The sequence below is a fragment of the Ascaphus truei genome, chromosome 3 (genome assembly GCF_040206685.1).
Source record: "Ascaphus truei isolate aAscTru1 chromosome 3, aAscTru1.hap1, whole genome shotgun sequence".
Classification (NCBI taxonomy): domain Eukaryota; kingdom Metazoa; phylum Chordata; class Amphibia; order Anura; family Ascaphidae; genus Ascaphus; species Ascaphus truei.
In genome coordinates, this window is record NC_134485.1 from 84,817,813 (window position 1) to 84,887,812 (window position 70,000).

General features: G+C 47.1%; 3 long non-coding RNA genes across 3 annotated transcripts in view; all 3 read left to right on the forward strand.

The window, feature by feature from the left end:
* LOC142490941 (uncharacterized) overlaps nucleotides 1-757 on the forward strand; it is a 5,690-nt gene extending 4,933 nt beyond the window's left edge. Inside the window, exon 3 of the long non-coding RNA XR_012800169.1 lies at nucleotides 1-757. This exon is cut by the window's left edge and continues 100 nt beyond it. This is a non-coding gene — a long non-coding RNA (uncharacterized LOC142490941).
* Nucleotides 758-20,927: 20,170 nt separating this feature from the next.
* On the forward strand, nucleotides 20,928-27,328 carry LOC142490942 (uncharacterized). Its single transcript, XR_012800170.1, has 3 exons — nucleotides 20,928-21,097; nucleotides 25,534-25,624; nucleotides 27,192-27,328. It is a non-coding gene; the product is annotated as an uncharacterized LOC142490942 (long non-coding RNA).
* Nucleotides 27,329-27,398: 70 nt separating this feature from the next.
* LOC142490943 (uncharacterized) lies at nucleotides 27,399-32,650 on the forward strand. The gene is made up of 3 exons (XR_012800171.1): nucleotides 27,399-28,275; nucleotides 29,743-29,840; nucleotides 32,128-32,650. It is a non-coding gene; the product is annotated as an uncharacterized LOC142490943 (long non-coding RNA).
* The last annotated feature ends 37,350 nt before the right edge of the window (nucleotides 32,651-70,000 follow it).

Consider the following 70,000-nt stretch of genomic DNA (forward strand, 5'->3'; position numbering starts at 1 on the left):
AGAATTTATGCTAAAGAAAAAGGATCCTATGATAACTTTCTCATTGCCAGATGTGTTGTGGTGCTTATACTGACTCCGAGGAGACTGCACATGCGCATTGGGGAGCGCTATGAATTCTCTTGTCTTGCAGGGCGGCGTCGCGGCTACCAGGAACTAGTCACCATTGCTACCAGGGATGCAAATTCCCTACATGTGGACTGATATACAGTAGCGACATCCTTTATTCTTACAAATGCCGGCGGCATGCCGGGATCTACTCCGGCTGGCGCCAGTCTAGACCGCGCGCCGCCGCGTTTCCTCCACGCACCCCCCCTCCACTTCGGGCGCATTTTAGCCCCCCTTCCCGACCCCTGCTCCTGCTCTGCCCCTCTGCTTCCCCGCACCCCCGCTTACCTCACTTTAAACTCCAGGGGAAGCCGGGGAAGCCGGGCGCGCACGTGACTGTGACGTCACAGTGCGCCGCAACAAGCCGCGTCACCACGCTTCCCGCACGCATCCTGCCGTGCGGGAAATGTAAGAATAAAGGATGTCGCTACTGTAGCTCTGTTTACTTTTCCCGTTCTCGGCTGCTTTTCCTGCCAAGGCTATGACAGCTTTAGTGCGACGGCAGATCATGAGGGGTTGATCATGGGTCATTTTTGCATAACCAATCAGTGTAGCTGATGGTCACTTAGGTGTGGGTTTTAGAGGGTGTATAACGTTTCCAAGGCCAGTAGTCTACAGCACTGCCCTGAGGAAGGTCCCTGTGTGGACCGAAACGTTGGTCTTGTTTGTGCTGCTGTCTACTTTGAATACAGTTTTTTTCATCTACCACTGAGTGCTGTCCTTTGTTTACTCTTGTTGATTTGACTACCGTTTTCTATTTTATCCCTGTGGGACATGCACCACAACTATTGTTTTGTATTTGGAGTGCCAACTGTCTCTCTATATTTATATATATGTATATATATATTAATATATATATATGTATATATATATTAATATATATATATATATATATATCTATAGCTATATATATATATATATATATATATATATATATATATATATATATATATATATATATAGCTATAGATATATATATATATAGATATATATATATATATATACTAGCTGATATACCCGGCGTTGCCCGGGATGTAAATCCGTAATAGGTAGTATTTCTAAATAGGGTAAGAATAGGTTGAGTATTTGGTGGAAAGGTTGTATAATAATGTTGAAAAGAAACATGGAAGAAAATGTAATCCAATGTTGTTTAAAAATGTTTTATTGTAAAGTTATTGTGAGTCGGCGAGTGGCTGGTGAGTGCGGTGTGGCGGTCCCACTACGGTGGGAGGGGGTGTGAGGTGGTGGGTGAAAGGCAGGGGCGGGAGGGTGAAAGGCAGGGGCAGGAGGGGGGAGGAAGGCAGGGGCAAGGGGGGAGGAAGGCAGGGGCAAGGGGGGAGGAAGGCAGGGGCAAGGGGGTGGAGGCAGGGGCAAGGGGGGGAGGCAGGGGCAAGGGGGAGGAAGGCAAGGGAGGGGGGAGGCAGGGCAAGGGGGGGGGGTGAAAGGCAAGGGGTGGATGGGTGGGTTATTTAGTGACTGGGTGGGTTATTTAGTGACTGGGTGGGTTATTTAGTGACTGGGTTGGTGGGTGGGCTATTTAGTGACTTTATTGAGTGACTTTATTTAGTGACAGGGTGGGTGGGTGGTTTATTTAGTGACTGGGTATTATTTAGTGACTGGGTGGGTTATTTAGTGAGTGGGTGGGTGGGTTATTTAGTGACATTTATTTAGTGACTGGGTGGGTGGGTTATTTAGTGAGTGAGTGAGTGGGTGGGTTATTTAGTGACTTTGTTATTTAGTGACTGGGTGGGTGGGTTATTTAGTGACTGGGTGAGTGGGTTATTTAGTGACTGAGTGGGTGGGTTATTTAGTAACTGGGTGGGTGTGTGGGTTATTTAGTGACTTTTATTTAGTGACATTTATTTAATGACTGGGGTTTATTTAGTGACTTTTGGTTATTTAGTGACTGGGTGGGTGGGTGTGTTATTTAGTGACTGGGTGGGTGTGTGGGTTACTTAGTGACTGGGTGGGTGGGTTATTTAGTGACCTTTATTTAGTGACTGGGTGGGTGGGTGATTTAGTGACTTTATTTAGTGACTGGGTGGGTGGGTTATTTAGTGACTGGGTGGGTGTGTGGGTTATTTAGCGACTGTGTGGGTGTGTGGGTTTATTTAGTGAGAGGGTGGGTTGGTGGGTTATTTAGTGACTGGGTTTCTATTGTGACTGGGTGGGTGGGTGGGTGATTTATTTAGTGACTGGGTGGGTGGGTGTGTTATTTAGTGACTTGGGTTGTGTTATTTAGTGAGTGGGTGGGTGGGTGTGTTATTTATTGACTGGGTGGGTGGGTGTGTTATTTAGTGACTGGGTGTGTTATTTAGTGACTTATTTAGTGACTGGGTGGGTGGGTTATTTAGTGACTTTATTTAGTGACTGGGTGGGTTATTTAGTGACCTTTATTTAGTGACATTTATTTAGTGACTGGGTGGGTGGGTTATTTAGTGACTTTATTTAGTGACTGGGTGGGTGTGTGGGTTATTTAGTGACTGGGTGGCTTTAGTGACTGGGTGGGTGGGTGATTTATTTAGTGACTGGGTGGGTGGGTTGGTGTGTTATTTATTGACTGGGTGGGTGGGTGTGTTATTTAGTGACTGGGTGGGTTATTTAGTGACTTATTTAGTGACTGGGTGGGTGGATTATTTAGTGACTTTATTTAGTGACTGGGTGGGTTATTTAGTGACCTTTATTTAGTGACTTTATTTAGTGACTGGGTGGGTGGGTTATTTAGTGACTGGGTGGGTGGGTGGGTTATTTAGTGACTGGGTGGGTGGGTGGGTTTATTTAGTGAGTGGGTGGGTGGGTTATTTAGTGACTGGGTTTCTTTAGTGACTGGGTGGGTGATTTATTTAGTGACTGGGTGGGTGGGTTGGTGTGTTATTTATTGACTGGGTGGGTGGGTGTGTTATTTAGTGACTGGGTAGGTTATTTAGTGACTTTTATTTAGTGACTGGGTGGGTGGGTTATTTAGTGACTGGGTGGGTGGCTGGGTTATTTAGTGACTGGGTGGCTGGGTTATTTAGTGACTGGGTGGGTGGGTTATTTATTGACTGGGTGGGTTATTTATTGCCTGGGTAGGTAGCTGGGTTATTTAGTGACCATTATTTAGTGGGTGGGTGGGTTATTTAGTGTGAGTGGGTGGGTTTATTTAGTGACTGGGTGGGTGGGTTATTTAGTGACCGGGTTTATTTAGTGAGTGGGTGAGTGGGTTATTTAGTGAGTGGGTGGGTGGGTTATTTAGTGAGTGGGTGGGTGAGTGATTTATTTAGTGACTTATTTAGTGACACGTCATTTAGTGACTTTATTTAGTGACACGTCATTTAGTGACTTTATTTAGTGACTTTATTTAGTGACTGGGTGGGTGGGTGTGTTATTTAGTGACTTTTATTTAGTGACTGGGTGGGTGGGTTATTTAGTGACTGGGTGGGTGGGTTATTTAGTGACTGGGTGGGTTGGTTATTTAGTGACTGGGTGGGTGGGTTATTTAGTGACTGGGTGGGTGGGTTATTTAGTGACTGGGTGGGTGGGTTATTTAGTGACTGGGTGGGTGGGTTATTTAGTGACTGGGTGGGTTATTTAGTGACTGGGTGGGTTGGTTATTTATTGACTGGGTGGGTGGGTTATTTAGTGACTGGGTGGGTGGGTTATTTAGTGACTGGGTGGGTGGATTATTTAGTGACTGGGTGGATGGGTTATTTAGTGACTGGGTGGGTGGGTTATTTAGTGACTGGGTGGGTTATTTAGTGACTGGGTGGGTGGGTTATTTAGTGACTGGGTGGGTGGGTGGGTTATTTAGTGACTGGGTGGGTGGGTTATTTAGTGACTGGGTGGGTGGGTGGGTTATTTAGTGACTGGGTGGGTGGGTGGGTTATTTAGTGACATTTATTTAGTGACTTTTATTTAGTGACCTTTTATTTAGTGACTGGGTGGGTGGGTGGGTTATTTAGTGACTGGGTGGGTGGGTGGGTTATTTAGTGACTGGGTGGGTGGGTGGGTTATTTAGTGACTGGGTGGGTGTGTGGGTTATTTAGTGACTGGGTGGGTGGGTTATTTAGTGACTGGGTGGGTGGGTTATTTAGTGACATCTCCCACTATCCCCTGCCCCCCGCAGCCCCCATACCTCAGGCGGAGGCCTTAAGATAGAGGGCGGGCAGGCCTGCATTTCCCCCCTGCATCTTACCCCCCCGCGGCGGCATGAAGCTAGTTTCAGGCCGGCATCACATCCACACCCCCCCCACATGCGGCGGCTTTGGGGGCATGAAGATAGCGGGCGGCACGCCATTCCCTCCAACCCCCCCCCCCCATACCTCACGTGGCGGCTTGAAGATAGCAGGCGGCACGCCATTCCCTCCAACCCCCCTCCCCCATACCTCACGTGGCGGCTTGAAGATAGCGGGCGGCACGCCATTCCCTCCCCCCCCCATACCTCACGTGGCGGCTTGAAGATAGCGGGCGGCACGCCATTCCCTCCCCCCCCCATACCTCACGCGGCGGCCGTAGTGGAATATTTGGGGAGGTGGGTGGGAGTCACGTGGTGAGGTGTCCCCGCCGCCACTGCCCTGCTCCTCCCGCTGGCAGGTCCCGCAGTGCGTGGCCAAGCAGGTTTGCAGGCTGTGAGGAGGGTGGAAGAAGGCGGTAGGGCTGCTGCGTCGCCCCTGAGGGTTGTGAGGTGATGGGAGCGGCGGCGGTGCTAAACCCCCCACCCGCGCGGCCAAGCAGGGCGCCGCGAGGGGAGGTGAGTTGCGGGTGAGGGGGGGTGATGATGGAGGGGGGGGAGGTGAGGTTTGGGTGAGGGGGGGGCTGGCCTCGGGGGTGAGGAAGATGTGTGTGTGTGTGTGTGTGTGTCTCCGTCTCTCCTTTGGCCCGTCACTCAGCCTCAGGCCAATGAGAGGTGTGCGGGGGCGGGCGGGCCAAGGGAGCAATCTCATTGGCCTGGCCCAAGGTCCAATGGGATTGCCGCTAGGGACACAGGGAGGGACACAGGGAGACACATATAGACACGGACACATATGACGCTTTCAGAAATATATAGTAAGATATATATATATATATATATATATATATATATATATATATATATATATGTTAAACATGAAGAAGGGAAAAGAAGGGTCATAAAGGTGCACTGAAACAGTATATGATGGAAAAATGGAAAAAATGGACTTTATTGGCAATGAGTATTAAAAAAACACACAAGACAGACCCATACAAATCTCATAATAAATTGCTGTGTGATACAATGATGGAAAATTATACACCAAAAAGGTACATGAAATCTGGTAGGAACCAAAACAAAAAAGTACAGATATACCATAACAAAACCAGGGGAAAGAAAATTCCCCCAGTGTTGTAACTAAGATCGGCCGATCTATAGCAAAAAACTCAAATAATTAGAGAATTGGTAAACCAAACCAGAACACAGAAAAAAATATATATAAATAAATAAGGTGTAACACACAGCTAGAGGATAATAATGTTGTGACCCTATGATGTGCTGCAAACAGACTGTAAAAGCTGTTGCCAAAACTATGCTGCACACATGAAATAATCAGCAAGAGAATGGAGTCCAAATAGTGCACTGGTAGCACTCATCTTAAGTCCCCAGAGGTAAGAGCTCAATAATAATGAGCAAAGGTAATGCTGGAGCAGTCCAGGGACAGAGAGCGCTTGCAGATAGGTATTGAACAAGGCAGTGAGGAAGTCCCAACATGCAGACCAGCGTCCCACGCTCAGGCACCAGCGACGTCACAAACGAAAATCTTGGGCACTCAGATGCAGCACACGGGTCAGGAAGAGGTGGGGGTACTGTCACAGCTCTGCTCCATTTACGGCCGTTTCACCTAAAGGGCTTCTTCCGGGAGCGTACAATGTCAGGATTCAGACGCACTCTTTAAAGGGCTTCGTTTTCGCGCCAAAAGTTCACTCGCGGCAATCAGCCAATAGGAATTGCTGAAAAATGGAGCAGAGCTGTGACAGTACCCCCACCTCCTCCTGACCCATGTGCCGCATCTGATTGCCCAAGATTTTCGTTTGTGACGTCGCTGGTGCCTGAGCGTGGGACGCTGGTCTGTATGTTGGGACTTCCTCACTGCCTTGTTCAATACCTATCTGCAAGCGCTCTCTGTCCCTAGTCTGCTCCAGCATTACCTTTGCTCATTATTATTGAGCTCTTACCTCTGGGGACTTAAGATGAGTGCTACCAGTGCACTATTTGGACTCCATTCTCTTGCTGATTATTTCATGTGTGCAGCATAGTTTTGGCATCAGCTTTTACAGTCTGTTTGCAGCACATCATAGGGTCACAACATTATTATCCTCTAGCTGTGTGTTACACCTTATTTATTTATATATATATTTTTCTGTGTTCTGGTTTGGTTTACCAATTCTCTAATTATTTGAGTTTTTTGCTACAGATCGGCCGATCTTAGTTACAACACTGGGGGAATTTTCTTTCCCCTGGTTTTGTTATGGTATATCTGTACTTTTTTGTTTTGGTTCCTACCAGATTTCATGTGCCTTTTTGGTGTATAATTTTCCATCATTGTATCACACAGCAATTTATTATGAGATTTGTGTGGGTCTGTCTTGTGTGTTTTTTTTAATACTCATTGCCAATAAAGTCCATTTTTTCCATTTTTCCATCATATACTGTTTGAGTGCACCTCCCCCTGGAGCTCCATACAGCATCTGCCACACGTGGGGACGCCAGAGAGTGAGCTCCGGTCGCCATCTTGGATCCACAGAAAGTGCTTCAAGTCCTGCTGCTTTCAAACATCCTGCATCCTGTGAGTAGGGCAACGATTTTGCCCCCCCGGATTAGTGTGTGAAACTATCCAGAATCCTGCATTAGTTGTTAATAAATAGCTTTTTTATTAATTTCTGTCTGGCTAGTTGTTGTTGTGAGTCTGTCTTGTTTGTTTTATGTTGTCAGTGTTATATGTTTTTATGTCCTCATTCTGACATACTGCACTATAATTCTCTCTTTATTTTTTCACATATCACGTCACGTTTTGGAGGAAATCTGCACTTTGCTCATCACCATCACTAAAGGACTTGATTTGGACTTTACACGTCACGGTTTGAACTGGCGCCGGCTTATCCTTTTTCTTTGCTTAGTTACTGACTGTACAGTCAGTTTTTGTCTGGCTGCCATTATAATATTATTGTGTGTTTTAGCGCTGTTTTGCACCGTCTTTTCTGTTTTTGTATCATTTCTAACACGTAAAACATTTTTTTAAAGAGCAGATCCAGCTCGGGCAGCAAAATTCTAACATTTATCATATTTTGCCTGATCAGACCCTAGAAAACCCTCCCTGAGACCCTAGGGAACCACATTTGTATTCTATGGCAGGGTGCAAACTCCTGGGGGTGTGAGATTTATTTATGGGAGCGTGGCGGTTACAAATGCCCCGCGCTTTCCCCCAAAGTATTTAAAATGAATGCCGGGGAGCGCGCGAGGCCCCTGTAACTTACTTACCTTGACTTTGAGCGACACGTCGCCATGGCAACACAGCGTCCAATGACGCCGTGGGGTCATGTGACGCGACGATCCCAGCGGCAACATTTGACGCTACGTTGCCATGACAACACGCGTCCAATGCTTCTGCAGCGTTATTTGCCACCACTTCCTAGGTAAGGGGGGGGGGGTGTGAGCACTGGGGCTGAGTAGGTGGGGAGCGCAGCGCAGAAAGTTTGTGCACCCCTGCTCTATGGAATTGATTATACAGTCATTTAAGTTTATATTCATGTCTGTTATTTCAGCATTTAACGTATGTGATGCGTTTATATTGGCCAACAGCCAATATGTGGCTAATAGATCTATTGGCCATTACTATTGGGGGAGGGGGTCAGGCTTGGGGTGGCCCGTGTTGGGGGTAGAAGCCCCGGGAAGTGTCAATGACACACCCAATAAGACACTAGTTAATGGAAATAGATGGGAGTTCAAAGATTGATAAGCTTTAGAAATCTCATAAGTATCTGCAGAGATTTGTGAGGTTTTCTTAGGATCTTTAACTAATATAAAAGGGTGATGGAGACCCGGTACAATATCCCTCATTGTAGAGTCCCACCTATTCCCGAGCCACCTATTCCTGAGCCACAGAATGCAGTGACAGTCACCATGGTGTTGATCATGTTTACAAAAAATGCATCTTTAGAATGTTCCGTGGCTGGAACTTCACTGCATTTCAAACACTAACATTTCAGGGATGCAAACTTTGACGTCTCATAGCTGGTGCCTCCTTCTTCTGCGATAAGGAGCTGCCTCTGTTACAAAACTGCTTTAAGACCACTTTGGCACTGCGTGGGTTAGCGCGCACCAAGCCATCGCTCAGTGTCTGGAAATGGCGACGGGCTGTTTTGCCAGATTTAAGTGTCCGTCTCTGCAGGCATGCTGGAGGTCCATACGCGGAAGACGCCAGCAGGAGTGCAGGCCGAGTCCCATTGTGTTAATGTATGTATGTATGTATGTATGTTTGTATATATGTATGTATGTCTTTATTTATATAGCACCATTAATATACATAGCGCTTCAAAGTGGTAATACACGTGACAATCATATAAATAACAAATACCAATAACAGATCATGGGAATAAGTGCTTCAGACATAATAATTAACATTTAGGAAGAGGAATCCCTGCTCCCAAGAGCTTACAATCTAATTGGTAGGTAGGAAGAACGTACAGACAGTAGGAGGGTATTCTGGTAAGTGTGTCTGCAGGGGGCCAAGCTTTATGTATCAGGTGTATCGTATTAGCCATGGAGCTACTCATATGCTTCGTTAAGCAGGTGTGTTTTAAGGTGGGTCTTTGCTCTCTATGCTAACTTCAAGGTCAATAATACACAAGTTAAAAAGCAGGGGAACCAGCACCGATCACAGAGGTACAGTACTCCACTCACGACTTTACCCAACCTGAAAATGTTCCATTTATGACAACTCTCTGTTGTCTATCATTCCACCACTTTTCAATCCAGGTTCAAATATTTTTTACAGAATCCAATTTGCTTTATTTTGTACATTAATCTTGTGTGGAACCATATCAAAAGCCTTTGCAAAATCTAAGTAGACCACAACGATTTAGTATTTTCTATATATACTTTTTTGTGTCATTTTTAATCCCCAATATAATAATGGTTGGACGGTAATGTTAAAATAATATCTGCCTTACCAGGTACAGGGAGATGGGGGAGGAGAAAAGGGAGATAGAGAAGAGGAAGCAGGAAGCCCTGGAACAGGAGAACAGCGTGCAGGTGGCTACCCAGGTATACAACGCAGATGAGGAACGAAGTGCAGAAAGGAAGGAGGGAGAGAGAGCGGTAGTGCTGACAAGTGTTGGAAAGACGGTTGGCGATGAGGAAACCCCTGGGCAGGAAATACAGAGAGACGTTAACACATCTTTTAAGCACAGCATGGGAATCAGATGCAAAGCCAGAAAAAACCCTCATAGACTAGCTGTGTTAACAGCGAGCATTAGCTTATAAGGATTCCATTTACAAATGGACATCAGGCAAAAGGTGACACGGTATGCTCATTTGCATGTCATTCCCCAGAATCCTTTGCAGCAGTGGCATGCAAATGAGCACACACTGACACCTTTTGCTTCAAATCCATTTTGACGTGGACCCTAGAAGCTTATGCTGCATTGCACAGCTTTTCAGCACAGCCTGGGTTAAGATGCATAGCCAGTAAACCTACCTACAGACAGCTGTTTCGACCTTTTGGGTCTCAATGTGAGGCTGGTTATACTGGCTTTGCAATTTGAAGCTTGGATAGGTGTCCACCACATTTAGTTAAGTCATGGTGGGTAAAAAAAAGTGACAAAAAACCCTCCAAAGCAAAGCATATAGCAAATGGAAATATTACTGTATGCTCATTTGCATGTCTTAGACAGGTCTGCACCCTGCCTTTCACCATTATCACCCAGCACACAGTGCTTCCACTGCAGTAAGGGATTCTGGGAAATGACATGCAAATGAGCACACAGTATATACATATACAGACAGACGCTTACTTACTTTGGGCCTTCCACTCTGTGACGTCAGCGTGCCGGAAGTTGCAGCGCACACTTCCGGTGCACGCCGGCATCAGAGAGACCCAGCGTGGGACAGTGCAGGAGGCATGCCTGCAGCTGGGGAGATGCCCGGGGGCAACAAGAAGCCCGACTAGCGCCGACCGTGCTCTCCCGCAGTTACCGGCAACCCAGGACAGGAGGAGAGCCGCATGTAGGTGCTGAAAGAGCCGCAGGTTGCCGACCCCTGCCCTAAGCGGAGCTGCTCATGGCTGTTTTTGCACGAGCTGCAGGTTTGGTGCATTGTCCGTTATAATAGGAGCGTGCATGTCGCAGCATGATTCTGCAGGGATCGCTCGGCTCTGCATGCAGCAGGTATCGGCAGCTCTCACTTCTGCATGATTTGGCTCTCACCGCACCGATCAATTCCTGAAATCAGTTTTCAGCGTCATCTCCATCTTTCATTGTCACGCATTGCCCGAGGGAACGTTGTTCGGGGAGAATGTAGAACAATGGCGCAGGGATTGCAAGAGTTGCTTTTGTATGGGATTCATAGCGGAGAGAAGCATGATTTTAAACCCGCTGTTCATAGAGAGAGAGAGAGAGAGAGAGATGTACAGGGGGTCCTCTGTTATCCTTCGGAAACCGTTCCGCAAAACGTCTGCTTGCCAATCCAATGTTAATCCGCGGGGGTCGAATAATCCGTTCCGACATTGTATAATGCGTTCTGCGGAATGCATTATGACGCGACGGATAATGAAGCGACGGATAGCGAGCACCTGTATATCCTTTTAATGCCCTGCTTTGCCCCCCTTGCAGAGTAAAAGCCCTGACTGCATTGAGCTGAGAGCTGTGGAGGAGGAGAAGCAGCAGTCGGATCTGGAGGCCACCACTGAAGAGAGAGAGAGCGAGAGAGAGAGCGAGAGAGAGAGAGAGAGCGAAAGCGAGAGAGAGAGAGCAAGAGAGAGAGGGAGAGAGATGGCGAGGGAGATGGCGAGGGAGATGGCGAGGGAGATGGCGAAGAAGATGGCGAGGGAGATGGCGAGAGAGATAGAGAGAGAGAGAGCAAGAGAGATGGCGAGGGAGATGGCGAGGGAGATGGCGAGGGAGATGGCGAGAGAGATAGAGAGAGAGATAGAGAGAGAGATAGAGAGAGAGAGATAGCGAGAAATCGAGCGAGAGATAGAGCGAGAGATAGAACGAGAGATAGAGCGAGAGATAGAGAGAGAGATAGAGAGAGAGATCGAGAGATAGAACGAGAGATAGAGCGAGAGATAGAGAGAGAGAGAGAGATAGAACGAGAGATAGAGCGAGAGATAGAGCGAGAGATAGAGCGAGAGATAGAGAGAGAGATAGAGAGAGAGATAGAGAGAGAGATAGAGAGAGAGATTGAGCGAGAGATTGAGCGAGAGATTGAGCGAGAGATTGAGAGAGAGAGAGAGATAGAGAGAGAGATAGAGAGAGAGATAGAGAGAGAGAGAGAGATTGAGCGAGAGATAGAGCGAGAGAGAGAGAGAGATAGAGTGAGAGATGGAGTGAGAGATGGAGAGATAGAGCGAGAGATAGAGATAGTTATAGAGAGATACAGATAGAGATGCGGATAGATAGAGATACAGATAGATAGATAGATAGATAGATAGATTTAGATAGATAGATAGATTTAGATAGATAGATAGATTTAGATAGATAGATAGACACACACACGTATGTATACGATAAAGCAGGTTTTTATTATATCCAGGAACGCTCCTGCTCCGGTCACATGGTTTCCCGGCTCACACTGGTATCTGCTGTGCAATGGTTTCCTGCTGCTTCCACGCTGGCTGAATACAGACTTCTGATGCTGCCACCGCCAGAGGACCTCTGCTGCTGTTCCTAGATGTTGCTGCAGTCTTCCTCCACCCTGCAGGTAAGTGCCATCCAGGTAACCGGGTACCCGGCCGGGTAGAACAATTGATTTTGCCCGGGTACCCGTTACCCGCTTAAAAAAAAAAAGTATGACCCGGTACAACACTAGAATATACATATTTACACATTTTCGGAAGGATCATAAACTTGCGCGATTATAGTACCCCCGAGTCGCCTGTCGCCGCTATCGCCGCCTATCGCAGCCCTAAAAAGGCGATCTTCTCCCCAATCCAATACGCCTCAAAATTTTGGCTGATTGGTGGGGAGATGCGTCGATGAGCTGCGATAAGTGTGGACTTACAAAAAATCAGGCCCTTTTCTGCCTGGGATTGATGCCGGGGGTCTCCGGAGCTGATAGATATTAATACCAGCACCGGACCCCCCCGGCATGCATTCGATGCAGGAAAAATGCATTTACAGCAACTTCATTACCTTAGCGGCTAACCACTAAGGCAATGAATGGGTTAAACACCCGTGCCAGGCTTACTGTGGCTAGCGAGGGTGGGTGAAGGGAGAATTTGGCCCTTAGTGGCTGTTTAGGCCTTGCGGGGGGGGGGGGGTTCCGGGGGGACTTAACCCTTCATTACCTTAGCGGTTAATACTGCTAAGGTAATAAAGGGGTTAACCCAACCGCTACCCACCCGCAAGGTCTAGACACCCATCCTTAGGGCTTAAACCCCCTTCACCCACCCGGGAGGCCTAAGCAACCACCCCGGACTGACTATACCCACCCTGTACCCATTGAGAAGTATAGTGGTACATCATACCCATATAATAATAATATGGGCATGATAAGACTCTATAGCACTCAATGGGCACCCTAATTACAATACATTAATGCACCAGACACACAATAATAAAACATAACTCAAAAAAACATGCTTCACTAAATAAAAACAGTAGCCAGCTAATCCAATGAATACATGCAATAACAACATCAACAATGAATTAATTAAACCATTAACCAATCAAAACCATTCATTCCTAAAACAACTCGGAATTATTTTAAACAGGAACCAATCAAACCAATTAATTACTAAACCAACTCAAAATTAATAGTCACATTAACCAATCAAACCAATTAAATTCTACAACATTAATGAATTAATTGAAACATTAAACTGCAAAGAAATAAATTCAAACAATATCTGAAAAAAACATTAAACGCATTAGCTAACATAATACAACATTAAGTAAAAACGAACAACAATCGTAAACATTTGATTTCCATCAAGCAGGAAAAAAACAAACAATGACATCCACATAATAAACTGTAATTAAAAAAAACAACAGCAATACCAAGCCAGAAATGCCCCCCAAATATTGTCATAATAATGTATTAATCTGTACACTAAAGTGGTACAGATTAATATATTATCCGTCAATGTGCCTCCCCCAAAAAATCAAAAAACACATCCAATGAAAAAACCTGTTAAAAAAGACATTTACAAACATTCAATATATTACTTACCATTAGAAGCGGTGGCCCTCCGACTCCCGGGGAAACAGGAAGCTCACGTACCTTGAAGGCCTCCAACAGCATCCGATGCCATCCGCCATGAAGATCCGGATCAGGTACCCAAATCTTCTTTTTTCTTTCTTTAATCACCTTCTTCTATCTTCATCTGTCACCATTTCTTGATCTTTTTCATCTTCTATCTTCATCTGTCAATCCAAAAAGCCCCATGGTAGATCCCAACCGATGTTGTCTCGTCGTCTTCTGAGAGAGAGGGGGAGAGAGAGGGTGAGAGAGGGTGAGAGAGAGAGAGAGAGTGAGAGAGAGGGTGAGATAGACAGAGAGAGGGTGAGAGAGAGACAGAGGGAGACAGAGATAGACAGAGAAAGGGTGAGAGAGAGAGACAGAGAGAGGGTGAGAGAGAGAGAGACAGAGAGAGGGTGAGAGAGACAGAGAGAGAGAGTGGCAGAGAGTGACCGACCGAGAGTGAGAGGGTCAGGAAGTGGGTGACTGGGTAACGGTGACTGACTGTGAGCAGGTTACGGTTACGTGACTTTGGGTGGGCAGGTGACGATGGGTGTGGGTGGGTGTCTGTACACACACACACTGTTTCACACAGTCACACACAGTCACTTAGTGACACACACAGCCACTCAGTCACGCAGAGTCACTCAGTCACTCACACACATTCAGTCAAACAGGCACAGTCACTCAGTCACGCACACACAGTCACACACACACACACACACAGTCACTCAGTCACACACACACAGTCACACACACTCATTCACTCAGTCACACACACAGTCACACACACTCATACACACACACACACACACACACACACACACACACACACACACACACACACACACACACACACACACACACACACACACACACACACACACACACACACAGTCACACACAGTCACACACAGTCACACTCAGTCACACACACAGTCACACACATGCACACTCAGTCACACACTCAGACACACATGCACACACACTCAGACACACACACACACACACACACACACACACACACACACACACACACACACACACACACACACACACACACACACACACACACACAGTCACACACACTCAGTCACACACACACTCAGTCACACACTCAGTCACACACACACTCAGTCACGCACACACATACATACAGTCAAACACACACTCAGTCACATACACTCAGTCACACACACACACACACACACTCAGTCACACACACACACACACACACACACACACACACTCAGTCACACACACACACACACACACACACACACACACACACACACACACACACACACACACACACACACACACACACACACACACACACACACACACACACACACACACACACACACACAGTGTCACACACAAACACACATACACACAGTCAAACACACACACACACACACACTCAGTCAAACACACACACACAGTCACACACACTCAGTCACACACACACAGTCACACACACACACACAGTCACACACACACAGTCACACACACACACAGTCACACACACACAGTCACACACACTCAGTCACACTCAGTCACACACACACACACACACACACACACACACACACACACACACACACACACACACACACACACACACACACACACACACACACACACACACACACACACACACAGTCACACACAGTCACACACACACACACACACACACACACACACACACACACACACACACACACACACACACACACACACACACACACACACACACACACACAGTCACAGTCACACACACAGTCACACACACACACACACACACAACACACCACACACACACACACACACACACACACACACACACACACACACACACACACACACACACACACACACACGCACACACAGTACATACACACACAGTCACTCACACACACACTCACCCGCAAAGCAGGGGGCTCTCCGGACTGCAGGGGAGGGGGGGGGAGTCGCCCATGGCAGCGGGCCCTCCGCACGGTAGGGGGGGTAGGGGGGTCTCCGATGGTAGCGGGGGGTTGCCGCACGGCAGCGGACCCTCCGCACATAGAGCCTGGCTGCCTGCCAAAAAAATCCTGGCAGCAGGCCAGCAAGTGTCATCCAATCAGGAAGGGGGATTTTTTTTTTTTGGTTTGTTTTAGCGCGAGCAGGGGAATTAATTAAAAACAGCGTGGCTGCTTGGCATGTCGCCTGCCGACAATATCCTGTCGCTCCTGGCGACCGGATTTGTCGAGCACTGTATATATATATATATATATATTATGAGTATTTGACTATTATTGCCATACATTGTATATAAGCCTACTCCTTTACTAGTCAGTTTGCCTCAATTGCCCCAATGTATTCTGCTACACAGTGTAATTTTGTTTTTATTCCCGACACCCTTCATTCACGGTTGTTCCCCACTGTTTATTTTTATTTTTAGGATACCCTTGTAGATCTCCCCTGTGACTCCATACACAAGAGCATCAGCCTCGCCATTCTTGGACTGTTCCTGATATGCTGCGCCAATGACTGCTTGCTGCAGAATTTATGCTAAAGAAAAAGGATCCTATGATAACTTTCTCATTACCAGATGTGTTGTGGTGCTTATACTGACTCCGAGGAGACTGCACATGCGCATTGGGGAGCGCTATGAATTCCCCTGTCTTGCAGGACGGCGTCGCGGCTACCAGGAACTATTCACCATTGCTACCAGGGATGCAAATTCCCTACATGTGGACTGATATAGCTCTGTTTACTTTTTCCGTTCTCTGCTGCTTTTCCTGCCAAGGCTATGACAGCTTTAGTGCGACGGCAGATCATGAGGGGTTGATCATGGGTCATTTTTGCATAACCAATCAGAGTAGCTGATGGTCACTTAGGTGTGGGTTTTAGGGGGTGTATAACGTTTCCAAGGCCAGTAGTCTACAGCACTGCCCTGAGGAAGGTCCCTGTGTGGACCGAAACGTTGGTCTTGTTTGTGCTGCTGTCTACTTTGAATACAGTTTTTTTCATCTACCACTGAGTGCTGTCCTTTGTTTACTCTTGTTGATTTGACTACCGTTTTCTATTTTATCCCTATGGGACATGCACCACAACTATTGTTTTGTATTTGGAGTGCCAACTGTCTCTCTATATTTATATATATGTATATATATATTAATATATATATATGTATATATATATTAATATATATATATATATATATATATATATATCTATAGCTATATATATATATATATATATATATATATATATATATATAGCTATAGATATATATATATATATATATATATAGATATATATATATATATATACTAGCTGATATACCCGGCGTTGCCCGGGATGTAAATCCGTAATAGGTAGTATTTCTAAATAGGGTAAGAATAGGTTTAGTATTTGGTGGAAAGGTTGTATAATAATGTTGAAAAGAAACATGGAAGAAAATGTAATCCAATGTTGTTTAAAAATGTTTTATTGTAAAGTTATTGTGAGTCGGCGAGTGGCTGGTGAGTGCGGTGTGGCGGTCCCACTACGGTGGGAGGGGGTGTGAGGTGGTGGGTGAAAGGCAGGGGCGGGAGGGTGAAAGGCAGGGGCAGGAGGGGGGAGGAAGGCAGGGGCAAGGGGGGAGGAAGGCAGGGGCAAGGGGGGAGGAAGGCAGGGGCAAGGGGGGGAGGCAGGGGCAAGGGGGGAGGCAGGGGCAAGGGGGAGGAAGGCAAGGGAGGGGGGGAGGCAGGGCAAGGGGGGGGGGTGAAAGGCAAGGGGTGGATGGGTGGGTTATTTAGTGACTGGGTGGGTTATTTAGTGACTGGGTGGGTTATTTAGTGACTGGGTTGGTGGGTGGGCTATTTAGTGACTTTATTGAGTGACTTTATTTAGTGACAGGGTGGGTGGGTGGTTTATTTAGTGACTGGGTATTATTTAGTGACTGGGTGGGTTATTTAGTGAGTGGGTGGGTGGGTTATTTAGTGACTGGGTGGGTGGGTGGGTTATTTAGTGACTGGGTGGGTGGGTTATTTAGTGAGTGAGTGAGTGGGTGGGTTATTTAGTGACTTTGTTATTTAGTGACTGGGTTGGTGGGTTATTTAGTGACTGGGTGAGTGGGTTATTTAGTGACTGAGTGGGTGGGTTATTTAGTGACTGGGTGGGTGTGTGGGTTATTTAGTGACTTTTATTTAGTGACATTTATTTAATGACTGGGGTTTATTTAGTGACTTTTGGTTATTTAGTGACTGGGTGGGTGGGTGTGTTATTTAGTGACTGGGTGGGTGTGTGGGTTACTTAGTGACTGGGTGGGTGGGTTATTTAGTGACCTTTATTTAGTGACTGGGTGGGTGGGTGATTTAGTGACTTTATTTAGTGACTGGGTGGGTGGGTTATTTAGTGACTGGGTGGGTGTGTGGGTTATTTAGCGACTGTGTGGGTGTGTGGGTTTATTTAGTGAGAGGGTGGGTTGGTGGGTTATTTAGTGACTGGGTTTCTATTGTGACTGGGTGGGTGGGTGGGTGATTTATTTAGTGACTGGGTGGGTGGGTGTGTTATTTAGTGACTTGGGTTGTGTTATTTAGTGAGTGGGTGGGTGGGTGTGTTATTTATTGACTGGGTGGGTGGGTGTGTTATTTAGTGACTGGGTGTGTTATTTAGTGACTTATTTAGTGACTGGGTGGGTGGGTTATTTAGTGACTTTATTTAGTGACTGGGTGGGTTATTTAGTGACCTTTATTTAGTGACATTTATTTAGTGACTGGGTGGGTGGGTTATTTAGTGACTTTATTTAGTGACTGGGTGGGTGTGTGGGTTATTTAGTGACTGGGTGGCTTTAGTGACTGGGTGGGTGATTTATTTAGTGACTGGGTGGGTGGGTTGGTGTGTTATTTATTGACTGGGTGGGTGGGTGTTTTATTTAGTGACTGGGTGGGTTATTTAGTGACTTATTTAGTGACTGGGTGGGTGGATTATTTAGTGACTTTATTTAGTGACTGGGTGGGTTATTTAGTGACCTTTATTTAGTGACTGGGTGGGTGGGTGGGTTATTTAGTGACTGGGTGGGTGGGTGGGTTATTTAGTGACTGGGTGGGTGGGTGGGTTTATTTAGTGAGTGGGTGGGTGGGTTATTTAGTGACTGGGTTTCTTTAGTGACTGGGTGGGTGGGTGATTTATTTAGTGACTGGGTGGGTGGGTTGGTGTGTTATTTATTGACTGGGTGGGTGGGTGTGTTATTTAGTGACTGGGTAGGTTATTTAGTGACTTTTATTTAGTGACTGGGTGGGTGGGTTATTTAGTGACTGGGTGGGTGGCTGGGTTATTTAGTGACTGGGTGGGTGGGTTATTTATTGACTGGGTGGGTTATTTATTGCCTGGGTAGGTAGCTGGGTTATTTAGTGACCATTATTTAGTGGGTGGGTGGGTTATTTAGTGTGAGTGGGTGGGTTTATTTAGTGACTGGGTGGGTGGGTTATTTAGTGACCGGGTTTATTTAGTGAGTGGGTGAGTGGGTTATTTAGTGAGTGGGTGGGTGGGTTATTTAGTGAGTGGGTGGGTGAGTGATTTATTTAGTGACTTATTTAGTGACATGTCATTTAGTGACTTTATTTAGTGACTTTATTTAGTGACTGGGTGGGTGGGTGTGTTATTTAGTGACTTTTATTTAGTGACTGGGTGGGTGGGTTATTTAGTGACTGGGTGGGTGGGTTATTTAGTGACTGGGTGGGTTGGTTATTTAGTGACTGGGTGGGTGGGTTATTTAGTGACTGGGTGGGTGGGTTATTTAGTGACTGGGTGGGTGGGTTATTTAGTGACTGGGTGGGTGGGTTATTTAGTGACTGGGTGGGTTATTTAGTGACTGGGTGGGTTGGTTATTTATTGACTGGGTGGGTGGGTTATTTAGTGACTGGGTTGGTGGGTTATTTAGTGACTGGGTGGGTGGGTTATTTAGTGACTGGGTGGGTTATTTAGTGACTGGGTGGATGGGTTATTTAGTGACTGGGTGGGTGGGTTATTTAGTGACTGGGTGGGTTATTTAGTGACTGGGTGGGTGGGTTATTTAGTGACCATTATTTAGTGGGTGGGTGGGTTATTTAGTGTGAGTGGGTGGGTTTATTTAGTGACTGGGTGGGTGGGTTATTTAGTGACCGGGTTTATTTAGTGAGTGGGTGAGTGGGTTATTTAGTGAGAGGGGGGGTGGGTTATTTAGTGAGTGGGTGGGTGAGTGATTTATTTAGTGACTTATTTAGTGACATGTCATTTAGTGACTTTATTTAGTGACTTTATTTAGTGACTGGGTGGATGGGTGTGTTATTTAGTGACTTTTATTTAGTGACTGGGTGGGTGGGTTATTTAGTGACTGGGTGGGTGGGTTATTTAGTGACTGGGTGGGTTGGTTATTTAGTGACTGGGTGGGTGGGTTATTTAGTGACTGGGTGGGTGGGTTATTTAGTGACTGGGTGGGTGGGTTATTTAGTGACTGGGTGGGTGGGTTATTTAGTGACTGGGTGGGTGGGTTATTTAGTGACTGGGTGGGTTATTTAGTGACTGGGTGGGTTGGTTATTTATTGACTGGGTGGGTGGGTTATTTAGTGACTGGGTTGGTGGGTTATTTAGTGACTGGGTGGGTGGGTTATTTAGTGACTGGGTGGGTTATTTAGTGACTGGGTGGGTGGGTTATTTAGTGACTGGGTGGGTTATTTAGTGACTGGGTGGGTGGGTTATTTAGTGACCATTATTTAGTGGGTGGGTGGGTTATTTAGTGTGAGTGGGTGGGTTTATTTAGTGACTGGGTGGGTGGGTTATTTAGTGACCGGGTTTATTTAGTGAGTGGGTGAGTGGGTTATTTAGTGAGTGGGTGGGTGGGTTATTTAGTGAGTGGGTGGGTGGGTGGGTGGGTTATTTAGTGACTGGGTGGGTGTGTGTGTTATTTAGTGACTGGGTGGGTGGGTTATTTAGTGACATCTCCCACTATCCCCTGCCCCCCGCAGCCCCCATACCTCAGGCGGAGGCCTTAAGATAGAGGGCGGGCAGGCCTGCTTTTCCCCCCTGCATCTTACCCCCCCGCGGCGGCATGAAGCTAGTTTCAGGCCGGCATCACATCCACACCCCCCCCACATGCGGCGGCTTTGGGGGCATGAAGATAGCGGGCGGCACGCCATTCCCTCCAACCCCCCCCCCCCCCATACCTCACGTGGCGGCTTGAAGATAGCAGGCGGCACGCCATTCCCTCCAACCCCCCTCCCCCATACCTCACGTGGCGGCTTGAAGATAGCGGGCGGCACGCCATTCCCTCCCCCCCCCATACCTCACGTGGCGGCTTGAAGATAGCGGGCGGCACGCCATTCCCTCCCCCCCCATACCTCACGCGGCGGCCGTAGTGGAATATTTGGGGAGGTGGGTGGGAGTCACGTGGTGAGGTGTCCCCGCCGCCACTGCCCTGCTCCTCCCGCTGGCAGGTCCCGCAGTGCGTGGCCAAGCAGGTTTGCAGGCTGTGAGGAGGGTGGAAGAAGGCGGTAGGGCTGCTGCGTCGCCCCTGAGGGTTGTGAGGTGATGGGAGCGGCGGCGGCGCTAAACCCCCCACCCGCGCGGCCAAGCAGGGCGCCGCGAGGGGAGGTGAGTTGCGGGTGAGGGGGGGTGATGATGGAGGGGGGGGAGGTGAGGTTTGGGTGAGGGGGGGGCTGGCCTCGGGGGTGAGGAAGATGTGTGTGTGTGTGTGTGTGTGTCTCCGTCTCTCCTTTGGCCCGTCACTCAGCCTCAGGCCAATGAGAGGTGTGCGGGGGCGGGCGGGCCAAGGGAGCAATCTCATTGGCCTGGCCCAAGGTCCAATGGGATTGCCGCTAGGGACACAGGGAGGGACACAGGGAGACACATATAGACACGGACACATATGACGCTTTCAGAAATATATAGTAAGATATATATATATATATATATATATATATATATATATATATATATGTTAAACATGAAGAAGGGAAAAGAAGGGTCATAAAGGTGCACTGAAACAGTATATGATGGAAAAATGGAAAAAATGGACTTTATTGGCAATGAGTATTAAAAAAAAACACAAGACAGACCCATACAAATCTCATAATAAATTGCTGTGTGATACAATGATGGAAAATTATACACCAAAAAGGTACATGAAATCTGGTAGGAACCAAAACAAAAAAGTACAGATATACCATAACAAAACCAGGGGAAAGAAAATTCCCCCAGTGTTGTAACTAAGATCGGCCGATCTATATCAAAAAACTCAAATAATTAGAGAATTGGTAAACCAAACCAGAACACAGAAAAAAATATATATAAATAAATAAGGTGTAACACACAGCTAGAGGATAATAATGTTGTGACCCTATGATGTGCTGCAAACAGACTGTAAAAGCTGTTGCCAAAACTATGCTGCACACATGAAATAATCAGCAAGAGAATGGAGTCCAAATAGTGCACTGGTAGCACTCATCTTAAGTCCCCAGAGGTAAGAGCTCAATAATAATGAGCAAAGGTAATGCTGGAGCAGTCCAGGGACAGAGAGCGCTTGCAGATAGGTATTGAACAAGGCAGTGAGGAAGTCCCAACATACAGACCAGCGTCCCACGCTCAGGCACCAGCGACGTCACAAACGAAAATCTTGGGCAATCAGATGCAGCACACGGGTCAGGAAGAGGTGGGGGTACTGTCACAGCTCTGCTCCATTTACCGCCGTTTCACCTAAAGGGCTTCTTCCGGGAGCGTACAATGTCAGGATTCAGACGCACTCTTTAAAGGGCTTCGTTTTCGCGCCAAAAGTTCACTCGCGGCAATCAGCCAATAGGAATTGCTGAAAAATGGAGCAGAGCTGTGACAGTACCCCCACCTCCTCCTGACCCGTGTGCCGCATCTGATTGCCCAAGATTTTTGTTTGTGACGTCGCTGGTGCCTGAGCGTGGGACGCTGGTCTGTATGTTGGGACTTCCTCACTGCCTTGTTCAATACCTATCTGCAAGCGCTCTCTGTCCCTAGTCTGCTCCAGCATTACCTTTGCTCATTATTATTGAGCTCTTACCTCTGGGGACTTAAGATGAGTGCTACCAGTGCACTATTTGGACTCCATTCTCTTGCTGATTATTTCATGTGTGCAGCATAGTTTTGGCATCAGCTTTTACAGTCTGTTTGCAGCACATCATAGGGTCACAACATTATTATCCTCTAGCTGTGTGTTACACCTTATTTATTTATATATATATATTTCTGTGTTCTGGTTTGGTTTACCAATTCTCTAATTATTTGAGTTTTTTGCTACAGATCGGCCGATCTTAGTTACAACACTGGGGGAATTTTCTTTCCCCTGGTTTTGTTATGGTATATCTGTACTTTTTTGTTTTGGTTCCTACCAGATTTCATGTGCCTTTTTGGTGTATAATTTTCCATCATTGTATCACACAGCAATTTATTATGAGATTTGTGTGGGTCTGTCTTGTGTGTTTTTTTTAATACTCATTGCCAATAAAGTCCATTTTTTCCATTTTTCCATCATATACTGTTTGAGTGCACCTCCCCCTGGAGCTCCATACAGCATCTGCCACACGTGGGGACGCCAGAGAGTGAGCTCCGGTCGCCATCTTGGATCCACAGAAAGTGCTTCAAGTCCTGCTGCTTTCAAACATCCTGCATCCTGTGAGTAGGGCAACGATTTTGCCCCCCCGGATTAGTGTGTGAAACTATCCAGAATCCTGCATTAGTTGTTAATAAATAGCTTTTTTATTAATTTCTGTCTGGCTAGTTGTTGTTGTGAGTCTGTCTTGTTTGTTTTATGTTGTCAGTGTTATATGTTTTTATGTCCTCATTCTGACATACTGCACTATAATTCTCTCTTTATTTTTTCACATATCACGTCACGTTTTGGAGGAAATCTGCACTTTGCTCATCACCATCACTAAAGGACTTGATTTGGACTTTACACGTCACGGTTTGAACTGGCGCCGGCTTATCCTTTTTCTTTGCTTAGTTACTGACTGTACAGTCAGTTTTTGTCTGGCTGCCATTATAATATTATTGTGTGTTTTAGCGCTGTTTTGCACCGTCTTTTCTGTTTTTGTATCATTTCTAGCACGTAAAACATTTTTTTAAAGAGCAGATCCAGCTCGGGCAGCAAAATTCTAACATTTATCATATTTTGCCTGATCAGACCCTAGAAAACCCTCCCTGAGACCCTAGGGAACCACATTTGTATTCTATGGCAGGGTGCAAACTCCTGGGGGTGTGAGATTTATTTATGGGAGCGTGGCGGTTACAAATGCCCCGCGCTTTCCCCCAAAGTATTTAAAATGAATGCCGGGGAGCGCGCGAGGCCCCTGTAACTTACTTACCTTGACTTTGAGCGACACGTCGCCATGGCAACACAGCGTCCAATGACGCCGTGGGGTCATGTGACGCGACGATCCCAGCGGCAACATTTGACGCTACGTTGCCATGACAACACGCGTCCAATGCTTCTGCAGCGTTATTTGCCACCACTTCCTAGGTAAGGGGGGGGGGTGTGAGCACTGGGGCTGAGTAGGTGGGGAGCGCAGCGCAGAAAGTTTGTGCACCCCTGCTCTATGGAATTGATTATACAGTCATTTAAGTTTATATTCATGTCTGTTATTTCAGCATTTAACGTATGTGATGCGTTTATATTGGCCAACAGCCAATATGTGGCTAATAGATCTATTGGCCATTACTATTGGGGGAGGGGGTCAGGCTTGGGGTGGCCCGTGTTGGGGGTAGAAGCCCCGGGAAGTGTCAATGACACACCCAATAAGACACTAGTTAATGGAAATAGATGGGAGTTCAAAGATTGATAAGCTTTAGAAATCTCATAAGTATCTGCAGAGATTTGTGAGGTTTTCTTAGGATCTTTAACTAATATAAAAGGGTGATGGAGACCCGGCACAATATCCCTCATTGTAGAGTCCCACCTATTCCCGAGCCACCTATTCCTGAGCCACAGAATGCAGTGACAGTCACCATGGTGTTGATCATGTTTACAAAAAATGCATCTTTAGAATGTTCCGTGGCTGGAACTTCACTGCATTTCAAACACTAACATTTCAGGGATGCAAACTTTGACGTCTCATAGCTGGTGCCTCCTTCTTCTGCGATAAGGAGCTGCCTCTGTTACAAAACTGCTTTAAGACCACTTTGGCACTGCGTGGGTTAGCGCGCACCAAGCCATCGCTCAGTGTCTGGAAATGGCGACGGGCTGTTTTGCCAGATTTAAGTGTCCGTCTCTGCAGGCATGCTGGAGGTCCATACGCGGAAGACGCCAGCAGGAGTGCAGGCCGAGTCCCATTGTGTTAATGTATGTATGTATGTATGTATGTTTGTATATATGTATGTATGTCTTTATTTATATAGCACCATTAATATACATAGCGCTTCAAAGTGGTAATACACGTGACAATCATATAAATAACAAATACCAATAACAGATCATGGGAATAAGTGCTTCAGACATAATAATTAACATTTAGGAAGAGGAATCCCTGCTCCCAAGAGCTTACAATCTAATTGGTAGGTAGGAAGAACGTACAGACAGTAGGAGGGCGTTCTGGTAAGTGTGTCTGCAGGGGGCCAAGCTTTATGTATCAGGTGTATCGTATTAGCTATGGAGCTACTCATATGCTTCGTTAAGCAGGTGTGTTTTAAGGTGGGTCTTTGCTCTCTATGCTAACTTCAAGGTCAATAATACACAAGTTAAAAAGCAGGGGTCCCAGCACCGATCACAGAGGTACAGTACTCCACTCACGACTTTACCCAACCTGAAAATGTTCCATTTATGACAATTCTCTGTTGTCTATCATTCAACCACTTTTCAATCCAGGTTCAAATATTTTTTACAGAATCCAATTTGCTTTATTTTGTACATTAATCTTGTGTGGAACCATATCAAAAGCCTTTGCAAAATCTAAGTACTGTAGACCACAACGATTTAGTATTTTCTATATATACTTTTTTGTGTCATTTTTAATCCCCAATATAATAATGGTTGGACGGTAATGTTAAAATAAGATCTGTCTTACCAGGTACAGGGAGATGGAGGAGGAGAAAAGGGAGATAGAGAAGAGGAAGCAGGAAGCCCTGGAACAGGAGAACAGCGTGCAGGTGGCTACCCAGGTATACAACGCAGATGAGGAACGAAGTGCAGAAAGGAAGGAGGGAGAGAGAGCGGTAGTGCTGACAAGTGTTGGAAAGACGGTTGGCGATGAGGAAACCCCTGGGCAGGAAATACAGAGAGACGTTAACACATCTTTTAAGCACAGCATGGGAATCAGATGCAAAGCCAGAAAAAACCCTCACAGACTAGCTGTGTTAACAGCGAGCATTAGCTTATAAGGATTCCATTTACAAATGGACATCAGGCAAAAGGTGACACGGTATGCTCATTTGCATGTCATTCCCCAGAATCCTTTGCAGCAGTGGCATGCAAATGAGCACACACTGACACCTTTTGCTTCAAATCCATTTTGACGTGGACCCTAGAAGCTTATGCTGCATTGCACAGCTTTTCAGCACAGCCTGGGTTAAGATGCATAGCCAGTAAACCTACCTACAGACAGCTGTTTCGACCTTTTGGGTCTCAATGTGAGGCTGGTTATACTGGCTTTGCAATTTGAAGCTTGGATAGGTGTCCACCACATTTAGTTAAGTCATGGTGGGTAAAAAAAAGTGACAAAAAACCCTCCAAAGCAAAGCATATAGCAAATGGAAATATTACTGTGTGCTCATTTGCATGTCTTAGACAGGTCTGCACCCTGCCTTTCACCATTATCACCCAGCACACAGTGCTTCCACTGCAGTAAGGGATTCTGGGAAATGACATGCAAATGAGCACACAGTATATACATATACAGACAGACGCTTACTTACTTTGGGCCTTCCACTCTGTGACGTCAGCGTGCCGGAAGTTGCAGCGCACACTTCCGGTGCACGCCGGCATCAGAGAGACCCAGCGTGGGACAGTGCAGGAGGCATGCCAGCAGCTGGGGAGATGCCCGGGGGCAACAAGAAGCCCGACTAGCGCCGACCGTGCTCTCCCGCAGTTACCGGCAACCCAGGACAGGAGGAGAGCCGCATGTAGGTGCTGAAAGAGCCGCAGGTTGCCGACCCCTGCCCTAAGCGGAGCTGCTCATGGCTGTTTTTGCATGAGCTGCAGGATTGGTGCATTGTCCGTTATAATAGGAGCATGCATGTCGCAGCATGATTCTGCAGGGATCGCTCGGCTCTGCATGCAGCAGGTATCGGCAGCTCTCACTTCTGCATGATTTGGCTCTCACCGCACCGATCAATTCCTGAAATCACTTTTCAGCGTCATCTCCATCTTTCATTGTCACGCTTTGCCCGAGGGAACATTGTTCGGGGAGAATGTAGAACAATGGCGCAGGGATTGCAAGAGTTGCTTTTGTATGGGATTCATAGCGGAGAGAAGCATGATTTTAAACCCGCTGTTCATAGAGAGAGAGAGAGAGAGAGAGAGATGTACAGGGGGTCCTCTGTTATCCTTCGGAAACCGTTCCGCAAAACGTCTGCTTGCCAATCCAATGTTAATCCGCGGGGGTCGAATAATCCGTTCCGACATTGTATAATGCGTTCTGCGGAATGCATTATGACGCGACGGATAATGAAGCGACGGATAGCGAGCACCTGTATATCCTTTTAATGCCCTGCTTTGCCCCCCTTGCAGAGTAAAAGTCCTGACTGCATTGAGCTGAGAGCTGTGGAGGAGGAGAAGCAGCAGTCGGATCTGGAGGCCACCACTGAAGAGAGAGAGAGCGAGAGAGAGAGCGAGAGAGAGAGAGAGAGCGAGAGAGAGAGCAAGAGAGATAGAGAGAGAGAGAGCAAGAGAGATGGCGAGGGAGATGGCGAGGGAGATGGCGAGGGAGATGGCGAGGGAGATGGCGAGAGAGATGGCGAGAGAGATAGAGAGAGAGATAGAGAGAGAGATAGAGAGAGAGATAGAGAGAGAGAGATAGCGAGAAATCGAGCGAGAGATAGAGCGAGAGATAGAACGAGAGATAGAGCGAGAGATAGAGATAGAGAGAGAGATCGAGAGATAGAACGAGAGATAGAGCGAGAGATAGAGAGAGAGATAGAGAGAGAGATAGAACGAGAGATAGAGCGAGAGATAGAGCGAGAGATAGAGAGAGAGATAGAGAGAGAGATAGAGAGAGAGACAGAGAGAGAGATTGAGCGAGAGATTGAGCGAGAGATCGAGCGAGAGATCGAGCGAGAGATCGAGCGAGAGAGAGAGATAGAGAGAGAGATAGAGAGAGAGATAGAGAGAGAGAGAGAGATTGAGCGAGAGATAGAGCGAGAGATGGAGTGAGAGAGAGAGAGAGATAGAGTGAGAGATGGAGTGAGAGATGGAGTGAGAGATGGAGAGATAGAGCGAGAGATAGAGATAGTTATAGAGAGATACAGATAGAGATGCGGATAGATAGAGATACAGATAGAGATACAGATACAGATAGATAGATAGATAGATAGATAGATAGATTTAGATAGATAGATAGATTTAGATAGATAGATAGATAGATTTAGATAGATAGATAGACACACACACGTATGTATACGATAAAGCAGGTTTTTATTATATCCAGGAACGCTCCTGCTCCGGTCACGTGGTTTCCCGGCTCACACTGGTATCTGCTGTGCAATGGTTTCCTGCTGCTTCCACGCTGGCTGAATACAGACTTCTGATGCTGCCACCGCCAGAGGACCTCTGCTGCTGTTCCTAGATGTTGCTGCAGTCTTCCTCCACCCTGCAGGTAAGTGCCATCCAGGTAACCGGGTACCCGGCCAGGTAGAACAATTGATTTTGCCCGGGTACCCGTTACCCGCTTAAAAAAAAAAGTATGACCCGGTACAACACTAGAATATACATATTTACACATTTTCGGAAGGATCATAAACTTGCGCGATTATAGTACCCCCGAGTCGCCTGTCGCCGCTATCGCCGCCTATCGCAGCCCTAAAAAGGCGATCTTCTCCCCAATCCAATACGCCTCAAAATTTTGGCTGATTGGTGGGGAGATGCGTCGATGAGCTGCGATAAGTGTGGACTTAGAAAAAATCAGGCCCTCTTTCTGCCTGGGATTGATGCCGGGGGTCTCCGGAGCTGATAGCTATTAATGCCAGCACCGGACCCTCCCGGCATGCATTCGATGCAGGAAAAATGCATTTACAGCAACTTCATTACCTTAGCGGCTAACCACTAAGGCAATGAATGGGTTAAACACCCGTGCCAGGCTTACTGTGGCTAGCGAGGGTGGGTGAAGGGAGAATTTGGCCCTTAGTGGCTGTTTAGGCCTTGCGGGGGGGGGGGGGACTTAACTCCTTCATTACGTTAGCGGTTAATACTGCTAAGGTAATAAAGGGGTTAACCCAACCGCTACCCACCCGCAAGGTCTAGACACCCATCCTTAGGGCTTAAACCCCCTTCACCCACCCGGGAGGCCTAAGCAACCACCCAGGACTGACTATACCCACCCTGTACCCATTGAGTAGTATAGTGGTACATCATACCCATATAATAATAATATGGGCATGATAAGACTCTATAGCACTCAATGGGCACCCTAATTACAATACATTAATGCACCAGACACACAATAATAAAACATAACTCAAAAAAACATGCTTCACTAAATAAAAACAGTAGCCAGCTAATCCAATGAATACATGCAATAACAACATCAACAATGAATTAATTAAACCATTAACCAATCAAAACCATTCATTCCTAAAACAACTCGGAATTATTTTAAACAGTAACCAATCAAACCAATTAATTACTAAACCAACTCAAAATTAATAGTCACATTAACCAATCAAACCAATTAAATTCTACAACATTAATGAATTAATTGAAACATTAAACTGCAAAGAAATAAATTCAAACAATATCTGAAAAAAACATTAAACGCATTAGCTAACATAATACAACATTAAGTAAAAACGAACAACAATCGTAAACATTTGATTTCCATCAAGCAGGAAAAAAACAAACAATGACATCCACATAATAAACTGTAATTAAAAAAAACAACAGCAATACCAAGCCAGAAATGCTCCCCAAATATTGTCATAATAATGTATTAATCTGTACACTAAAGTGGTACAGATTAATATATTATCAGTCAATGTGCCTCCCCCCAAAAATAAAAAAACACATCCAATGAAAAAACCTGTTAAAAAAGACATTTACAAACATTCAATATATTACTTACCATTAGAAGCACTGGCCCTCCGACTCCCGGGGAAACAGGAAGCTCACGTACCTTGAAGGCCTCCAACAGCATCCAATGCCATCCGCCATGAAGATCCGGATCAGGTACCCAAATCTTCTTTTTTCTTTCTTTAATCACCTTCTTCTATCTTCATCTGTCACCATTTCTTGATCTTTTTCATCTTCTATCTTCATCTGTCAATCCAAAAAGCCCCATGGTAGATCCCAACCGATGTTGTCTCGTCGTCTTCTGAGAGAGAGGGGGAGAGAGAGGGTGAGAGAGGGTGAGAGAGAGAGAGAGAGAGTGAGAGAGAGGGTGAGATAGACAGAGAGAGGGTGAGAGAGAGACAGAGGGAGACAGAGATAGACAGAGAAAGGGTGAGAGAGAGAGACAGAGAGAGGGTGAGAGAGAGAGAGACAGAGAGAGGGTGAGAGAGACAGAGAGAGAGAGTGGCAGAGAGTGACCGACCGAGAGTGAGAGGGTCAGGAAGTGGGTGACTGGGTAACGGTGACTGACTGTGAGCAGGTTACGGTTACGTGACTTTGGGTGGGCAGGTGACGATGGGTGTGGGTGGGTGTCTGTACACACACACACTGTTTCACACAGTCACACACAGTCACTTAGTGACACACACAGCCACTCAGTCACGCAGAGTCACTCAGTCACTCACACACATTCAGTCAAACAGGCACAGTCACTCAGTCACGCACACACAGTCACACACACACACACACACACAGTCACTCAGTCACACACACACAGTCACACACACTCATTCACTCAGTCACACACACAGTCACACACACTCATACACACACACACACACACACACACACACACACACACACACACACACACACACACACACACACACACACACACACACACACACACACACACACACACACACACACAGTCACACACAGTCACACACAGTCACACTCAGTCACACACACAGTCACACACATGCACACTCAGTCACACACTCAGACACACATGCACACACACTCAGACACACACACACACACACACACACACACACACACACACACACACACACACACACACACACACACACACACACACACACACACACACACACACATACACAGTCACACACACTCAGTCACACACACACTCAGTCACACACTCAGTCACACACACACTCAGTCACGCACACACATACATACAGTCAAACACACACTCAGTCACATACACTCAGTCACACACACACACACACACTCAGTCACACACACACACACACACACACACACTCAGTCACACACACACACACACACACACACACACACACACACACACACACACACACACACACACACACACACACACACACACACACACACACACACACACACACACACACACACACACACACACACACACAGTGTCACACACAAACACACATACACACAGTCAAACACACACACACACACACACTCAGTCAAACACACACAGTCACACACACTCAGTCACACACACACAGTCACACACACACACACAGTCACACACACACAGTCACACACACACACAGTCACACACACACAGTCACACACACTCAGTCACACTCAGTCACACACACACACACACACACACACACACACACACACACACACACACACACACACACACACACACACACACACACACACACACACACACACACACACACACACAGTCACACACACAGTCACACACACACACACACACACACACACACAACACACCACACACACACACACACACACACACACACACACACACACACACACACACACACACACACACACACACACACACACACACACACACACACACAGTACATACACACACAGTCACTCACACACACACTCACCCGCAAAGCAGGGGGCTCTCCGGACTGCAGGGGAGGGGGGGGGGAGTCGCCCATGGCAGCGGGCCCTCCGCACGGTAGGGGGGGTAGGGGGGTCTCCGATGGTAGCGGGGGGTTGCCGCACGGCAGCGGACCCTCCGCACATAGAGCCTGGCTGCCTGCCAAAAAAATCCTGGCAGCAGGCCAGCAAGTGTCATCCAATCAGGAAGGGGGATTTTTTTTTTTTTGGTTTGTTTTAGCGCGAGCAGGGGAATTAATTAAAAACAGCGTGGCTGCTTGGCATGTCGCCTGCCGACAATATCCTGTTGCTCCTGGCGACCGGATTTGTCGAGCACTGTATATATATATATATATATTATGAGTATTTGACTATTATTGCCATACATTGTATATAAGCCTACTCCTTTACTAGTCAGTTTGCCTCAATTGCCCCAATGTATTCTGCTACACAGTGTAATTTTATTTTTATTCCGTACACCCTTCATTCACGGTTGTTCCCCACTGTTTATTTTTATTTTTAGGATACCCTTGTAGATCTCCCCTGTGACTCCATACACAAGAGCATCAGCCTTGCCATTCTCGGACTGTTCCTGATATGCTGCGCCAATGACTGCTTGCTGCAGAATTTATGCTAAAGAAAAAGGATCCTATGATAACTTTCTCATTGCCAGATGTGTTGTGGTGCTTATACTGGCTCCGAGGAGACTGCACATGCGCATTGGGGAGCGCTATGAATTCCCCTGTCTTGCAGGACGGCGTCGCGGCTACCAGGAACTATTCACCATTGCTACCAGGGATGCAAATTCCCTACATGTGGACTGATATAGCTCTGTTTACTTTTTCCGTTCTCTGCTGCTTTTCCTGCTAAGGCTATGACAGCTTTAGTGCGACGGCAGATCATGAGGGGTTGATCCTGGGTCATTTTTGCATAACCAATCAGAGTAGCTGATGGTCACTTAGGTGTGGGTTTTAGAGGGTGTATAACGTTTCCAAGGCCAGTAGTCTACAGCACTGCCCTGAGGAAGGTCCCTGTGTGGACCGAAACGTTGGTCATGTTTGTGCTGCTGTCTACTTTGAATACAGTTTTTTTCATCTACCACTGAGTGCTGTCCTTTGTTTACTCTTGTTGAGTTGACTACCGTTTTCTATTTTATCCCTGTGGGACATGCACCACAACTATTGTTTTGTATTTGGAGTGCCGTCTGTCTGTCTGTCTGTCTGTCTGTCTCTCTCTCTCTCTCTCTCTCTCTCTCTCTCTCTCTCTCTCTCTCTCTCTCTCTCTCTCTCGTGCTTTAAATGTTGGTGGTCTGATGACATCACTCACCCCGTATCTCCGGAGCAGATCTCTTGGGCTGATGCCTCTCCTCGGGGTTCCCCTGAGCCGGTGTCAGCTCAAACAGGCACCTCTCCCTCCCTCACGGAGCAGTGTCGGCCATCTTGCTCCCGACGGGGGATGGGGAGTGGGGGGAAGCACCAAGACTCGGCTCTCCAGCCTCCCCACCCCGTGCAAGCACGGGAGGGGGCCAAGCACGGGAGGGGGCCAAGCACGGGAGCGAGCCAGCACGGGAGGGGGCAGCGCACGGGAGGGGGAAGCGCACGGGAGCGAGCCAGCACGGGAGCGAGTCAGCACGGGAGGGGGCAGCACGGGATCAGGCAGCGCACGGGAGCGGGTAGCGCATGGGAGCGGGTAGCACACGAGGGGGCAGCGCACGGGAGCGGGTAGCGCACGGGAGCGAGCCAGCACGGAGCGAGCCAGCATGGGAGGTTGCAGCGCATGGGAGCGAGCCAGCATGAGAGGGGGCAGCGCACGGGAGGGGGCAGCGCACGGAACGAGCCAGCACGGGAGGGGGAGCGCACGGGAGGTGGCAGCGCACGGGAGCGAGCCAGCACAGGAGGGGGCAGCGCACGGGAGCGAGCCAGCACGGGAGGGGGCAGCGCACGGGAGCGAGCCAGCACGGGAGGGGGCTGCGCACAGGAGGGAGCAGCGCATGGGAGCGGGCAGCGCACGAGGGGGCAGCGCACGGGAGAGGGCAGCACGGGAGCAGGGCAAGCAGAGGAGCGAGGCAAGCACATGGGAGCGGGGCAAGAACATGGGAGCGGGGCAAGCACGGGAGAGGGGCAGCACATGGGAGCGGGGCAGGGGCAGCACCCCACCCATGTACACAGCCACGCAACACAACCCCTCCCCCTATCTCCAGCATCCCAGGTGGCGGACACCCCAGGGCAGGGGGGGGAGGAGATCAGGAGGGGGAGGAGATCAGGGGGAAGGGGCTAACCCAGTGCTGCCTGCCGGCCCTCTTCCCGGCGTTAGCCCAATCAGGGAGGGGGATTATTTATTTATTTATTTATTTAAAAAAAATTAAAAAATTGCCGCGAGCAGGGGAATTCAAAGAGCCGCAGCAACTACTCGCCAGCGGCCAAAATCCACCCGCCACGGGCGTGTATTTATAATGAATTGTCGAACACTGTATATATATATATACAGTGGTTGACAAATCACCAAAAAATCTACTCGCCACACAAAAAAATCTACTCGCCACCTAGTACCAAACGTGTGCTGCTTGGGCCAATATTTACTCGCCCGGGGGTTAAATCCACTCGCCCGGGGCGAGCAAATGTATAGGTTTGTCGAACACTGTATATATATATATATATATATATATATATATATATATATATATATATATATATATATATATATTAATATATATATATATATATATATATATATATATATATATATATATATATATATATATATATATATATAGAACAAAAAAGCAGCGCCTGGTGAGTGTATTATATACAATTAATATTATGTGTTAGAGAAATGTGTGTATACTAAGTGCCTATCCTGATAAAAGGCAAGTGAATAACCTATGTAGGGTGTAAAAAAAATATATAATATATATAGTGATATGTGACACAAAACAATACAATACAATCAATGCAATATAAAAAGGAATAATTGAAAGATAAATGAAAATAAAAAATAAAAATAAAAAATAAAAAGAGGGTAAGAACCAGTCCTCAAATTGAATGTCCAATGATGAAAAATAAAAATAAAAATAGGTGTTGGGGGTCTCCGGCTGCTCTCAGAGGATTAACCACATCCGAATGGAATCTGCAGAAAAGAGAGAGGAGAGAGCGCACGCCCCATACTGTAAAACCGTAAATTTATTGAGGGGTGGGGGGGTAAAAAATGCACTCACAAGGGTACAAGTTATAAAAGCATATTGTGATTATAATCACCACCATCCGGTAACTTCAACTGGTGCTGTGGAAGACCCTCGGTCCCGAGATTGCATAAACCACGCTGTTGGCAAGATTTCCTTGGCAGTTGGATATTGAGGAAACGATTTCCAAAGATCCCAGAGGAAAGCAGCCTTGCTTGCAAGTCTCTGTGGTGTCCGGCGCTCGAGTCAGTTCCTGCTGCGCTCCGTGATGACGTAATGTCCATGCGTCGACGTGATGACGCTCCCTGACGCGTTTCGTCACACACGGGTGACTTTTTCAAAGGGTTGTGGTACAGAGTAGAATGTCCACGTATATATACCCTAATGGTTAGATAGTAATCCCTACAAACAGCTGATTATAATCGTAAAAGTGATTGGAGCCTGAGTGGCTTCAAATGGTAATTAAAGATATTAGATGTAGGCCGCACCACTAGGTCACTTGGTACTCGCTTCCTAGAGCATAGGAGAAATGTGATCAAAGGTTTAAATTCCCATAGCGTCTCACGACATTTCAAATTATACCATGGTGAGGATCCTAAATCCATGACTATCATGGGACTTGAGTCCATTTCTCCTTGTGCTCTGGGGGTGACCGATTATTAGTGGGTTATTTAGTGACTGGGTGGGTTATTTAGTGACTGGGTGGGTTATTTAGTGACTTTATTTAGTGACTGGGTGGGTGGATTATTTAGTGACTGGGTGGGTGTGTGGGTTATTGAGTGACTTTATTTAGTGACAGGGTGGGTGGTTTATTTTGTGACTGGGTATTATTTAGTGACTGGGTGGGTTATTTAGTGAGTGGGTGGGTTATTTAGTGACTGGGTGTGTGGGTTATTTAGTGAGTGAGTGAGTAGGTGGGTTATTTAGTGACTTTGTTATTTAGTGACTGGGTGGGTGGGTTATTTAGTAACTGGGTGGGTGGGTAATTTAGTGACTGGGTGAGTGGGTTATTTAGTGACTGGGTGGGTGGGTTATTTAGTGACTGGGTGGGTGTGTGGGTTAGTTAGTGACTTGTATTTAGTGACTTTTATTTAGTGACTGGGGTTTATTTAGTGACTTTTGGTTATTTAGTGACTTGTGTGGGTTACTTAGTGACTGGGTGGGTGGGTTATTTAGTGACTGGGTGGGTGGGCGACTCTATTTAGTGACTTTTATTTAGTGACTGGGTGGGTGGGTGGGTGGGTGGTTTATTTAGTGACTGGGTGGGTTATTTAGTGACTTTATTTAGTGACTGGGTGGGTGGGTGACTTTATTTAGTGACTGGGTGGGTGGGTGGGTTATTTAGTGACTTGGTGGGTGGGTGGGTTATTTAGTGACTGGGTGGGTGTGTGGGTTATTTAGTGACTTTTATTTAGTTTCTTTAGTGACTGGGTTTCTTTAGTGACTGGGTGGGTGGGTGATTTATTTAGTGACTGGGTGGGCGGGTGGGTGTGTTATTTAGTGACGCCTTGTGTTATTTAGTGAGTGGGTGGGTGGGTGTGTTATTTAGTGACTGGGTGGGTTATTTAGTGACTTTATTTAGTAACTGGGTGGGTGGGTGACTGGGTTTGGTTTATTTAGTGACTGGGTGGGTTATTTAGTGACTTTATTTAGTGACTGGGTGGGTGGGTGACTTTATTTAGTGACTGGGTGGGTGGGTTATTTAGTGACTTGGTGGGTTATTTAGTGACAGGGTGGGTGTGTGGGTTATTTAGTGACTTTTATTTAGTTTCTTTAGTGACTGGGTTTCTTTAGTGACTGGGTGGGTGGGTGATTTATTTAGTGACTGGGTGGGCGGGTGGGTGTGTTATTTAGTGACGCCTTGTGTTATTTAGTGAGTGGGTGGGTGGGTGTGTTATTTATTGACTGGGTGGGTGGGTGTGTTATTTAGTGACTGGGTGGGTTATTTAGTGACTTATTTAGTGACTGGGTGGGTAGGTTATTTAGTGACTTTTATTTAGTGACTGGGTGGGTGGGTTATTTAGTGACCTTTATTTAGTGACTGGGTGGGTGGGTTATTTAGTGACTGGGTGGGTGGGTTATTTAGTGACTTTTATTTAGTGACGGGTTATTTACTGACTGGGTGGGTGTGTGGGTTATTTAGTGATTGGGTGGGTGTGTGGGTTTATTTAGTGACTGGGTGGTGGGTTTATTTAGTGAGTGGGTGGGTGGGTTATTTAGTGACTGGGTGGGTGGGTGTGTTATTTATTGACTGGGTGGGTGGGTGTGTTATTTAGTGACTGGGTAGGTTATTTAGTGACTTTTATTTAGTGACTTGGTGGGTGGGTTATTTTGGGACTGGGTGGGTGGGTTATTTAGTGACTGGGTGGGTGGGTTATTTATTGACTGGGTGGGTTATTTATTGCCTGGGTGTGTGGGTTATTTAGTGACCATTATTTGGTGGGTGGTTATTTAGTGACTGAGTGGGTGGGTTTTTTTAGTGACTGGGTGGGTGGGTTATTTAGTGACTGGGTTTATTTAGTGAGTGGGTGGGTGGGTGGGTTATTTAGTGAGTGGGTGGGTGGGTTATTTAGTGAGAGTTATTTAGTGACTTTATTTAGTGACTTATTTAATGACTGGGTGGGTGGGTGTATTATTTAGTGACTGGGTGGGTGTGTTATTAGTGACTGGGTGGGTTATTAGTGACTGGGTGGGTGGGTGTGTGGGTTATTTAGTGACTGGGTGGGTGGGTTATTTAGTGACTGGGTGGGTGGGTTATTTAGTGACTGGGTGGGTTGGTTATTTAGTGACTGGGTGGGTGGATTATTTAGTGACTGGGTGGGTGGGTTATTTAGTGACTGGGTGGGTGGGTTATTTGGTGACTGGGTGGGTTATTTAGTGACTGGGTGGGTTGGTTATTTAGTGACTGGGTTGGTGGGTTATTTAGTGACTGGGTGGGTGGGTTATTTAGTGACTGGGTGGGTTATTTAGTGACTGGTGGGTTATTTAGTGACTGGGTGGGTGGGTTATTTAGTGACTGGGTGGGTGGGTTATTTAGTGACTGGGTGGGTGGGTTATTTAGTGACTGGGTGGGTTATTTAGTGACATCTCCCACGACCAGGCACCAGCGACGTCACAAACGAAAATCTTGGGCAATCAGATGCAGCACACGGGTCAGGAGGAGGTGGGGGTACTGTCACAGCTCTGCTCCATTTTTCAGCAATTCTTATTGGCTGATTGCCGCTGAGTGAACTTTTGGCGCGAAAACGAAGCCCTTTAAAGAGTGCGTCTGAATCCTGACATTGTACGCTCCGGAAGAAGCCCTTTAGGCGAAACGGCCGTAAATGGAGCAGAGCTGTGACAGTACCCCCACCTCCTCCTGACCCGTGTGCTGCATCTGATTGCCCAAGATTTTCGTTTGTGACGTCGCTGGTGCCTGAGCGTGGGACGCTGGTCTGTATGTTGGGACTTCCTCACTGCCTTGTTCAATACCTATCTGCAAGCGCTCTCTGTCCCTGGACTGCTCCAGCATTACCTTTGCTCATTATTATTGAGCTCTTACCTCTGGGACTTAAGATGAGTGCTACCAGTGCACTATTTGGACTCCATTCTCTTGCTGATTATTTCATGTGTGCAGCATAGTTTTGGAATCAGCTCTTACAGTCTATTTGCAGCACATCATAGGGTCACAACATTATTATCCTCTAGCTGTGTGTTACACCTTATTTATTTATATATATTTTTTTCTGTGTTCTGGTTTGGTTTACCAATTCTCTAATTATTTGAGTTTTTGCTATAGATCGGCCGATCTTAGTTACAACACTGGGGGAATTTTCTTTCCCCTGGTTTTGTTATGGTATATCTGTACTTTTTTGTTTTGGTTCCTACCAGATTTCATGTGCCTTTTTGGTGTATAATTTTCCATCATTGTATCACACAGCAATTTATTATGAGATTTGTGTGGGTCTGTCTTGTGTGTTTTTTTAATACTCATTGCCAATAAAGTTCATTTTTTCCATTTTTCCATCATATACTGTTTGAGTGCACCTTTATGACCCTTCTTTTCCCTTCTTCATGTTTAACATATTCCCCATGGGTCGGTAGCACCATCAGAGGGTCATTATCTACCCTGACCTTTGGTTATCTTTTATTAACAAGTCATCCAGGGGTGATTTGATTGCGGCACCTACTTTGTGTTTTATTCATATATATATATATATATATATATATACAGTGCTTGACAAATCACCCAAAAATCTACTCGCCGAACCAAAAAATCTACTCACCACCTAGTCCCGCCCTAGTCCTGCCCCCAACCCCGCCCCAGTCCCGCCCCAACCCCGCCATACAGTAGTCCCGCTTTAAAAAAAATACATAAATAAAATAAATTAAATTCCTAGTAAGAACATTCATTTTTGACATACGTTTATTTATTGTATTACATTATACAGTACTACAATTAGTCCGTGTGTGTGTGTGTGTGTGTGTGTGTGTGTGTCGGATCTAGAAAAAAAAGTCAGATGTGAATGACTCGTTTCCTGAACCCCATAACTAGAGTCTGGATGCCCCCGCTTCCCAATATTTAAAGCAGCAATCCCGCCTGGGATCTTACCTGATCCGCAATCCCTCAATGTCCAGGTACCCTCATTCCCGCAATGTTATACATTGGAGGGGTGGTGTTCCCTACCTGTCTTCTGGGTTAGGGGGATTCGATGTCTCCCGTGTGAAGCTTGAGTCAGATCTGGAAAAAGGCAGTATAGGTTATTTCGGTGTAGTGTTGGGCAGTTAAGATATACAGGGTAAATAAGATATCCAGATCCAACGTGTGAGACAGAGAGAGTGTGGGTGAGAGACAGAGAGAGTGTGGGTGAGAGACAGAGAGAGTGTGGGTGAGACAGAGAGAGTGTGGGTGAGAGACAGAGAGAGTGTGGGTGAGGCAGAGAGAGTGTGGGTGAGAGACAGAGAGAGTGTGGGTGAGAGACAGAGAGAGTGTGGGTGAGACAGAGAGAGTGTGGGTGAGAGACAGAGAGAGTGTGGGTGAGGCAGAGAGAGTGTGGGTGAGAGACAGAGAGAGTGTGAGAGAGAGAGACAGAGTGTGGGTGAGAGAGAGAGACAGAGAGAGGGCGAGAGAGAGACAGAGAGAGGGTGATAGAGAGACAGAGAGAGGGTGTGAGAGACAGAGAGAGGGTGAGAGAGAAAGAGAGGGTGAGAGAGAGAGAGAGAGAGAGGATGAGAGAGAGGGTGAGAGAGACAGAGAGAGGGTGATAGAGACAGAGAGCGGATGAGAGAGGGTGAGAGAGAGAGGGTGAGACAAAGAGAGGGTGAGACAGAGAGAGGGTGAGACAGAGAGAGGGTGAGAGAGAGGAGAGAGAGAGAGAGGTGAGAGAGACAGGGGGTGAGAGAGAGAGGGTGAGAGAGACAGAGAGAGGGTGATAGAGACAGAGAGCGGATGAGAGAGACAGAGAGAGGGTGAGAGAGAGAGAGAGAGGGTGAGAGAGAGAGAGGGTGAGAGAGAGAGAGGGTGAGAGAGACAGAGAGATGGTGAGAGACAGGGAGAGGGTGAGAGAGCTACAGAGAGAGGGTGAGACAGAGAGAGGGTGAGAGAGAGAGAGGAGAGAGAGAGAGGTGAGAGAGAGAGGGGTGAGGGAGAGAGAGGGTGAGAGAGACAGAGAGGGTAATGGAGACAGAGAGCGGATGAGAGAGACAGAGAGAGGGTGAGAGAGAGAGAGAGAGGGTGAGACAGAGAGAGGGTGAGAGAGACAGAGAGAGGGTGAGAGACAGAGAGAGGGTGAGAGAGATACAGAGAGAGGGAGAGAGAGACAGAGAGAGGGTGAGAGAGACAGAGAGGGTGAGAAAGAGAGAGAGAGAGAGAGAGGGTGAGAGAGATGGTGAGAGAGACAGAGAGAGGGTGATAGTGACAGAGAGCAAATGAGAGAGGGTGAGAGAGAGAGAGAGAGAGAGAGAGAGAGAGAGAGAGAGACAGAGAGAGAGGGTGTGAGAGACAGAGAGAGTGTGAGAGAGACAGAGAGAGGATGAGAGAGAAGGTGAGAGAGACAGAGAGAGGGTGAGACAGAGAGAGAGGGTGAGACAGAGAGAGGATGAGAGAGAGGGTGAGAGAGAGGGCGAGAGAGAGACAGGGACAGGGTGGGAGAGAGAGACAGAGAGAGGGTGTGAGAGACAGAGAGAGGGTGTGAGAGACAGAGAGAGGGTGAGAGAGACAGAGAGAGGGTGAGAGAGAGGGTGAGAGAGGGTGAGAGAGAGAAAGGGTGAGACAAAGAGAGGGTGAGACAGAGAGAGGTTGAGACAGAGAGAGGGTGAGAGAGAGAGGTGAGAGAGAGGTGAGAGAGACGGGGTGAGAGAGAGAGAGGGTGAGAAAGACAGAGAGAGGGTGATAGAGACAGAGAGTGGATGAGAGAGACAGAGAGAGGGTGACAGAGAGAGAGGGTGAGAGAGAGAGAGGGTGAGAGAGAGAGGGTGAGAGAGACAGAGAGAGGGTGAGAGACAGGGAGAGGGTGAGAGAGCTACAGAGAGAGGGTGAGAGAGAGAGAAGAGAAAGAGAGGTGAGAGAGAGAGGGGGGCTGAGAGAGAGAGAGGGTGAGAGAGACAGAGAGAGGGTGATGGAGACAGAGCGCGGATGAGAGACAGAGAGAGTGTGTGAGAGAGAGAGAGAGAGGGTGAGACAGAGAGAGGGTGAGAGAGACAGAGAGAGGGTGAGAGACAGAGAAAGGGTGAGAGAGATACAGAGAGAGGGTGAGAGAGACAGAGAGAGGGTGAGAGAGACAGAGAGAGGATGAGAGAGAAGGTGAGAGAGACAGAGAGAGGGTGAAAGAGAGAGAGGGTGAGAGAGGGTGAGAGAGAGGATGAGAGAGGGTGAGAGAGACAGAGAGAGGGTGAGAGAGAGAGAGGTGAGAGAGACAGAGAGAGGGTGAGAGAGAGGGTGAGAGAGAGGGTGAGAGAGAGGGTGAGAGAGAGCGCGTGAGAGAGAGCGTGAGAGAGAGAGAAGGCGTGAGAGAGAGAGGGCGTGAGAGAGAGAGGGCGTGAGAGAGAGGGTGGGAGATAGGGTGAGAGAGGGTGAGTAATGGAGAGTGAGAGAGAGGGTGAGAGAGAGGGTGAGAGAGAGAGGGTGAGAGAGAGGGTGAAAGAGAGAGGGTGAGAGAGAGAGCGTGTGAGAGAGAGAGGGCGTGAGAGAGAGAGGGTGTGAGAGAGAGAGGGCATGAGAGAGAGGGTAAGAGAGAGAGGGTGAGAGAGAGAGGGTGAGAGAGCGCGTGTGAGAGAGAGAGAGGGCGTGAGAGAGAGGGCGTGAGAGAGAGGGTGGGAGATAGGGTGAGAGAGGGTGAGTAATGGAGAGTGAGAGAGAGGGTGAGAGAGAGGGTGAGAGAGAGAGGGTGAGAGAGAGGGTGAAAGAGAGAGGGTGAGAGAGAGAGCGTGTGAGAGAGAGAGGGCGTGAGAGAGAGAGGGTGTGAGAGAGAGAGGGCGTGAGAGAGAGGGTAAGAGAGAGAGGGTGAGAGAGAGAGGGTGAGAGAGAGAGGGTGAGAGAGCGCGTGTGTGAGAGAGAGAGGGCGTGAGAGAGAGGGCGTGAGAGAGAGGGTGAGAGAGGGTGAGAAAGACGGTGAGAGAGGGGTGAGTGATGGAGAGTGAGAGAAAGGGTGAGAGAGACAGAGAGAGGTGAGAAAGAGAGACAGAAAGAGAGACAGATGGAGACAGAGAGAGACAGAGAAAGGGTGAGAGAGAGAGGGACAGAGAGAGGGTGAGAGAGACAGAGAGAGAAAGAGAGAGAGACACAGAGAGAGGGAGACAGAGAGAGAGAGGCTGAGAGAGACAGAGAGAGAGAGAGAGAGTGGCAGAGAGTGACCGAGAGACAGAGGGAGGGTCAGGAGGTGGGTAACTGGGTGACGGTGACTGACTGTGAGCAGGTGACGGTGACGTGACTTTGGGTGGGCAGGTGACAATGGGTGTGGGTAGGTGTCTGTACACACACACACAGTCTCACACAGTCACACACAGTCACTTAGTGACACACACAGCCACTCAGTCACGCACAGTCACTCAGTCACTCACACACTCAGTCAAACAGGCACAGTCACTCAGTCACGCACAGTCACACACTCAGTCACACACACAGTCACAAACACACAGTCACTCAGTCACACACACACAGTCACACACACACACACTCATTCACACACACACTAACACACACACATACTCACACACACACACTCAGTCACACACACACACACACACACACACACACACACACACACACACACACACACACACACACACACACACACACACACACACACACACACACACACACACACACACACACTCAGTCACACACTCAGTCACACACACACACACACACACACACACACGCACACACGCACACACAAACACACACACAAACACACACACACACACACACTCAGACACACACACTCAGACACACACAGTCACACACAGTCACACACACAGTCACACACACACACTCAGTCACACTCAGTCACAAGCACACACACACTCAGTCAAACACACACACACACACTGTCAGTCACACACACTCAGTCACACACACTCAGTCACACACACACTCAATCACACACACAGGCACACACACACACTCAGACACACACACACACTCAGACACACATACACACTCAGACACACACACACAGTCACACACACACACACACTCAGTCACACACACACACACACACACACACACACACACACACACACACACACACACACACACACACACACACACACACACACACACACACACACACACACACACACACACACACACACACACACACACACACTCAGTCACACACACACACTCTGTCACACTCAGTCACAAACACACACACACACACACACACACTCAGTCACACACACGCACACTCAGTCACACACAACACACACTCAATCAATCACTAATACTACATTACTGTTTATCAGTAAAGACTCATTCAATCTCCATGTCCACTCACCTTTCTGTATAGACCCCCCCCCCCCCAAATCAATTTCTAGAGTTACTGGTGCGTGGTCTGACCATTTAATATTACCAATATTGACTTTTCATATTTTACTCATATTAAACTGGTCTATAAAAAGATAATCTATTCTAGAGTAGCTATCATGTGGGTGTGAGTAATACGTGTAATCGTTCCCTGACGGGTTCAAAACTCTCCAGGCATCAACTAATGCCTGCTGGTTCAATGTTTTATTTATAAATGTTGTGTTTTTTGCTCACTTTTGTATATCCTTTGGAAGTATCTAACACCGGGTTTAGTGCAACATTAAAATCACCACCCAAATATAGTGTAGCACAGTTTCCCCCCCCCCCCCCTTCCCCCAGTGGGAGATACACAGCCTATGCTACCTAGTGTGTGGTGCAATACCTGTTAGGGTAAGGAGAGCTGAGTCTGATCTGCGATGTAATGGAGACTAGGAAAGGCTTAGGTTCGTTCTCTTGGTGTTCAGCGCCTCCAGCCGTAGTGGGCTGTCCAGAAATCAGCCCCCACTACTGCATTATCTCCCTCCTGCCCAAGGACTGATACTTAGACAGGAGTGTCAAAACAAGGGTCTTTATTGTATGGCAGACATCCACTGCAGATCTCCATACAGCGATGCAGAGTCTCAGAGATCCCAGACCTCTGGATGGTGATGGCCTCTGAGTTTACAGGGCCTCTGTGGCTGAATCTGATGTTCCATCAGTCCAAAGACTAAGGGCGAGCACGCTCATCCTGCCATAGGAGAGACTGACAGCTCTCTGCCTCCTCTCTTCCAGAGCAGGACTAAACTAAATTGGCCACTCCTTCCTAGGAGGAACAAGAAGGGGCGGGCTCATTGTCTATACCTATACCAGATAGGCTTACACAGGCCATGAGTCACCACCTTCTATCACTCATAGGAGGAGCATGAGAGGGTCAAGAGCCCACAGATTTAACCTCTTACTGCTTGCAGCTAACAGGACTTACATAAAAAGGCTAACAGGGAGGGGAAAGACGGGCAGAAAAGACATACCTTCTTACACTAGAGCTCCTTCTCTAAACACATTAATTATTGGTAGCACTACCTCTAAAAAATCTCCCTGCCCAATGTTGGAGGCATATACAGTTAGGTACGGAAATAATTGGACACTGATACAAGTTTTGTTATTTCGGCTGTGTACCAAAATACTTTCAAGTTAGAGTTAAATAATGAATATGGGCTTAAAGTGCAGTCTATCAGCTTTAATTTGAGGTTATTAATTTCCAAATTGGAGGAAGGGTTAAGGAATTACATCTCTTTAATATTTGGCCCCCTCTTTTTCAAGGGCCCAAAAGTAATTGGACAATTGACTCAAAAGCTGTTTTATGGACAGGTGTGGGCTATTCCTTCATTATTTCATCATCAATTAAGCAGGTAAAAGGTCTGGAGTTGATTCCAGGTGTGGCATTAGCATTTGGAAGCTGTTGCTGTGAACCCACAACATGCGTTCAAAGGAGCTCTCAATGCAAGTGAAACAGGGCATCCTTAGGCTGCAAAAAGAAAAAGAAAATCCATCGGAGAGATAGCAGGAACATTAGGAGTTTGGTACATTCTGAGAAAAAAAGAACGCACTGGTGAGCTCTGCAACACAAAAAGGCCTGGACGTCCACGGAAGACAACAGTGGTTGATGACCATAGGATCCTTTCCATGGTGAAGAAAATCCCCTTCACAACATCCAGCCAAGTGAAGAACACTCTCCAGGAGGTAGGCATATCATTATCCAAGTCTACCATAAAGAGAAGACTTCACGAGAGCAAATACAGAGGGTTCACCACAAGGTGCAAACCATTCATAAGCCTCAAGAATAGAAAGACCAGATTAGACTTTGCCAAACAATATCTAAAAAAGTCAGCCCAATTTTGGAAGAGCATTCTTTGGACAGATGAAACTGAGATCAACCTGTACCAGAATGATGGGAAGAAAAAAGTATGGAGAAGGTTTGGAACGGCTCATGATCCGAAGCATACCACATCATCTGTAAAACACGGTGGAGGCAGTGTGATGGCATGGGCATGCATAGCTTACAATGGCACTGGGTCACTCGTGTTTATGGAGGATGTGACAGAAGACAGAAACAGCCGGATGAATTTTGAAGTGTATAGGGATATATTGTATGCTTAGATTCAGACAAAATCAGCAAAGTTGATTGGATGGTGCTTCACCTTTCAGATGGACAATGACCCAAAACATACTGCGAAAGCAACCCAAGGGGTTTTTTAAGGCAAAGAAGTGGAATATTCTGCAATGGCTGAGTCAATCACCTGATTTCAACCCGATCAAGCATGCATTTCCCTTGCTGAAGACAAAACTTAATGCAGAAAGACCCACGAACAAACAACAACTGAAGACAGCTGCAGTAAAGTCCTGGCAAAGCAACACAAAGGAGGAAACCCAACGTTTGGTGATGTCCATGCGTTCCAGACTTCAAGCAGTCATGTCATTGCCTGCAAAGGATTCTCGACAAAGTATTAAAAATAAACATTTTATTTATAATTGTGTTAATTTGTCCAATTACATTTGAGCCCCTGAAATAAGGGGAGTGGGTATGAAAATGGTTGCAATTACTAAACGTTTCATACGATATTTTTGTTCAACCACTTGAATTAAAGCTAAAAGTCTGCACTTCTATTGCATCTCAGTTGTTTCCTTTCAAATCCATTGTGGTGGCATACAGAGGCAATATTATGAAAATTGTGTCAGTGTCCAATTATTTCCGGACCTAACTGTATTTTTGCTAAAGTAATCGTCTTCTCTTTTATCTTCCCTTTCATCATGATATATCTACCTTCTATATCTTTCTTTGTGGTGATATCCTGAAGCATAAAATTCTTGCTAAGCAGAATTCCCACCCCACTTTTCTTATCTCTTGATAAGCTATAGAAATTTTGTTCAATGTCTTTATTGATCATTCTCGTTTCTTTATCTTTTTTTTTAACACGCGTTTCCCGTATAAAGATTACATTGTTTTTCATCTTTTTGATCTTTTCAAGAGCCCGCCTCCTCCTTACCAGTGAGTTTAGCCCCTTTACATTCAGAGTGCCTATCCTATATGTCATGTTTGTTGTGGTGATTGGGTTCGTAGTGATGTTTAGCCATCAACCTCAGTTTGTTTCTTACTCCAACCTCTACCTTCTTTAGAGCCACCTCACCCTCGGACATCCTCTGCCAAGTAAACTTTTGGATAATTTCTTCCTGCGACAGTTGACTTGTTATTGAAAAGAAACAATCAAAAATACATATGTAGCAGGGTCACCCCTGGCTACTATTCTGCCCAATGGGATGGCAGTAAACCCTGGTACTATCAGGTTGTCAGTAGTTGGTATTGGGTTTTCCCCCTCACCTTTGGTACTGCACTTGAGTGACAGCATGGGGTGGTACATCCTGTTGTAGCTGGCTGTGCTTAGAGGCAGGATCGCCCTAAAGTTAGAGTTGTTCCTTCCCTCTGAGGAAGGCAGGTCACACAACTGGGAGCCCGAGATTGGGGCCTACCCATGTGTTCTTCCCTCCGGGGGAGAGTGAATGTGTACCATACCTCTAACTCTGCTAGGGAGGTGGGGAAGAGCTAGGACGGCTGCGGTTGCCCTTGGCCTGTAGCGACAGTCCAGGGACCATCTTCAGTGATACTGGTAGCTGACCTGACAGACTGTATCTGGCAAAAGACTGCCGTGTAACTATTACTGCAGAGTGTAGTAATAAACCCGTTCCTGTTTTGCAAAATACCTCCTGCCTGGTGCGTGACCTTACTGGGGGGAGAGGTAATAAGTTCTACTGTGGGAGATCACCTTCAGTTCCTGGAGTCTATGACAGATGGAGGCGCTGCACTGCTAAGGAGATATGTGGGGTATGAACCCCAGAAGCCTGTTCCTGTGTCCCAACTACCATCGGCGGACGACTCAGTCCTCCTGTTGCCAGCAGGTATATGAACCACATACCCTGTAAAGGCCCCTATTTGTGATTGAGTGGGGAAAAAACTGTTACATTTGGAGGCACTGCTGAGAGGCTGAGAGGTTGTCCGACGTGGTATACGGAGATTCATATACAACCATTGCTAAGTCATTGGGCACACATTTGCTGAAGGAGATAAAAGATAAGATTTGGGCAGGGGAGTACGTGGATATTTTATCATTGCTTCCAGGCTATAGGGAAGCTTTGGTAAGGTCAACCAGAAAAAGGGAGGCTAAGAAGGAAGACGTGGAGAGTAGACTCTTTCCTCGCACACACCAAAACTGGTCAAAAGCTTTCGACATACTGGCAGGCGTATTGGGGGATAAATAACCACATTTGTGTTCAGCACTCTTTAAATACCAGGACATGATTGGCGACGCATACCAAAAACACGGGGGCATGGGTTGGTGGAAATATGACGAAGAATTCAGACAGGGTATGGAAGCTAACAAAGGGAAAATATTGTGGAACGTTAAGAATGAAAACCTCTATTTAGTGCATATTTCTGGTGGAGTGGCAACGCCCTTTAGTGGGGCGAGTAGCGGCAGTAGGGACACATGGCGATCTAGCACCCATACAGACACACCGGGTGGGGGCCATACGACCGGTAAACAACCCGGCGTATGTTGTGCATTTAACGAGTCTAGGTGTAAGTATGACAACTGCCGTTTCTGGCACACCTGCTCCTCGTGTGGGGGCCAGCATACAAGGACAAAATGTTTTAAGAAGGACACACAGGGATTTAAGGGTACAGACCGAAACGTTGACCAAGAGGGCGATGTTTCTAATAACCATTGGAACAATGGCAAGGTACCCCAATAGGGAGGCAGCACGGCTACATATGGCTGGGTTTAAGGTGGGGTTCAGGATTCCATTTGAAAATCAAGCGTTATCAAATGGCGAACGTAATTTGAAATTGGTCAGGACAAACGGTAATGTAGCTAAGGAAAAAGTGAAAAAAGAAGTCTATTTGGGGGAAGAGGTCAGGTCCCTTCGCTTCCCCCACCCTCGCCCCCTTTTATTTTTTTGCTAATCTCAGGATTTCCCCCTTTGGGGGGTGGTCCCCAGGAAAGAGGTGTGGCCCCTACGGGTTAAATGGACAAAGAGAAGGATAAGGTAGCGCTAGAACTCAGAGACAATGATAATTAACTAACTCAATGGGTGTAGGTAGAATCCCTTCCTACTTACGTGTATGTAAATAGAGGGCAGCTGCCAAATAAAACACTGACCACCCGGTCAGAGAAATACGATGTATAAACAGATAAATGTGGCGCCTATATACTTGTATAACAATATAATGCCAATAGATAAAAAAGAAAAATATATACAACCATTAATTGATGTGCGACACAGGGTCCTTGTAGAATCCAATGATCGTGGTGGTGTTAAATTACCAGATGCATGAAAAACAAGAAAAAACATACATAGTATAATACCGTTAACAATAAAACAGCTATTTAAAGCAAACACAAAACTAACCAAACACTTAACTGAAATAAATCTAAACCAAGTGGAAGCCTCACAAACAAACCAGGTGAAAAAATAAATGAATAATAAAAAACACATTTATTTAAAATAGATAATAGGAACAATGGAAACTACATCCATATAAGAATCCCACTAATCCTCTGCTGCATTAGGCTCCTCTGCTGCATTTACACTGTCAAGTGTAAAGCCTGTCGATGTATGTGGAACCGTATAAACGGATGTTGCGTAAAGTCCTTTTTTGTGTTGTAAAGGTTCCCGGCGCCCATCCTTGTTCTATCTGCATATCCATGCCCAGCCTGCACCTAACCTGCAACTGGAACAGGTATGGGAGACTGAGCACTGCCATGTATATAGCCAAATCTGATGCAAACTCCTTTGAAGCCGGGTAAGTAGGGTTACACCTAGATTTAAGTATCCCTTAAACATGTCACTGTCAATAGTACACATTGGAGTCTTAGGAGGGTTTGCCCGTTAAAATAACCAATTCCTGGATTATTTGCTATATTGTGATCTGGGATATAAGAGATCAATGGTCAAAGTTGAATGGTACTAGGGCATATGGAGAACCACTACTTTTTTATATATTCACCCCCAGAGTGCAACTACTATTTTACTTAACTTAACATTCTTATTTATTTTTAAAGAAAAAAAAAAGGATTTTTTTAACCCCATATTTTTACAGAATAAATCAAATACTGTGCAAAGAGCTTTGCTCCACTGCTTAACACGTGTTATATATATATTTTTTTTTAATTAAGCACAGTACCTCTGCTTTTTGAGTCACTTTGCCAACCGTAAGAGGTGATCTAGTGCAAGAAAACACCAACTAATCTATATTAAGAAAAACTTTTTTTTATATAGTTTTTCTTTTTTTTTTTGCCACCCCCTAGAGACAAAAGTGAGCTAGTTTATAAATGGGGATAATAGTTTGAGCTGGGTCCCTTCTATATCTAAACCATTACTGGGTAACAGGTGGCCCTTGGGGACTTCACTAGCGACCCTCAACAACTTACTATCCCAGCTGTCCGCTCTCCCTGTCTCCCCAGAGGGAGTGGAGATGTTGCTGATGTGGATCGTGGCTTCTTCCCACTCCCTGTGCTGCCTAATGGAAGCGCTAATCACTAATTCCCAGTGTAAGGAGAGGAGTGAGAGAGTATTCAACATCAGTTTGTTGCCATTAAGAAGCTGAATGCAGAAGCTCATGCCCATGGCTGCAACAGCCCTTCTACCTGTGACGAAGACAATACTGTTGAAACGCGTAGGGTGATCAAGTGAGAGAGGATCGCTACTGTGAGAGGACCATTGCTACTCCCTAAGTGTGTGACTTGAATTGGCAGCAAGAGAGCCGAATAGGCTACGGTGCACATAGAGCTCCAGACGGAGTCTCAAGCTCTCCCACGTGATGCGGAAGCGGTGAGTGAAGTTGGGTTAGCAGGAGGAAAGCCGTGCGTCTGGAGACGCCAGGAGAATCGATCCGGAACCCCCAGACGGGCAATGTGAAGAGGGGTGAGTGAGTATACGGGATATACAGATGTAACGGGTTTTCTGGACTGGCCTGACCCACCCAATCTCATATTGGCCCCTGTGGTCTAACCAGCCCCCATTACAGTGTGATGTCTGGTGGTGCACCTGTTGGCAACAGGACTCCTGAGTCTCCCGCATGATGGTGTGTGGGGATTTGCCAACTCAGACAGGCAGCTGAGGTAGTGTGCTGAGTCCTACCTAGATCCAGTGCAGCGCCTCCACCTCATCAGGATCCCGGCATGAGCTTGTGGATGGTCCTGGCGAGGAACTCCTCTGTGGTGCAGCCCCCTGTGTAATCACTCCACACTTACACACGAGGGTCTCTTTGATCAGAATCATCTTTATTGGTACGGTGGGCCAACTGCCCTCCACAATGGGGTGTATTCAGCCCTCCATTGTTCACCGTACTTCCCTTTGAAAGGTAATGTCCTCCTAATGTAGGGATTCCCTATCCCCGCAGGGATATCTATTCTGTGCCAGGTCCCTGGTCACAGTCTCTTTCTTCAGCTACTATAACATAACTACTCCTTCTCCTCCTCTAACCACTCAGCAGCTCCTTCTCTCAACTCACTTTTGAATCAGTGCTGTGCCTTATGTATCCTCTGGGGGTTGGCACAACTCTGACATCACTAACCATGGAGTCAGAGTCTGTGGCAACTCCCATCCATACATAGGGCACCTCACCAGGGTGTGAGGGTAAACCTCCATGATTACTGCTGGCATGCCCATAACTTACCAGGCCTTACTGTCAGCAGGAGAGATGACTGCAACCATTTTACAGAATGGTTACATTCTCCCCCTGGTGAATCCCACCGTCCCCGGCTGGGACCTATATTTGAACACCTTTCGTCAGGAAGCACTGTAAAATGGAACATCATTATTAGAACATCACACATGAGATTCATAATACAATGAAACAGTTCACATCACGCCAAGCACGCCCTGACCAGCAGCCACGAGCCCGCGTATTGCCACTAGTACCCCCTAATAATAGTGCCTTGGGTCAGGTTTCTTTACTTCTCGACCCCCCATGTCCAGAACAGTCACATGATAGCTACGCGGTAACCCCCTCTCAGGCCTGTATACTACCCTGTGTTTGTACACACTCCTCCCAATACTCCAGACCCTTATTAGGTGCTCTATCCTCTCCTATGCCTTACTACCAGTAATGGCACCCCCTTTGTTGACCATGTACTCCTCTATAGTCTCCCTTAACCACTTGTCCCTATTCTCCTCGATCTCCTCCATGAGGGGTTCAGGAACATACGGGTACTCCAACCCATGGGAGTACTTGTATTTCGCGATGATCGCCCTTTCAGCCCTACTACTCCTAGTTAGGTTGGCGTTCCCTGCTCTCCCTGGTAACACCCATGATAGGGGCTCATCTGGATCTACGGGGTCGGACAATATACCAGGGCCCATGGGCTCTATCTCATTTCGGTCTATCATGAGCCACCGATATTGCTTCTCCTTTTTCCTCTCGGCGGGCGTGAACTCCCCTTTAGACCACCAGTAACCTATGATGTCGTCTGTTTGTAACAAGAACTGCGTGCGGTCCATCCAGCCCACGTACCCCTCAAATAAGGGCGCCCACCAACGGGTCTCCCTAGGCTTCTCGTCCCACTCTTGGGAATCTCCCTCTTCTGTACCTCCCCAGGAGCATACCCCGGAAGTCCCTACAGAATGGGGCCTGGACCATCTCTCTTGTCTTGGGTCCTCCCAGCAGGTATATCCGCCTCTTTAGGCACCCACCGGGACTTGGATACCTGTCCCAATTGTTCTCCTCCCCTTGAGCCCTCCCCGGAATCAAAGCTGCTCAGTCTTTCCCCAGTCCGGCTCTCACCAACCCCCAAAGATACTTCTGACACCCCCAAACTGGATGATGATCCCCAGGAACCGGTGACTGGAGCAGGGGTTTTAGCTAGGGCGTGGGGGTGGGCATAGGGATAGGCAGTCGGAAGCCGCGGGGTTCCAACCCGTTCGCCTTCCTTGGATTGTCCCGTACCACCGGACGGTGGTATCGCTGGTGGCGTCTCACCCCTCTCCGGTCTCCGCATACTCCAGTTCTTCTTAATCGATCGGGAACCACCACCCGATCGCTGAGATGCGTGCCCTCTGCTTCCGCTGGTTCCGCCGCCTCGACCGGAAACGCCGTCATCACTGGAGTCGGAAGCGTCGCCATCTTGGGATGGACCCCCATGCGGGATCTCTTCCTCCACAATCAGATCCGGAAGTCCCTCTGCGTCCACGTGCGCCGTCCTGGCCTGGCGCGGCCTCTCCTCCTCTAGCGGTGGTATCGGAGCCTGGCAAGGACAAGGGCTATCCTTACCAGTCCGCAGGTTGGGCGTGGATCGCCCGTTGCCACTGGACCCGCCGGTCCCGAGAACAGCTGGGCTCCGCCTCTCCGGTTTCGACTCCACCGGTGACACCTGGCTCCGTCCACTGTCACTTCCGGTAAGTGGCCTTTTGATCCCATTCCCTCCACCGGACACCGCCACCGGCCAGACCAGGGTACTGGTTGGTTCTTTGGGTCCCTCGTCCGAGGGATCTGCACTTAGGTTACTTGGGGTCGCCGAGCGCGGCGACCGCCTTCTCTTCTCTCGGTCGGTTGCCGAACCGACCACGTCACACTCCTCAGGGTCCGCACCCTTAGTCCATAGTGCACCGGGGGACTCGGCGGACAGCATAGCCGTATTCCCCCCTGGGTCATTGTTCTGTATGGGCACGAAGGTGGGCATTGGCCACAGATATTGGGTGCCACACTGGGGACAGCGCGCCGCCGTGCCCATGGCGCCGCTGGGCAGTCGGCATTGCAGGCAGAGGCCCACTACTGTCTCCGCGCCCCCTACACGGATCACAAGTACCCCGCCGGGTACTGCGTAGGGCTGAGTAAAAACCATCCGGTTCACATCTGGGGAGCAGGCCATAGTCTTAGTGGGAGCCACTCGTAACACAGGTCTGTCCTGGGAGCTGGTTCCGCGTGAGTGACCAACAGGGGCTGAATGGTCAGCTACTCCTTGGTTTAGCTCCGCCCTCCTCTGACACAATTGGAATCCGCCCCCAGTGGTAGCGATTATGGGCGGGTCCCACAATGGGATAGGATGTCCTTGAATTAAGGCCGCACCTCTTTCAGACCTAGAGGGCGCGGTCACGGATCTCGCGCGCTTTTCCCCAACAGGGTGAGGTTCTTCTTTTGCCGCCAACTCCAGCCGTCGCCTTTCAGCTGCCTTGCGGGCAAAGTATCCCTCTTTCTTGTACACAATTTCGGCTGCCGGAACTACTTCTGGTAAAGGTGCCATCAGCGCACCAGCTCCTGGGCCCGCGGGATTCATACCCACGGGGCATAGCTGGAAACCACTCCCCCTGGTTGATATTAGGGGAGGGTCCTACAGACTAAGTGGTTGACTCAGCACTGGGGCTGAGTGAGTCACTGTCCAAGAAGGCGCGGCCGCAGCTTTCGCGCCATACCCCCCATGCGGGCGGGGCTCTCCTGTTGGCGCCAGTTCTGGCCAATTCTTTGTAACTTGTGCATTTGCAGAATAGTCGGCCATCGGCCCACGCGGCCTCCCATTTTGTAAGTCCTTTCCATCAGCCACAATTGCAACGTCCTCAACACAGTCCTCTAGGGTGGCGCCTCGTTGTCCTAGGCAGGACCAAAACGGCGCGGCCACAGCTTTCGCTCCACTCCAGAGCAGGCTTGTAAAGGACGGGTCAGCAACAGCTTTCTCTTCAGTGGGGCGCACGTCACGGGTGCTTTCCCCAACAACCTCCGGTCGCCATTTTGGACTATCCACACCGCGCGGATCCTCCATTCTTGCGGTTGTCATTCCCTCGTAACAGTTATCGTACATGGGGCTCCTCTCTGCGGGGCAGCCACCACACCGGTACAATAAAGATTTTTCTGATGCACCACCATGTGTACCTAATGTAGGCTGGACTCATGTATGCACTACCTCAGGCTAGGCTCACTCTCTCAGTGTCTGCTGTATCTCCTTCCTCCCAGTCTGTGCTCCCTACGATAAGAGGTCTGGAATGGGCTAGAGTACTCTGGGGCTTCCATGCAGTACTGGGGCGTCTACCTGTCTTGGTTAGCCTAGCGCAGACCCTCTCCAGGATTCCTGACCACGTTAACAGGCTATCCCTTCTGGCATCCTACCAACTAGCACTACCTCAAGGCGACTAGGACAGCTATAGCCCGGCTCCAAACCCCCTAACTCCGCTCAGGTTCCCAGGGTATCCCTGCGGTTCCATCCCAACACAGCACAAAGTGGCAGCAGACACTTCTCCCTGTTTCCCAGTGTGCCTAGCTAAAGCCTGTCCTGTTGACAGGTCTACTTATCTCAGCAGTGCCTCTAAATGTAACGGGTTTTCTGGACTGGCCTGACCCACCCAATCTCATATTGGCCCCTGTGGTCTAACCAGCCCCCATTACAGTGTGATGTCTGGTGGTGCACCTGTTGGCAACAGGACTCCTGAGTCTCCCGCATGATGGTGTGTGGGGATTTGCCAACTCAGACAGGCAGCTGAGGTAGTGTGCTGAGTCCTACCTAGATCCAGTGCAGCGCCTCCACCTCATCAGGATCCCGGCGTGAGCTTGTGGATGGTCCTGGCGAGGAACTCCTCTGTGGTGCAGCCCCCTGTGTAATCACTCCACACTTACACACGAGGGTCTCTTTGATCAGAATCATCTTTATTGGTACGGTGGGCCAACTGCCCTCCACAATGAGGTGTATTCAGCTCTCCATTGTTCACCGTAATTCCCTTTGAAAGGTAATGTCCTCCTAATGTAGGGATTCCCTATCCCCGCAGGGATATCTATTCTGTGCCAGGTCCCTGGTCACAGTCTCTTTCTTCAGCTACTATAACATAACTACTCCTTCTCCTCCTCTAACCACTCAGCAGCTCCTTCTCTCAACTCACTTTTGAATCAGTGCTGTGCCTTATGTATCCTCTGGGGGTTGGCACAACTCTGACATCACTAACCATGGAGTCAGAGTCTGTGGCCACTCCCATCCATACATAGGGCATCTCACCAGGGTGTGAGGGTAAACCTCCATGATTACTGCTGGCATGCCCATAACTTACCAGGCCTTACTGTCAGCAGGAGAGATGACTGCAACCATTTTACAGCATGGTTACATTCTCCCCCTGGTGAATCCCACCGTCCCCGGCTGGGACCTAAATTTGAACACCTTTCGTCAGGAAGCACTGTAAAATGGAACATCATTATTAGAACATCACACATGAGATTCATAATACAATGAAACAGTTCACATCACGCCAAGCACGCCCTGACCAGCAGCCACGAGCCCGCGTATTGCCACTAGTACCCCCTAATAATAGTGCCTTGGGTCAGGTTTCTTTACTTCTCGACCCCCCATGACTACAACCATTTTACAGCATGGTTACACAGATATAAGTGAAGGAGAGGCAAGAGAGACCCTTCCCCCCTCCCCCTCTCTCCAAAACAGCGTCTGGTGTGTTACACTGCAAACAGGCAGTTTCGTCCCACACCCACCATCCAGAAGATCATCACGGAGGGTAAGGAGATCTACTGAGACTGACATTAATTGTCATTATATGTGATATGTGCTATGGACTGTATTTCAAGGATTTAGTAAGTCTCTTTTAAGACTCTTTTTCATATTGGGACCATATCTCTACTTACAATCTGTCAATACATGTGGCATGCACTGTGCCTTAAGGACACAGTAAGTCTTTTTAAAGACTCCTAATCACATTGGAATTATATCTCCACACACAGCTTATTGATTGTGATCCTCTCTCAGCATTGCATATATTGCATTTTTTAGTTCATGAATACATAATGTTGGTTACTATTTTATAATAAAATTCAAGAAGAATACTATCCATCTCAGCTCTGTACTGATTATAACAAGAATGAGTTCTGTTAATTATTGTGTCTACTTTTGAATCAACTTACAGATTTTACATATGTGACATTATTTCTCATGGATTCAATTTGATATGGTGACAAGTTTTGTCTCATTAGAAATTTGAATCAACTGCTCCTTAAGGACACAGTAAGTCTTTTTAAAGACTCCTAATCACATTGGAATTATATCTCCACACACAGCTTATTGATTGTGATCCTCTCTCAGCATTGCATATATTGCATTTTTTAGTTCATGAATACATAATGTTGGTTACTATTTTATAATAAAATTCAAGAAGAATACTATCCATCTCAGCTCTGTACTGATTATAACAAGAATGAGTTCTGTTAATTATTGTGTCTACTTTTGAATCAACTTACAGATTTTACATATGTGACATTATTTCTCATGGATTCAATTTGATATGGTGACAAGTTTTGTCTCATTAGAAATTTGAATCAACTGCTCTTCCATCCTCCCATCGTCAATTATCAGTGTGGGATACACCTATTTTTCACAATATTTTTCTCTTTCCTGGCTTATTTCCTTTGCGCCTAGGTCATCTGTGCCAAATATATGTATATGTATATATATATATATATATATATATATATATATATATATATATATATATATATATACAGTGTTCGACAAACCTATACATTTGCTCGCCCCGGGCGAGTGGATTTAACATTGTGGCGAGCTCCTATTGGCCCAAGCAGCACACGTGTGGTACCAGGTGGCGAGTAGATTTTTTTTTTCGGCAAGTAGATTTTTTGGTGATTTGTCGACCACTGTATATGGTATATATATATATATACTAGCTGATATACCCGGCGTTGCCCGGGATTGAATGGTCCCGCTCCCCCACTCTCTCCACTCACCCCCTATCTCCACTCACCCCCTATCTCCGCTCCCCATTGCCCTCTCTCTGTGGGTGGGTGAGTTAGTGACTGGGTGAGTGAGTGACTGGGGCGGGCGGGCGAGTAACTGGGGCGGGCGAGTGACTGGGGCGGGCGAGTGACTGGGGGGGCGGGCGAGTGACTGGGGCGGGCAAATATATATATATATATCCAAACAAGAGTGACCTAGGCGCAAGTAAAAACAAGAAAAACAAACATAGGGTAATACGTTCAAACAATTGGTCTACTGGGGGGTACGATATGCACTTACAGCAGGTAGAATAAAATCAGGCCTTGTATCCACTCTGGGATCAGGAACAATGAATGAAGATCTGGAACAGCCAGCAGCAACTCATCTACAGGAATCGTATCCTCGTGTGAAGTATCACATATAGAAAGAGAAGTGGGACACATACATAGTGTAACACAGTTTATTTTAAAAATTTAATAAAAAAGACAATAGGTAAAATACTCACACTTTGTGAGTTTGGGTAAAAGCGTTTGAGAATTTAGAGCTTCTCACACTCATCAAGGGTGGGTATACACAGACTCTATTGATTCCTTATAAAATGTCCTTATAACCACATGCGGTGTTGTGGCCAACTTCCAAGGGTATGGAGTCACTTTATGGGGCACTCCTAATAATATCCAGAGCCTCTGAGGGTGGGGTACTTGCTCCGTTGTTGCGAGACCCGTAGTAAAGGGCCGTGTGTCTCTTTAGCTGCACCTAATGTGCAAGTAGTACTCACGCTACTTCTGGGGTACAGTGTGATGTTTTTCCCCCTTAGTTAGTGTCCGCCTCGATAGTCTGTGGACCTCCCCGCTTCTCTGACTGCTCCGGATCTCCGTGGCCGTCCGCCTGCACGCAGCGGCGTGGTGACGTCACCACGCCGCTGCGTGCAGGCGGACGGCCACGGAGATCCGGAGCAGTCAGAGAAGCGGGGAGGTCCACAGACTATCGAGGCGGACACTAACTAAGGGGGAAAAACATCACACTGTACCCCAGAAGTAGCGTGAGTACTACTTGCACATTAGGTGCAGCTAAAGAGACACACGGCCCTTTACTACGGGTCTCGCAACAACGGAGCAAGTACCCCACCCTCAGAGGCTCTGGATATTATTAGGAGTGCCCCATAAAGTGACTCCATACCCTTGGAAGTTGGCCACAACACCGCATGTGGTTATAAGGACATTTTATAAGGAATCAATAGAGTCTGTGTATACCCACCCTTGATGAGTGTGAGAAGCTCTAAATTCTCAAACGCTTTTACCCAAACTCACAAAGTGTGAGTATTTTACCTATTGTCTTTTTTATTAAATTTTTAAAATAAACTGTGTTACACTATGTATGTGTCCCACTTCTCTTTCTATATGTGATACTTCACACGAGGATACGATTCCTGTAGATGAGTTGCTGCTGGCTGTTCCAGATCTTCATTCATTGTTCCTGATCCCAGAGTGGATACAAGGCCTGATTTTATTCTACCTGCTGTAAGTGCATATCGTACCCCCCAGTAGACCAATTGTTTGAACGTATTACCCTATGTTTGTTTTTCTTGTTTTTACTTGCGCCTAGGTCACTCTTGTTTGGATATCCCTTTTTTACCAGCCCGTGGAGCGGTAGACCTTTTGGCTGCAGACTTAATCAGGGAAAGTTAGATTGTGAGGTAGTATACCCTCCTATATATGTGGTAAATATCATTATTAGTCTTATTGTAGTTTTCTGTTTTTATATATATATATATATATATATATATATATATATATATATATATATATATATAGAGTGTGTGTATGTGTGGCCCTTTTGAGTGAGGTATATCATGCCAGCTATCCCTGCTCTAAGCAGACCAGAGATGCCTCTGCGACACTAAAGATATAAATTTCACCAGCTGCTGCTTTTAAAATCACGTCAAGCAGGTGCCCTGGGCAACACAGATGTGAAATCAATTTACCTAAACAGCTACGCCACAGAGAGCGGAAAATGCTTATCTTTATTTTCAGAAGCGCACACACCCTAAAATGTGTAAATGAAAGCAAATGTTAAAACATGGATTAATAAAATATTCACTTTCTGGCTTATTGTTTTCACATTGCTGTGCGGTCTACAGATAACATCTGTATCGCTTTTCCTAAAGACACACAGCTATCCCACATACATTGAAAACAAATGACTACATGCACCATTGTAACCTTACGAGCACCAGTCACTGGAACTCAAGGTGGGGTCATTTGCCAAAGTCTATACAATTAAAAACTAGGGAAAAACTAGACTTACCCAGGAGGACAATCGCATGGATTTCAAGTGGAATGTTTCATTAACATTGATTAATTAGGTGCCATTTATTTGCCCCATGTTTACAGTCAATAGACTTTGACCAATTACCCCCCAGAGATTTTTCTGTATCCAAAATAGAGGAAATGTGCAAAGCCACGCTCTGGGGTTTATGAATCAACTTTGAGAAAAGTGAATGTAGACGCACTGCTCTGTTTTTTGGAGCAGAACTGTGGCGTATATGAGAACAGTTTTCTACATCAGATTTTTTTTCTTGGCACATACAAGGGAAAGGAATGGCCCAGAGACAGAGAATTTGCTATACAGTATTGGAGAACAAATTCGCTTTTATACATAGACCCCCTTATGAGATATCATTGGATGACATTTCACTGGGGATTTTTGTTTGTCTTCCTCTTAATCAATATACTGTAAGTACGGATATAGGATAAAGTATCTGTCGTCGAAATTTCGCATAGGTTGAACTCGATGCATATATGTCTTTTTTTCAACCTCGTCTACTGTATAATTATGTAACTATGTAACCCCTGTTTGTTTTATTCCATTAAACCACATTGCTACCATACAGACTTTCACATTGCTAAGAAGTGGCTATTTTAAAACTAGCGCTACTGGCTAGGGGGCTTATTCTGTAGGCTCTGTTAGCGCTGTCCCGAGCGATCTGCACGGAATGTCCCATTGACTTGAATGGGGCTTTCCGCGCAGAACACACGGTAGAGCGCTAACGGAGAGCGCTGAGCGGGTGTCTCTCTCCCCTACCCTTAGTAAATAGAGGCCATCACCTTTACCTCTGTCCTTATGTCTGTACCTTGTGATTTGTCTCACTAGGATTCCCTCTCCCAAGAACACTGTCCTGTTTCTGGTGACATACAGTACAGGTTGATTACAGAGTAGTTGTGAGAAGCTGGAAGGCTGCCTGGTTTCCAAGAGACTCCCTATATTTGTGGACAGTTTGCAAATGTGATTAGAGCTGGTATGCAATCTCACTGGAAGCTATCTGCCGTGGCTTAAAAGGTTGCTTTGCTAATGGGATTCCATGTGCTGACAAATCCTCCCTTAGCAGTCACCGTTTGTGCCTTGAAAATACAGTGGGAGATTACAGTAGCTTCTCTAAGAGAACATTCTGCAGATTAGTTATATAATCCCTGCAGTGTTTTAAAACCATTGCAGTGCCATGCTTTGCAGGGAGAAGTAGTATACTGAGAAATTGAGGGATTTAAGAAGGACTATTAGTTGAAAATGATTTATTGTAGAATGGGGAACAGACGTCTGACCTACCACCTGCACTTTAAAGTGGTGTAGTGGTATTCCGGGTTCCCCTCTGTACCTTCGCTGCGGGGCGCGATCACGGGGGGCTGTGTAGGGAGCGTCCGGAGGTTCCGCGGCTGCCCGATAGCACACGGCTCCGCCATGTTGTAATTGGCATTGCGCAATACTCATGCGCGACAGGAGGCACAGAGAGAGTTCGCGCATGCGCAGTGTAAGCGCGCGAATGGCTGGCCAATAGTCAGGAGGCTCTGCAGTAAAACTACAATGCCCATGAGCCTCAGCAGAGCCACATGATGCCAAGGAGCGAATAGGAGTGGGGGATTCACTGGCAGGCAGGAAAGGGAAGCGTGGGGGAGAGATCACGCTAGCAGAGGGTGACGGAGGAGCAAGGGGAGAGGTTGTGTGTGTGCAGGGGGTCAGTGACCCACCTGCGTAGGCCAGATTTCCCCTCAGGCCCCAGTGCAGACCCAGAGTCACCATCAGCTTGTGGTACTGCAGGGAACAGCCCTAGAGAGAGACATCCTATTCCCTTACTGTATTAGCAGACAGGGACACGGTGTTCTTCCTGCGCTGCTGCGTGTTCAGTGGTTTGGACTCAAGCTGCTGGACATTACCAAACTCGTGAGACTACGCTGGATCGGCGGATCCTTTTCGAAGTCTCTTACCGGCTGCTGGAGTGGCCAGAAGGTATTTAATAAGTGCACTAACACCGGTACCTTCAGGCGCTGATCCCGCCTTGGGGGAGGGTTCTTTGGGGACACTGGGTTGAGTGACCAAGGGACTGAGTCTATACATTGGACACGGTGTGGGGTATACGTGGTGGTGGGAAGTGACATTACTCGAACGTGGAGAGTGGCCAGGCCACTGGTATATTACTACTGAGTATCAGCTATTCATGTACTGTGATTATATGTGTTTTATTCTTGATAGGTGTAAGCTAAGGTTTTGCAATCACTTACTAGTAAAAGGTTACAACGTTGTGGCTTTTTATCATTATTCTTACCTAGGGGAATCTTACTTATTGGGGATCCTGGGGAAGTGGAGGCGCTGCAAAGAATATATTGTTACCCCAGGCTCCCAGTCAGCGGAGGCCCAAATCTCGCTGAGCCAGCAGGTGCATACAGCACTAGTAGTCTCTCTATATCAGCAGAAAAGAGGGCTACAGTAGCAACTCTACTTAATTAGGTAATTTATTTGAGGTGGGTAGAGGGTTCCATGGAACTGCTGATCTCTTATAGCTGAGAACCCCAAGGCTCAGAAGGAATTAGGCCTGGGACCCGCTGCGCTCGTTGGCGCGGGCGGCAATGTAGCGAGTTCCCCACCAGCAGGGGAATCCTCGCGAGCCGGTCCCGGTCCCCACTGGCTGCACAGCTGACTACACGCTGTGGCGCGTCAGCCGCTAGGAGACACCAGAGAATGGTGTTTCCTAGCGTTGACACGTCACGTGGTGTGGCTGTGAGCCAATGGGGAGGGGAGGCTGCGGGAGGAGGAGAGGCTTCGGGGAGCGGGGAGGAGTGTGGAGTGAAAGCAGCGTGAGTGACTCTCTGTGTGTGTGTCTGAGTGCGTGCGTGCCTGTCTCTGTCTGTGTGTGTGTGTATGAGTGCGTGAGTGCCTGCCTGTGTGTGTGTGTGTGCCTGTCTGTGTGCGTGCCTGTCTCTGTCTGTGTGTGTGTGTCTGAGTGCGTGCGTGCCTGTCTCTGTCTGTGTGTGTGTGTATGAGTGCGTGAGTGCCTGCCTGTGTGTGTGTGTGTGCCTGTCTGTGTGCGTGCCTGTCTCTGTCTGTGTGTGTGTGTATGAGTGCCTGTCTCTGTGTGTGTGTGTGTGTGTGTGTGTGTGTGTATGAGTGCGTGAGTGCCTGCATGTGTGTGTGTGTGTGTGTATGAGTGCCTGTCTCTGTGTGTGTGTGTGTGTGTGTGTGTGTTTTTTTTACTTACCTGCAGCCCGTGGCAGCCCGTGGAGGGAGGGGGGGAAGAGTAGCGGGTCCCTCCGCTCAAGCCACGCCCCCCCCCTCCCTGTCAATCCTCCCAGTCAATCCTCCCACTCCCGCCCACCTCCCGCTCCGGCCCCTCACGTCATGGCCGCGCCCCCTCACGTCATGGCCGCGCCCCCCCCCGACCCGTTTGGCCACGCCCCCCCCGCTCTGAGAAAAGTAGCCTGTAGACCGCAGATCGCGGTACAGCGAGTTGCACGCGCCGCCGGCAAGCAAGCCAGCCGTGCGGACGCGTGCAACGGGACCTTAGCCTTACTGTTTATTTCCTGGTGCTACAGGCTATCAACATGGCTTCCTGCTGTGTCATTGCTGATAAGGCAAATAAAGGGGGATGTCAATATGATACATGGTATTCCCCTCACTGATGGGCTGCATGTTTAGTTCCCACATTTAGCACCAGGACCGCTTTATACATTAGTCCGACTAGGCACAGTGCCTAGGGCCTACGAACCTTTTAGGGCCTGCAATATTTCACTTGAAAAAATACCTAAAAAAAAAAATCACATAAGAGAAAACAGCAAAATTTTATTTAAAATGCCTTCGAAGTATCGATACCTTTAAATATCGAAACAAAAGTATCGATGCCAAATATCGCTAGTATCGAAAGAAACAAGCAAACGATGAAATTAGCATAAAATGAGTACAAATATTGGACACACAGGCCTCTAGAAATAAAAGTGCCTAGGGCTTACGAAGGTCTTAAAACGGCCCTGTTTAGCACCATAACAACGGGTCGATGGGTTCCTGGCAGGGCCAAACTTTGACCTTCTGAGGCCCTGAGCTATATCAAGTTTAAAAGGCCCCAAAAACTAGAAATAGATGTATTATTCTGACTGAACGGCCCATAGACAATATAAACATGAAACTAAAATGAACACAGCATTATACTAGCATTGTTATATACAAAGTTGACGATGTAAAGCAAAAACGAACAGTGTTTGCACATCACATTCATGTTAATATTAATACATTTAATTTTTTGATTTTTGGAGCGCAAAGTCATTGATGTCTTTAAATGACAAGCTACAAAGTTTGTCACTTTCGACGCACACGATGCTTAGGGTGATATTCTGGATCCAGGGTCATGTCTGGAGGTATGAATGAACCCAGCTAGCTTCAACTCAGCCCTCTTTCCAAAACACAACAAGTCCTGTATATTTTCTTCACTTTATTTAGGGAAAGCGGCAATAAAGACAGGCACTTGTGGATGAGATGTTTGTGATGGAATAATGTCTCTCTGTGGGTGCTTTGTAGTAAGGGCAGGTGAAAAGGATAAGGCCCTGCCAGTAGAGCAATTACAGAAGGTACTCACTCAGCCAGTGTTGAAGGTGGAAAAAGAAGTGTGAGTGTGTTCTGGGTAACAAGATAGCCTGGGGACAGACCATCTGTAAGCAAGGCAGAGGGGGAGAAAGCAGACTAGCCCATTCTGATAGAAAGGCTGAGGTTGCTGTAGCAACTCACTGGCATAATGCAGAGACAGGGATTGCAACACTGTATCTAACACACAGGCACTGTGTGTGTGTACAGAGCAAATACATGCAGCTGGAATGAGAACGTGACAAGCAGAAGCTGCAAAGGAAAAGGGAGGGTGAAACAGAGACGTGGTTCTTGTTCCATGACAGGTGATATTTGAACGAAAATGTTCCTATTTATAGAGAATCTTCTTTTCCCCCCCATACTGTATCTTATTTATCATCTGATTTTAAAACTTGAAACGCATTCATTTTCCCCCCTATTTTTGAGGCCCCTCATATAGCCCTATGCTGTAGCTTAGTTACCTTATGTGCAGGTCCAGCACTGGCTCCTGGTGATGAGGTAGCAGGGGTTTGGCTGTGAAGGATCCTCTAAGACAGGGGTCTCAAAATCCGTCTTCAAGGGCCACCAACAAACCAGGTTTTATGGATATCCCTGCTTCAGCACAGGTGGCTCAATCAGTGGCTCAGTCTTTGACTGAGCCACCTGTGCTGAAGCAGGGATATCCATAAAAGCTGGACTGTTTGTGGCCTTTGAGGACTGAGTTTGAGACCCCCTGCTCTAGGAGTATTGCTGCTTTAACCTAACAATTTCAGTCAATCAATGGCAGGTATACCAATAGGGTCCCTATAGGGCCCCTCGAGTTGTGTCTGTTATAGCGGTAAATATAGAGGGACCTGTACAATGGGGACACGGGTTTCCTGGGTCAATTTAATTTCAATTGAACTGAATATGAGGTCCTATTATTGAGGTCTATGAAGCCTTCCAAATGAGCAAGACAGAGCTGTTTGCCTGTGTCCGGTTGCTATGCGAGCATGTATCTTGCACACTGCACACAGTCCTGAGAGGGAGGTGTGAGATGGCGCCATGTTGTCCCCTCTGCCAATGGATCCCTTCCCAGCAGCGAAGGTGTTAACAGACATATCACATGGCTCAGATTTTCCATGGGTGGAGAATCTCCCCCCTGACTTCCAATGTTTATCTAATCAGGCGTGTGAACATTTCATTCCCCAGCTCTTCTTCTCTTTCTCTTTCACCAAGTGCTTTGTAATCATCTCCCCTTCCTTAAAATAACCGAGGAGCTGTTTTTTTTCTCAGCTTCCCAGCACAGTGTTTCCTGCGTATTAGCAACAGTTCTTGACACTGCCTGACACTAATGATTGTGGTAAAAATGTCTCTCCCTTAACCCCTTCAGCGCCCGCTATGCATTTTACAGGGCAATCTGTAGTTGTACTGAATTGTTCTGGCACTGTAGGCATCACTCGGTCAACACACAATGTACTATACATATGAAGGAGGAGTGGCTCAGTGAGTAATGACACTGACTGGCCCTGAGAGTTTGAAGCAGGGGAGTCTGGTTCAATTCCTGGTGTCGGCTCCTTTTGACCTTGAGTAAGTCACCCTATCTCCCTGTGCCTCAGGCACCAAAAACATAGATTGTAAACTCAACAGGACAGGGACCTGTGCCTGCAAAACGTCTCTGTAAAGCACTATGTAAAACTAGCAGTGCTATACAAGAACATGTTATTATTATACATATGTAACCCTGCTTCCCCCCTTCCCCCAGACTCTACGGTGGTGTCTAGGGTGCATGAGCGCAGATTACATGCGGTGTGGTGCATACCTGTGAGGAACAGGAGGGCCTGAGATTTCCGCGAGGTTGTGGGGGAGCCAGGACCGGGCTTCTGGGGTGGTAGCCTCCATGATCTCTTAGTGGTGCAGCGCCTCCATCTTCTATACTCCCAGGAATATGGGACAGGACCTGTATAGAAGAACTCCTTGGGTCCCAGGGTAATACCTTCCAATTCACACACAGTCTTTGGTAATAACGGATAGTCTCTTTTATTGACAGATCAGCAATCTCCCAACGGTAGTGGCTTCCAGTAGCCACAACAACAACAGCAAAGACTTGTTATTACGCTGCTCTCCTTCCACACAGATAATTCCTCCTCTCCTTCCCTCCAAGTCTCTCCTCTGACAGGAGGGTCTGGGCTAGGGCTTCAATACCCCGTGGCCCACCCCCGAGGTTATCCTCGCGGTGGGACTTGGATTCTCCCCATCACCCCTGGCAGTGGGGTGAGGGCATTGGTCCACCAAGTCTATAATTCTATCAGCTCTACTAAAGGAAGCTGAATCTTTCCACTCCTCTCTCTCTGCTCCTGCACTCTGCACAGGGGAGACCGCGGTCTCCTCCAACTCCTCGGACCGATCCGCAGGATGCTTCGACTCACGGCATACTAACTGAACTGCATACTCCCGGCATAACTAACCGGCAACTCCAGACTCTCAATATCACTATCCACTAACTCTACTCACAGGAGTTGGCTGCTAAATATAGAGCTATCCCCGCCCCTCGTGATGTCAGCAGAACCTCCCTTCTTGCTCACGCCTGCAGCAGAGTCCAGGCCTGCATCTACCACTCAGGATAGGGCTATGAAGGGGGAAAACCCATGATGATTACTGGTGCCTGATCTTAACAGGACTTACCACAGTAGAAGGAAGAGAGGTATAGCCTGTGCTGTTTACAGGGGGCTACACATATATATAATTTTTTTCTTTTTTTTAAATAACCATATGGCAAATCATCCTTTGACTTTTTTTATTCTCATACTTAATACTTTGTGATATTTTACATCCATTTTCTTCATTTTTTTATTTGTTGGGCATCTGCTTTATTTTGACCAAAAATCATTGAGAGCCCCATCTCCACTGCATCATTGGAACAAATCTTTCCTTATTTACATTTTGTAAGGAAGCGGTACAGATTGCTCATCCTACAGTATAGTACAGTATTTTCCATTTGCAGGCTTAACCTCATTCCCAAAACCGAACAGATCATGAGTTGCAGTAAGGCTGACAGTGCATTCCGAGTAAACATGTTCTCTCAAATGAAGACAAACCTCCCCCCACCACCACCACCACATCACCACCACCACACCACCACCACACCACCACCACCACCACACCACCACACCACCACCACACCACCACCACCACACCATCACCACCACCACACCACCACCACCACACCACCACCACCACCACCACCACCACACCACCACACCACCACCACACCACCACACCACCACCACCACCACACCACCACACCACCACCACACCACCACACCACCACCAATCCTATGCATGAAAATACTGCACGCTGAAGATGAAGTGTGATGGTACTTATGAGTACTTAGTGGTACTTGTTCTTTTCTGTCCATTTAACATTTTTAGTTGTTTTTTTAAAGATTCTCAAATGACAGACTTGGGTTCAAAGGCAAAACATGAGTTTACTTTTCCTGGATCCCAAAGTCGGCTCTCGGAGCAGATTTCTGCCGTTCTCCTTTCTGCTCCACTGTTTATACCTGGACTGGTGGGAAAAGTGCTGCCTTGCTCCTGATTGACTGGACTGAACCTTTAAGATTTAGGGGCCACAGCAGCCGATCAAGTCGTTTTAGAATGATATTTCCTATTGACTTTGATGGGGAATTTTGGCTGAGAACGGTACTATCGGTTGCTTCGGTGGATATAGAATAAGACCCGTACCTTGAGAAAACATGTACCGCAGTCCATGACAAGACAATAACCAAGCAGTCGTGTTGCATACCTAAAGTGTTTAAAATAAAAATGGACGGGTTCATCATCAGGACTTTTAAGTGCTTTGATACATTAGCGCTAAGAAAAGCATGAAGAAAATGTCTCTCTTTGCACAGTGGCGTAGCTAGACATTCGCGGGCCCCCAAGCAAAAAAAAGGGCAGGGCCCCCGTAATATTAATACTGACTAGAATTTTTGCTCCCTCCCATCCTCTCCCTGATCCTCTATCTCAGGGGTGCATAATTTTCACTCCAATATTGCCTGGAATACAGTTAGGGTTGCCAGGTTCCAGAATTGAACTGGACTGTCCTGTATTTGGACATTGGACAGTTTGTCCAGTAAAAAATGAGAGGTAAAACTAGACATGTATGTGTCCGGTATTACCTCTCTGGGCATAGTGACCGGACCGGCTTGGGGACCAGTCAGATTTGCCTGAGCAGGGACAGAACAGGGCTGTTGGTCGGGGGCTGGGCAGCTTCCTCCATCCTGATTGGCTGCTGCTGGGCAATGCAGCCAATCAAGAAGAGGTATCAGGAGCCTGGGGGTGGGGCTAAGGAGAGGAGGAAACAGCGTGGAGCGGAGATAGGTGTGTGAGTGTGTCTCGAGTGCGTTGCACTTTTCACCATTGTGTCCAGTATTTTTGAAGAAGCCACCTGGGAACTCTTGCCTGGATACATGTACCCCATGGTCATTTTACATAGGTGTCCAATGGGTACACATGCCCATATACAATCTAGTTTGTACAACCCACACGTGAATCAACAAGGGTGACCTTTTCCAGCGTAGTTGAAAATAGATAGTATGTGTAGCTAAAAGTATCCTGCGTCTCCAGTCATGAATTTTAGATGCCAGTTCTCTACATTTTTATTATAATCATTTGATATATATGGCGCCAATCATGTACACAACGCTTTCCAGGAATACCATGCAATAAACATGTCAAAATACAAGGATTGATTATTAACAAGGGAGAGAAGGATTCCAAGAAGTTTACAATTTAGATAAAATAAATGACACTTTAGATGGTTGGACTTGCGTGGTCATAACTAGAGTTTTTTGTTGATTTTCAGGGGTTGGCTCAGAAACACCACTGTAAACTAATCAAAACGCTTGGAGGCTGTGCAGAAATTCACAGGCGGATGTGCTTTGGAAACTCACATTAACCTTCCATACAGACTCTCAATCAAGAAGATTTTGGCTGCGGTCATTTTAAGAAAGGCTCTTAACATCATAATATCTGTCATGCTACTTTTATTCCAAAATAGGCAGCAGTCAGAAAGAAAAGAGATAAATCCCCATGCATAATTGTCATCACAAATCAAGGATGGCTGCCTCCTGGCTCGCAAAGAGACCCCCTCCTCCCCCCCCCCCCCACACACACACATTTTATAGTGCATGGGTTCAATGGTGTAGAAGAACATTAGTTTAAATACATTTTGAGGTTATGTTTTCAAATGAGGAATAATCTGCCCTTATCCCTTTCTCTATATTACATTTGTGTCAAATGTAGTAAATAGTAGTTTGTTACACAGTCTGTATAGACTGAAGAAGAAAGATAGTATCTTATGCAAAATTAAATCAGTTTGATACATTGCACACAGTTTAGCTCAGGGGTGGGCAACTCCAGTCCTCGAGGGCCACGAACAAGTCAGGTTTTCAGGATATCCCTGCTTCAAGGAATGGGTGGCTCAATCAGTCTGAGCCACTTGTGCTGAAGCTGGGATCCTGAAAACTTGACCTGTTGGTGGCCCTTGAGGACTGGAGTTGCCCACCCCTGGTTTAGACTGTATAACTATTACATAGGGAAGCAGACCATA